Source organism: Nomascus leucogenys, chromosome 15 (genome assembly GCF_006542625.1).
Source record: "Nomascus leucogenys isolate Asia chromosome 15, Asia_NLE_v1, whole genome shotgun sequence".
Lineage (NCBI taxonomy): Eukaryota > Metazoa > Chordata > Mammalia > Primates > Hylobatidae > Nomascus > Nomascus leucogenys.
The window spans coordinates 85,963,089-86,035,177 of record NC_044395.1 but is presented as its reverse complement, the minus strand read 5'-3'; the positions used below and the strand labels follow the sequence as shown (position 1 = coordinate 86,035,177).

Genomic DNA, 72,089 nt, shown 5'->3' with positions numbered 1-72,089 from the left:
TGTATTTGGACTCTCCTCTGCTTTAGTATGTTATAGTACACTGTGAGTTTCTGAGAGTTATAGTAGTATTTTCAAAGCATTTCCCCGGTGATTTTTTCATTCGGTAGCACCGGTTAGGACTAGTATACAATATTTCAATTTAAAAAATTCTGCTGTAGGATATCTTTATAGCTATCTACCTATCATCTATCCACTTTGAATAACTGTCTCTGTATGTTAAAAATATTTATTCTTCAACCCACCTAAATCTTCTTTTGAATGGGGCAGAAATGGTAGCTCTAAATTACTTTCCCCACCTTTTCCAGCTACACTAGAACACTTATTACATTTTTTCCTTTTTAGAGTTTTTAATTTTTTACCAATTTTCTGTTAATTTTCCATGTAAATTTGGGTATTTCAAGAATCTGTATCCTAATACATACATCTATACTTCTTTTAGTATCATCAACAAATTGTTTTGCCACTTCTCTATTCTTTAATTAAAAATTATATTGAGGCTAGTATATTTTTTAAAATTTTGTTTTAGTTTGTTTTCATTTTTCAGCTTTTTAATCTATTTTTCAATTTGATTTTGTTTTGTTATTCAATTAATAAAAATTTGTGCTGCCTTATGTTGATTAAGAAAGCTGAAGAAATTAACAAACATCAATATTTAACCATCTCTTCCAGGAACATGATTTGCTTTTTCTTTCCTTTAAGTCTGTTAAAATACTTACTTTTTAAATATTGCTGATGAACTATATATACTATTTGATAATATTTAAGATTTCTGCATCAGTACACGCAGATAAGATCATTCTATAATTTTTTACAAAGTTATCCTTATTAGAGTTTTAGATTTGGGGACAGTCTTACTCATGCGAGTTTTAAAAATATCTGTAAAAAGTAAATCATTTATGTGTAACTCAATAGTGTTGACACTTAGATGCATATAAATAGAAAGAATAAAGTAATTTGGGGATAAGACTGTGTTTAATGACAATGATTTATGGTTACATATTTATAAACATACTTTCTAATAAATGTTTTTGAAATAAATTTCAGATGATTTTTAAGACATAAAAATATTTTTAAAGTAATTTCCTTCTATTTTGAGTATTGAATCAAACATAAGTCAAACATAATATTCCTACTGACTATTGAGATTGAACATAATCTTACTCTATTTTTAAGTGACTTTTAATTGTTCTAAAAGCATTGATCATAAATTATTACGTTTCCTTCCAAAACTGAATGGTTTTGTGATATTAGGTGTTTAAAATAATGAAAAGCTTAATGGCATAAATGTAATGAGGTCATCTAGCTTCCGTAAGTAAACTCACTTTGTGATCTAAGGCAAATTTCTTCATCTTTCTGGGCCTCTGCTTCCTTGCGTATAAAATTAATGTGTGCAATCTCAGCACCAACCAAAACTGGCCACACTTTATTGGTAAAAGAATGTCAAGTTATCTTCTCTTGTAGGTATAACAGAGCCAAAATTGCAAGTCTTGTGGCCTGGGCATGTACAATAGAAGAAGCTTTGACATCTAACGACATCCAGAAACAAGGTAACCTCCCCAAGAAACTCACCTCAACACACTTTACCATAAATGATCAAATTTGAAGCCTTCCAATCACATCCACCCAAGCCAACATTTCTAAATACTTTCCCTTGCCCTCTGACCCCTTAAAACTTGTGCTAGACCCAAAATCAGGGAGACAGATTTGAGCCATATCTCCTGTCTCCCTGCTGGCCAGTCTCACAATGAAACCTTTCTCTTCTAGTGCCACAGTATTGTCTTCTATGTGCACTGTTCAGCAATCTCATTTGCTCAGCAACTGGCATCTATAACTGACATTAGTTTAGTACATATGCAGCATTAATTTCGGGATCTACTTTTCAGTTTATTTGGTTTTGCTGAGATTGAGCCTTCCCCCAATCTGCTTGATGTTGAAGTTGATCTAGAACTGGTCAATAAGAATTATATCTCTATAGTTATATTATTATTCCGTAGTGATTGTGAAACCAGGATGATCTAAATTAATTGATTCTAGAAATTTGGCTAGAATTGTTGAGGAAGAAGTACTCACTTTTACCTTGCTTATAAAGGTAGTGAGAAGTAAGAGGTAGTAGACATCTTTGTCACAACTCTAGATAAGTGCACTTGAGAAAGAAGTTGATAGAGAAAAAAATGTAAAGAAGCATAAGTACAAACTTGAAAATAAAAATTTCATGACATCCTTGCTACTTTGAATTCAACTGAGCTTGAAGTTGGTTCTCCCCCTGGCAATTTATATTATAAATTTATATTATGTATGTCAATATCCTTGCCCCTTTTTTGTATGAACTAATTTGTGATATATAACACAATGTTACAACATAAAATATAATCTTGAATTAAATAAACTTTATAAATTAGTATTCTAATGTTTCTAAATGCTAAAGTCATTTATGGAAACAAACAAAAAACAATGTTCAAAACTCGTTTGAAGAAAGACACTATTCCCCTATAAAATTTACTACTTTTACAGCTAGCATTTTTTTGAATAAGTTTTGAATGTTTACTTAACATATTGACCAAAATGACCTTATAGGTACACTTAAAACCTTGATTCATAAAGTCAAGATAAATATTACATAACACAAGATACTTTTTAAAATACTTATAAATTAGACATGGTGCCCTGTGCCTGCAATCCTAGTGACTCAGGAGGCTGAGGAAGGAAGATTGCTTGTGCCCAGGAGATGGAAGCTGCAGTGAATTATGATTCTGCCATCACACTCCAGCCTGGGTGATAGAATGAGACCCTGAGATCCCATCTGTCTGTTTTTTGCATGACTGACAGAGTTTTGACTGTTGAATGATGATGAGTACACAAATAACATGTAACAAGTTCTTGAATTCTATCATCTAATAATTTTGATTAAGAGAAATTAAAAGCAGCCCAATCATATTAGTATTCATTGTTCTAGCCATTAGTAGGAATGGACAACTTTAAGGCTGGCTGCTGCTTCACACAGGTTACAAAAACCTATTTACTAGTTTTACATAGATAAAGTTCTTGACCTTCAAGAAAGCATTAGAGAGAAAAAAAAACTTTCTTTCTTCAAAGAATTCCTTTTATTAAATCTAAGAAAGAGAAAGTCAACATCATTATGTATGTTGCTTGAGCCAAAAGGCACAGGAAAACAGACAACATATACCCATTAAATTTCTAAGAAACAAGAGCTAAAAAGACTAAATCTTGCTGGGAGCAGTTGCTCACACCTGTAATCTCAGCACTTTGAGAGGCTGAGATGGGTGGATCACTTGAGGTCAAGATTTCAAAACCAGCCTGGCCAACATGGTGAAACCCTCTCTCTACTAAAAATACAAAAAAAAAAAAAAAATTAGCTGGACATTGTGGTGTGTGCCTGTAATCCCAGCTACTCAGGAGGCTGAGGCAGGAGAATTGCTTGAACCCATGAGGTGGGGGTTACAGTGAGCTGAGATTGCGTCACTGCACTCCAGCCTGGGCAACAGAGCAAGGCTCAAAAAAAAAAAAAAAGGATTAAATCTCTAAATAAGTTCTAAGTCTGTACAGAGGCTAGATTCGATACACTTCGAAGATTGATGGGACCTACTATAAAATACAGAAATAATTTAATGCCTTTTCATAAGACTAAAACTCAAGCTGAGCTGAAGCATCATATTCCATGAGGACATCTAAAATGACAATCTATGGAAGAGATGCATCTTTCTTTCTTCTCTTATCCATTCATGGAGTAGATTTCATGGATTTTTGGCTAGATGTCTCAAAGGCCAACAAGTGACCCAAGACTTCATCCCTGTTCTGCCTGAAGTAGTTCTGGAAGATGATCATCTTCTCCTAGGTCTCCTCCACTTCAGTGCTGCAACTGCCCTATGATCCCAGTGCATGGGTTTCTTGGCCTTGAACTCTTTCTCCCTCTGCAGGAGGTACTGTTCAATTTCAGCCTTAGCTTCTTTGGCCTGGGTCAGCCTCTGTTTATTTGGCTTGTGGGCCTCCATCACCTCTGCCTGCAACAGCTACTGGATCACCTGCAACTGACTTGCCTTGGCAGCTGCCTGAGATACCATCTCTTAAAAATAATAAAATAATAATAATGAAAAAAGTTTGTAAATGACCTTCTTATTGGCTTAGTCCAATTCTCTGGTTTATTTTACCTGGATTATTATAATAGCCTTCTAACTGTTCTCTCCATTTTTACATGTTTCTTATTAGTCTTTTCTCAATATATCCATTGAAGTTACTGCTTTAGAATACAACTCACATCACTCTTGGTTCAGAACATTTCAACAGCGTGTTCAAAGGGAATTTAAAAAGCTCTAATGGCCTGAATGGCCCTCCATGGTATCATCTCCAAGATCTCACTGACATCAAATGTTATCACTCTCCCTCCACAAACCATACCATAGGGCACTCCTTGCTTTTTCTCAAATACATTAAACATATTCCTCTCCCAAGTGTCTACATTATTCCTCCTACAAATACATCTGTGGCTTCTTTCAAATTTCTATTCCCTTTCCTTGCTCAATTTTTCTGTTTCACTTAGCTCCAATCAATTACTTACTTATTTTTCTCTTTTACCTTCTGCTCCAACCTGTCAGAAATTCAGCTTCTTGTGCCCATGAGATATAGTCGGGAGCGGCAATGGGCGCCTTGCTGGATTAGAAGAACAGGAGCTGTGAGCAAACTGCACTAATAGCGTCTTGTAAATTTCCAGGATAGTAGACAGCCTGGAAAAAAAGCAACAAAACAAAACAAACAAAACCCCACATACTACAGAGATTAGGAAAAGCAGAGGGAAGTGACCTGATAGGGGGTTTTGATTGTTACAGATTAATTATGTGAGCAAAATTTAAAATGTGGAACAACTTTATATTTTAAACTTTGTCCAGTGTGTAAGGGCAAAGGAGACTAAAACCATTGATTTAGGTAAAATTAAACACAAAACCAAAGAATAAAATCGGTTCTGATTTTATTTGTCCTCTGGCAGCAACATCTAACTCCTTGCTTTACAGTGGGTGCCATAGGAGTTATAGGAGCCTAGCACAGGAGCAGGATGGAGGGGAGTTACTTAAGGAAGGTATTAAAGGAATCACTACATGAATGGAAGGTTGATGTCACATACATTGCATCCCAACATAAAAACACTACAAATCATGGAGATGTCTATCTGCAAACATCAAGAAGATGCCCCAGAACTTTGCGAGGGCCTTATAGACAGTATTACTATTCTACAGTTTATGGTTTGGAAAAATTATTCAGTTTTGTCTTCCCTGATACTTTCTCACCTTCTGCAAACATATAGTTATTAAAAAACAGTCTTATTGCTATCATTTATTTTTCCTAAGGGATTAAATGGACCAAGTGAATTAGAACAGGCCATTCTGAGTTGTTGAAATGTGAGATTATTTCATTTTCTTTCTGACATTGTAGATCCCTTACCTCTGTATGAACTGACCTGTGACCCTCAATGAAAAAGACATCACTCAAAATAGGCACAGAGTAATTCTAAGTGTAATGTAGTTATAAAAAATATCTTCAAAAACATGTTAAGTTAAAAAAAATAGATTTGTTTGGACTCTTGATATAGTAGATTTACTTTCTTTTGTGTTTGTTTTATTCAATTACATTCTGTTAATTTAAGGCCATGACTCATATGACAAATCTGTAAACTTTGCCATAGTCTGAATGTGTGTGCTATCCACAATTTAAATGTTAAAATTGTAGTCCCCAAGATGATGATATTAGGAAAGGGGGCCTTTGGGAGATGATTAGGTCATGAGGGCAGACCTCTGGTAATGGGATTAGTGTCCTTATAAATGAAGCTCAAGAGAGACCCATCTCTCCTTCTTCCATATGAAGACAAAGTCAAGAAGGTGCTGTCAACTAACCAGGAAGTTGACTCTCACCAGACAGAGAATCTGCCAACAACTTGATCTTGGACTTCCTAGCCTCTAGACTGCCAGAGATAAATTTCTGTTGTTTATAAGCCACCCACTTTATGGTATTTTGTTATAGTAGTCCAAACATACTAAAACACTTGTTAAAGAGGAAAATATTTTGAGGAAAATCTCAAATAAACATATTTTCAAAGAAAATGTAATATAAGCAACTTCAGCAAAGTCTCAGGATACAATATCAATATGCAAAAATCACAGGCATTCCTATACACCAATAACAGACAAACAGGAAGCCTAATCATGAGTGAACTCCCATTCACAATGGCTACAAAGAGAATAAAATACCCAGGGATACAACTTACAAGGGATGTGAAGGACCTCCTTAAGGAGAACTACAAACCACTACTAAAGGAAATAAGAGAGGACATAAATAAATAAATGGAAAAACATTTCATGCTCATGAATAGGAAGAATCAATATTGTGAAAATGGCCATACTGCCCAAAGTAATTTGTAGATTCAATGCTCTCCCCATCAAGCTACCATTGACTTTCTTCAAAAATTAGAAAAAACAACTTTAAATTTCATATGGAACCAAAAAGGAGCATGCATAGCAAACACAATCCTAAGGAAAAAGAACAAAGCTGGAGGCATCATGCTACCTGACTTTAATACTACAAGGCTACAGTAACCAAAAGATCACGGTACTGGTACCAAAACAGATATATAGACTAAAGGAACAGAACAGAGGCCTCAGAAATAACACCACACATCTACAACCATCTGATTTTTGACAAACCTGACAAAAACAAGCAATGGGAAAGGATTCCCTATTTAATAAATGGTGTTGGGAAAATTGGCTAGCCATATGCAGAAAACTGAAACTGGACCCCTTACATACACCTTACAAAAAATCCACTCATGATGGATTAAAGACTTAAATGTTAGACCAAAAACCCTAGAAGAAAACCTAGGCAATACCATTCTGTCAATAGGTATGGGCAAATACCTCATGACTAAAACACCAAAAGCAATGGCAACAAAAGCCAAAATTGACAGATGGAATCTAATTAAACTAAAGAGCTTCAGCACCACCACCACCACAACAACAACAACAACAAACTATCATCAGAGTGAACAGAATTGGAGAAAAATTGTGCAATCTATTCACCTGACAAAGAGCCAATATCCAGAATCTACAAAGAACTTAAACAAATTTACAAGAAAAAACAACCCCATCAAAATGTGGGCAAAGGATATGAACAGACACTTCTCAAAAGAAGACATTTATGCAGGCAACAAACATATGAAAAAATGCTCATCATCACTGGTCATTAGAGAAACACAAATCAAAACCACAATGAGATACCATCTCATGCCAGTTAGAATGGCGATCATTAAACATTCAGGAAACAACAGATGCTGGAGAGGATGTGGAGAAATAGGAATGCTTTTACACTGTTGGTGGGAGTATAAATTAGTTCAATCATTGTGGAAGACAGCATGGCGATTTATCAAGGATCTAGGTCCTGAAATACCTTTTGATCCAGCAATTCCATTACTGGGTATATGGGCAAAGGATTATAAATCATTCTACCATAAAGACACATGCACACGTATGTTTATTGCAGCACTATTAACAATAGCAAAGACTTGGAACCAACCCAAATGCCCATCCATGATAGACTCGATAAAGAAAATGTGGCACATGTACACCATGGAATACTATGTAGCCATAAAAAAGGATGAGTTCATGTCCTTTGCAGGGACATGGCCGAAGCTGGAAACCATCATTCTCAGCAAACTAACACAAAAACAGAAAACCAAACACCACATGTTCTCACTCATAAGTGGGAGTTGAACAATGAGAACACATGGACACAGGGAGGGGAACATCACACACTGGGGCCTGTTGAGGGGTGGGAGTTAGGGGAGGTGTATCATTAGGAGAAATACCTAATGTAGATGATGGGTTGATGGGCACAGCAAACCACCATGGCACATCTGTACCTATGTAACAAACCTGCACGTTCTGCACAAGTACCCCAGAACTTAAAGTATAATTAAAAAAAAAGAAAATATAAAATACCATACTTGCCTTCAGAGAAGAATTTACAGTGTAATTAAATGAGCCAATATCAAGGTGTTTTTCATAACTTAAAACATTATTTTTATATACCCTGCACTTAAAATACTTGGCAGGAATCTAACAAATGAAATGTAAAACTTTCCTATATTTATTTTACATACTATCAATATAGCTTACTACTATTTTGCTTCCTATACTCATACACTTAAGAAGGAAGTACTATCTCAAAGCAGAAGAAAAATAAAGGCTCTTCAAATATGAAACAAAATAAAATGTTGTATAAAAGGAATATGTAAATATGATATAAATTAATTCACCATTACGCTTTCCAAAATACTTTATAGTAATGCATTTAGGTTCACATTAAATGTATAGTATTTCCTAATTTTGATTAATCTTAACTAGTATTTATAATACTCTAACTATTCATAAAGTCTGTTTAATGGTTGTATAATGGACTTGTATTATAGTAGAATGTTTTATTAACACATGTCAAATTTTTGGTTAGATGCTTACAAAATTGCTCAATCTGAGGACCATGGCTCAGAGTAGTAAGTTTTAATCCATGATCCTAGAGAGGAATATGAAACAAAGCAAAACAAAAATTCTCATTATAGTTCAAGTTGAGAAGAGGAGTAGGCTTTAATTATTCCTCTACTATACTATTTTTTTAGGCTTTTGGTAGGAACATATATTTTTATATAATAATCAATGTTCTTTTGAATGTAAAATACTACAAAATCCCCCCCAGAATTAACATAGATTTATATTTATTCTTAATGGTAATCCCACAATTTCAAAATTGCATACAAATATTTTATGCATTACTTTAATACAGTGTAAATGTGGTTAATATTTAGAAATCATGATTATGTATTAATGAGAGAAGAAAATATCTTCCTTATATTAAATGAATTTATTATTTGCTTATGCTAAAAATTTCCATATATAGTTTTACCAGAGTAATAAAAGCAGTTTTCCACAAAAAAAAAAAAAAAAAAAAAAAAAAACTCTGAGTGTAGGAAAACAATCTGCTCTGAGACACCTATGAAAATACAGACTCAGGTAGCATAGAGGCATATGAAGAGATTTTTTTTTCTCACATAAGAGTAGATCAAAAGTAAGATATATGGTATTAACAAGTAAATAAATTACAAATAAGCTTATGGTAGGGTAATCTAACATAGACTGATGGAACTAGACAAGGCCTCCGGGATAAATGATGCCTGAATAACAACTTAGGAAATGGGTATCAGTATCCCATGGAAGAAAATTTCATTGAACACAGGCACATGGGAATATGGAGAATCCTGTAAAACACATATTCAGCTAGAACACAGGCTTTCCTTTATTATTTTCCAGCACAGTACCTGGCATAAGTCAACTCTCAATGAATTGAAGTCTACTAAAATTTGGTGACCAGACTTTTGCCCTGTATCCATAAACCTGCCTCCGCTTTTTAACCTGCATTCACACACTAGTTACATAATTTGCTCAGTAGAGTGCCTCATACTGTGTGAAAGTATGAAACATTGAAATGAATAAAGAAGAAGAGAAAAAGGTAAAAGGCATGAGAAAGGTATACAGAAATAAAAGTAGAAAGAAAAAAATACATATAAATAGAAATGTATATATATTTTTCTCATACATATATGGCAAGACATATTCCTCGAAATTTATTCATACAGGAAAATTTATTCAATGTTTATTGTTCCCTGTCCTAACAGACATTGATCCACCTCCTTAAACTAAGTTGATTTAAAGGCATAAGGGGAATAAGTGGTTATTAGGATTGTTTTATCATCTGCTCTTATTATCAAAATGTTCTGACAACCTTTTCCATTGGTAGGAAATATATGCCCTGAAGGCCCTGAGAGTGATTCTTCTTAGTTAATGAACAACCTATTCATAATTGAAGCACAAAATGAAACGTTTTGCTTATATGTAACCCAAACACCACTTGTTCAAATCCGTATCTATATTTTTCCCAAGCTCATAATAACAGAACACAATTTCTTAGCAAGGATTCATAAATACTAGATATAATTGGAAAAGATCATAGCATAACTATGAATTGTATGTTTAAATAAGTCTTCTTTGTTGCTGAAATGACATTTCCTTATTTCCCCACCACATCACCACACAAACTGAGTTGGACTCTACTTTCCATACACAAAGTTCACTCAAATTTATTATATTTCCTGGAGGACACATTATTTGGGGCATGTTGAATCATTACCTACAAAATGAAGATGATCTGTATCACTTTTCACACTTTGCCAGTAATAAGAAATGCAATACTCATTGTGTCTGTTTGAGTTTTGGAGACAATGATTCACATAAGAGCATGGTACTCCAATTAATTAACTTAATCATTTTAAGATTGTGAGAGAGATCTGAAAGAAATAAAAAAAAAAGATTCTTCTACAGGATTTTTAATTAAAGCCTTTCTATATTTAACAACAACTATTCTCTGGGTGAATGGAACATTGTCAAGAAAGACTACCTAAATTATCTTCCCAGTTTAAGCCCTCATTCAAAGGAGGTCTATTTTTTCAGTATCTAGTCCATGTTTGGTATCTCATTTAGCCCATGCCCCTAATCCCTCTTTATAAGTAATAAAACAACAGAAAATTCTGTATACTCCTAGTTCCTTTATTTCCCATAACTAGCTTTACATCTTGAAAATCTGTTTATGTAATTGAATCTCTTTTAAATGAATAGAAATAAAGAGAATAAATGAAATCTGTAATACTGTAGTCTGGTGATTTATATTCAGTTTCTGTTTAAGAGTCAATAATTGACCTCAAGAAAGACAAAAGGAGAAAATTATCACTTTTGGTAACTAACCTTTTATTAATTCATTTTATCATTATTTAGCACCTACCACGTGTTTAAGGCACTGAAAAAAGTTTATCATTATATTCTGCATGTCTTTGAAGCAAAAAGAATAGCTAATCTATGTCAGGTTTCTTTATGACTATTCATTATACACCAAAACATATATTTTTATTATGATGTTGATTGATTTTAAATTATTTTATTCAGTGAAGACTGCATTTTTTTTTTTTTTTTTTTTTTTTTTTTTTTTTGACACAGAGTCTCGCTCTGTCGCCCAGGCTGGAGTGCCGTGGCGCAATCTCGGCTCACTGCAAGCTCCGCCTCCCGGGTTCACGCCATTCTCCTGCCTCAGCCTCTCCGAGTAGCTGGGACTACAGGCGCCTGCCACCACGCCCGGCTAATTTTTTGTATTTTTAGTAGAGACGGGGTTTCACCGTGGTCTCGATCTCCTGACCTCGTGATCCGCCCGCCTCGGCCTCCCAAAGTGCTGGGATTACAAGCGTGAGCCACCGCACCCGGCCGCATTTTTTAAAATTGTTTTCTGCCACTTCCAGAACTCAACATTAAAGTCCTTTAACTTGGATTTTCTTCTGTTGATCCCCAATTTTAAGATTACAGATTTTCATGGCTATTTTCATGTTATTTGTTTAGACATTTCAATTAAATTCTGTATAATAGTATCTGCTGTAATTAAAAATAGAATTGAATCAAACATTAATATGGAGGACAGATGGATATTGACAGTTCAAAGATTAAGAATGTTGATTGGTAGAGGTTGGTGTTGGTATTTCATGGATTAATAATTAATTTTGATATTTTGTCTCTCTGTACTAAAAAAATGCCACCTCGCCTCAAAGAAAGCAAGCTCTCAGGATCACTGAGACTATATTTGACCAAATACTCATCTGTTACATCTTAGTACATGTGGGTATCTAGGAGGTCAGGGACAAACGTCTGTTTCAGACAAATTTAACACGTATATGTCATGATTGATACACAGGCTGCATGAGTCTCTGGGTTACAAAATGGCAATTTTTAAAGGAAAAAAAATCAATATTATTTACAGTGAATAAAATGGCTATGGATTAAACTGATTCACTAAAATTCATTCTTAATTAAGCTTTGACTTACACAACAATGGTCAAAATCAAGGCAACCTGTACACTTTTTTTTTATTATTATACTTTAAGTTCTAGGGTACATGTGCACATGTGCAAGTCTGTTACATATGTATCCATGTGCCATGTTGGTGTGCTGCACCCATTAACTTGTCATTTACATTAGGTATATCTCCTAATGCTTTCCCTCCCTCCTCCCCCCAACCCCATGACAGGCCCTGGTGTGTGAAGTTCCCCTTCCTATGTCCAAGTGCTCTCATTGTTCAATTCCCACCTATGAGTCAGAACATGTGGTGTTTGGTTTTTTGTTTTTGCAATAGTTTGCTGAGAATGATGGTTTCCAGCTTCATCCATGTCCCTACAAAGGACATGAACTCATCCTTTTTTATGGCTGCACAGTATTCCATGGTGTATATGTGCCACATTTTCTTAATCTAGTATATCATTGATGGACACTTGGGTTGGTTTCAAGTCTTTGCTATTGTGAATAGCGCCGCAGTAAACATATGTGTGCATGTGCCTTTATAGCAGCATGATTTATAATCCTTTGGGTATATACCAAGTAATGGGATGGCTGGGTCAAATGGTATTTCCGGTTCTAGATCCTTGAGGAATCACCACACTGTCTTCCACAATGGTTGAACTACTTTACAGTCCCACCAACAGTGTAAAAGTGTTCCTATTTCTCCATATCCTCTCCAGCACCTGTTGTTTCCTGACTTTTTAATGATGGCCATTCTAACTGGTGTGAGATGGTATCTTATTGTGGTTTTGATTTTGCATTTCTCTGATGGCCAGTGATGATGAGCATTTTTTCATGTCTCTTTTGGCTGCATAAATGTCTTCTTTTGAGTAGTGTCTGTTCATATACTTCACCAAATTTTTGATGGGGTTGTTTTTTTCTTGTAAGTTTGTTTGAGTTCTTTGTAGATTCTGGATATTAGCCCTTTGTCAGATGAGTAGATTGCAAAATTTTTCTCCCATTTTATAGTTTGCCTATTCACTCTGATGGTAGTTTCTTTTGCTGTGCAGAAGCTCTTTAGTTTAATTAGATCTCATTTGTCAATTTTGGCTTTTGTTGCCATTGCTTTTGGTGTTTTAGACATGAAGTCCTTGCCCATGCCTATGTCCTGAATGGTATTGCCTAGGTTTTCTTCTAGGGTTTTTATGGTTTTAGGTCTAACATTTAAGTCTTTAATGTTCAATGGTCAAAATCAAGGCAACCTGTACACTTTTTTAAAAAATGAAATATAATCTAGTGGTTAAAAGCTTGGATCCTTGGGTCAAACTGTGTTTGAATATTAACTGCATTGATTCATATTAGCATTTAGATATTAGAATAATCCCTGCCTAATGGCCAAGTGCCTGAGCCTCTTTGTGACACAGTTTCAGCATCAGAAAATGTGATATTAGAAACTATATCATAGTTGATGTGAGGATTAAGTAATTTGCTATGTGGAAACCATTTAGAACAATACCTCGCACGTACTAAGTGCCACTTGAGGGTTTGTTCTATAAACTGTTTTTGTCTGAATCTGAATCTACACTTTACTAATTTAGAAGAATAATCACAGAATTCAAAAGGACTGAGCGAGACAGGCATGTAGGTCGTTTGCATTTATATGAGGCTCAGTAGGAAAGCCTCCCTAAGGTGACAAAGGAGTCATGGCTTGAATAAACTGTGGAAATAAGTTATGTAATTCTCTGGAGGAGAAGCATTACAGGCAGGAAGATCTGCAAGTGTAAAAGCACCAGACAAAGCTCCTTGATCTTACAGGAAAAGCTTCTCATTCTCACCACTGAGTATGATATAAGCTATGAACTTTTCATATATGACTTTTATTATGTTGAGATAATTTCCTTCTATCATGAATTTGTGTTTTTTATCATGAAAAGCTGTTAAATTGTGTTAAATGCATTTTCTCTATGTGATCTTTATTCTTTATCCTGTTAATGTTGTGTACTATTGATTGTTGAGCAAACACATTTCTAAGCGTATTATGAATATTAACGAATTCAAACCTTCAATAACACCATGCAGTAAGTAATATCACTACCCCTTCTATACAAATGAAGGAAGTGAAGCAAAAGGACATGCCATATTTTATATCTGATAAGAAGTTAATATGCAAAATATACAAAAAATTCCTATAGGTTAGTAGTAAATTAAATACATAAATAAATAAACAAAGGGTAAAGGACTTGGATAGATGTTTCCCCCCAAAAGACATAAAAATAACCCACAGGTATTAAAAAAAGTCCAACTGTCATGAATCATTATGGAAATGTAAGTCAAAAAACGAAATATTGCCTCACACCTGTTAGAATGACGATTCTCTAAAAAGCCCAGAAAATAACAACTGCTGATAGGGATGTGAGCCATTGTAACCCTTGTGCAGTGTTGGTAGGAATGCAAAATAATGCAGCTGTTAGGAAAAACAGTATTGAGGTTTTCTAGAACTACTGTATGATCCATCTACCTCACTTCTGGGTATTTATCCAAAGGATTGAAATCAGAATCTCAACAAAATATCTGCAGCCTCATGTTCATTGCAGCATTGTGCAGGATAGTCAAGATATGGAAACAACTTAAATGTCCATCGATGGATAAATGAATGAAGAAAATGTGGTAGATATATACAATGGAATATTATTAGGCTCCACCAAAAAAGAAAATTCTGCCACTTATGAAAGCATAGCTGAAACTTGAGGAAATTATGTTAAGTGAAATAAGCCAGTTTCAAAAACACTTCATGATTTCCCTTACATGAATAACTTAAGTAGTCAACAAAGTAGAATGGTGATTATAAGATGAGGGGAAGGGGAAATGAGGAGCTGCTGGTTCAATGATTACTGAGTATCAATCGTGCAAGAAGAAAAAGTTGTAGGTCTCTAGGACTTATCTGTCTTGTATAACTGAAACTTTGTACCCTTTGAGGTATAGTTAACAATATTGTATTGTATACTTAAAAATTTGCTAAGATGGGAGACCTTATGTTAACCATTCTTATCAGTAATAATTAATAATAATAAAAAGGACAGGTGGAAACTTTTACAAATGATGGAGAGCTTTATGGCATAGATTGTAGTCATGGTTTCACAGGTGTATACTTATCTCCAAACTCATCAAGTTGTATACATGAAAAATGTACAGCTTTAAAAAATTGGATATTGACAAATTATGACTGTGTGTATTTATGGGGCACAAAGTGATACTATATGTACATACTGTGGAATTATTGAATTAAGCTAATTAATATATCCATTACTTCAAACACTTATTATTGATTCTTTCTGTTTAAATGAAATATTGACTTTTTTTATATCAATCATGCTTTAGTAAATTACGTAAAACAAAAAATTCTAAAGATGTGTCAAACAACACTGTGACTATAGTTAACGATACTGTACTATACACTTAAACATTTGTTAAAAGGGTACATATCATGTTATGTGTTTTCTACCACACTAAAAAAAAAAAAAAAAAAAAAAATGTGTGGTTCAGAGTGAAACTGTCTTAGGAGCAATTGTGGTAGCGTATTTTTAAAGCGTGTACTCAGCCACTGTGGCTGAAGGGCAATGAGAGCAGTAAATGAGGGGAGATAAGGCCAGAAAAAGATCCAGAAGCAAGATCCTGCAGGGTTTTATGTCAGCCTTGGGGAGGAGTTTGAATTTTAAGTGTTGGGGAGCCAATTAAATTGTAATAACAATGAGTTACATTATCTGATTTTTCATTTTATTTTCTTTAGTTCTCCATCCCTTTGTAAATATTTAAGTTAGTTTCAACTCCAAGTTGCCAATTTATTTGGCTTCTCAGAAAGCAGCCTCTAACGGTAAAATGAGAATCGCTTGTGCAGTCTAGCTTTTTCTTAAAGAATAGAAAACAGAATTTCTCCTCTGATTTTTACCTAGTTGTACTTAATCTTTCTTGTAGACACAGAAGGGCCTGAAGCAACTCCTATGTTATATTCAAGAAATCATCCAAATTTGGATCCTTTAATGATCTAAGGAACAGCTGTCTCATTGCAAATGGTCTCTGTGTCATCTCTTTTACAATTGATATTGGCCCATTACTTCACAATTTACACTGAATTAGATGGAGATAAACTTTAAGATCCACAAAATTACCTCCTCCTGTCAGGAAAATTATCTGTAACTTAAAAATAGGCAAAGAGATTATTGGGTGTTTTTTGTTGTCATTTTTCCAATGTAATTCCAGGCTTGCAATTTTGATATAATTTATATTGATTGGGCTATTTTAAAATTCTGTAAAAACAAATATAAACTTGCTAATTTTTGTCAAGTAGAGATGCAAATAATTCCTTTCTGGTACAACAGATAACATTCAAATTATGGTTTTGGGCTCTGCTGGACAAAAACTACATTTGTACATAAGCTAACATCCTAAACCATTTCTTGGTTACATTTTCTATATATAAAAGGGAAAAAATGCAAGATAGGGGACAGGACTGTCTTTCAGCTCCAAGTTGGAGGGATAGAGCAGGGCATGGAGACCGACATCATGAACTTTATCTCCAAAAACTACCACAGGAACATATCAGGAAAGCCGAGAGAATCCAAAGACCCTTCGAAGGTGGTGTCCACTGCAGGCACCCTGGGACAGCCAAGGAACTGAGAGTCAGCTGCTTTCTCTGCTAGGAAGCTTGTAGCCTGGGGCAAGTTCTCAGCCCTGTTCACTGGCTGCCTGGCAATAAACTTGGTGCTGTTGAAGGGGCACAATGAGAGTGAGATCTGCGTTTTGGGCTGCATGCTGCACAGTACCTGGGTGAGGCCTGTGGCTGCCAGCTTTCCCCTAGATCCTTGGTAACCTGTGTGACACAGCAGAGACAGCCAGAATTCCCTGGGTAAATAATTCCATTGGCCTGAGAACCACACCCCCAACCCCAAGAGCAGCTTCAGCAAGTCTTGCCCAGTGGGAGTCTGAGCTCAGACACACCTAACTACCCCCACCAGATGGTCCTTCTCTACCTGCCCTGGTAGCTGAAGACAAAGGACATAATCTCTTGGGAGCTCTATGGCCATGCCACTGCCTGGAAAACCTGAATACTTATCCAAAGGTAACCCCTAGGGCAAACTTGTATCCTCCCTATACAATCACAGCTGATGCACTCTTGAAAGCACCACCTCCTGGTTCCAGGTCAACCAACACAAAACCAGCACACTTAAAAAAATGCAACCAAGGACCCTCAGAGAGTCCACTTCACTCACCTGCTTCCTCCACAAGAGTAGGTTCCAGTGTCCACAGCTGAGAGATCTGAAGACGGATCACATCACAGTACTCTTTAAAGACACTCCCCAGTAAAAGCCAAGAGCCCGGTAGCTACACTGGTTGGCTAGATCCTGTAAAGAGATAATAATCACTGCAGTTCAGCTCTCAGGAATTCCCATCCCTAGGGGAAATGGGAGAGTACCACATCACAGGAGCACCCTCATGGGACAAAAGAATCTGAACAGCAGCACTTGAGTCCCAGACCCTCCCCCTGACATAGTCTACTCAAATTAGAAGGAACCTGGAAAACAGTTCTGGTAATATGACAAAACAAGGTTCTTTAATACCCTCAAAATATCACACTAGCTCACCAGCAATGGATCCAAACCAAGACAAAATCTCTGAATTGCCAGAAAAAGAATTCAGAGGGTAGATTATAAAACCACTCAAGGAGGCAACAGAGAAATGTGAAGTCCAACTTAAAGAAATAAATTAAAAATATACAAGATATAAAAGGAAAAATCTCCAGTGAAATAGATAGCATAAATAAAAAACAATCACAACTTTTGGAAATGAAGGACACACTTAGAGAAATGCAAAATGCACAGGAAAGTCTCAGAAATAAAATCTAATAAGTAGAAGAACAACTTCAGAGCTTGAAAACAAGACTTTCTAATTAACCCAATGATATGGTTTGTCAGTGTCCCCACCTAAGTCTTCATCTTGAATTGTAACTCCCACAATTCCCAGTGTCATGGGAGGAACCTGGTGGAAGGTGATTGAATTATGTGGGCAGGTCTTTCCTGCACTGTTCTTGTGTTAGTCTATGAGTCTCATGAGATCTGATGATTTTAAAAAGGAAAGGTTCCCTGCACAAGCTCTCTTCTCTTGTCTGCCACCATGTGAGACATGCCTTCCATCTTCCACTATGATTGTAAGGTCTCCCCAGCCACTTGAAACCGTGAGTCCAATAAATCCCTTTCTTGTGTAAATTGCCCAGTTTGGGGAATGTCTTTATCAGTAGCATGAAAATGGACTAATACAGTACCAGTAGAGTGTGGCACTGCTGAAAAGATACCCCAAAATGTGGAAGTGACTTTGGAACTGCGTAACAAGCAGAGGTTGGAACAGTTAGGAGGACTCAGAAGAAGATGACAGGAAAATGTAGAAAAGTTTAGAAGTTCCTAGAGACTTGTTGAATGGCTTTGACCAAAATGCTGATAATGATATGAACAATAAAATCCAGTCTAAGTTGGTCTCAGATGGAGATGAGGAACTTGTTGGGAACTAGTGCAAAGGTAACACTTTTTTTTTTTTTTTTTTTTTTTTTTGAGACGGAGTCTCGCTCTGTCGCCCAGGCTGGAGTGCAGTGGCTCAATCTCGGCTTACTGCAAGCTCCGCCTCCCGGGTTCACGCCATTCTCCTGCCTCAGCCTCTCCAAGTAGCTGGGACTACAGGTGCCCGCCACCACGCCCGGCTAATTTTTTGTATTTTTAGTAGAGACGGGGTTTCACCGTGGTCTCAATCTCCTGACCTCGTGATCCGCCCGCCTCGGCCTCCCAAAGTGCTGGGATTACAAGCGTGAGCCACCGCGCCCGGCAAAGGTAACTCTTTTTATGTTTTAGCAAAGAGACTGGTGGCATTTTGCCATGGTCCTAGAGATTTGTGAAACTTTGAACTTGAGAGAGATGATTTAGGGTACCTGGCAGAAGAAATTTCTAAGCAGCAATGCATTCTAGAGGTGATTTGGGTGCTGTTAAAAGCATTCAGTTTTAAAAGAGAAACAGAGCATACAAGTTTGGAAAATCTGCAGCCTGACAATGCAATAGGAAAGAAAAATCCCACTTTCTGAGTAGAAATTCAAGCCAGCTACCGAAATTTGCATAAGTAATGAGGAGTCAAAAGTTAATTACAAAGACAATGAAGAAAATGTCTTCAGGGCATGCCAGAGGCCTTTGCAGCAGCCACTCCCATCACAGACCTGGAGGTTTAGGGGGAAAAAAATGGTTTTGTGGCCTGGGCCCAGGATCCCTCTGCTGTGTAGAGTGTAGAGACTTTGTTCCCTGCATCCCAGCTGCTCTAGCCGTGACTAAAAGGGGCCAATGTACAGCTGGGGCTGTTTCTTCAGAGGGTGGAAGCACCACGTTTTGGCAGCTTTCACATGGTGTTGAGCTTGCAGGTGCACAGAAGTGAAAAATTGAGGTTTGGAAACCTCTGCCTAGATTTCAGAGAATGTATGGAAACACCTGGACGCTCAGGAAGAAGTTTGCTGCAGGGGTGGGGCCCTCATGGACAACCTCTGCTAGGGCAGTGTGGAAGAGAAATGTAAGGTTGGAGCCCCTACAAAGAGCCCCTACTGGGGCACTGCCTAGTGGAGGTGTAAGAAGACAGCCACCATCCTCCAGATCCCAGAATGATAGATCTATTGACGGCTTACACTATGCACCTGGAAAAGCCACAGAAACTCAATACCAGCCCATGAAAGCAGCCAGGAGGAGGGCTACGCCCTTTTACAGGGCCAGAACTGCCTAAGACCATGGGAACCTACCTCATGTATCAGCATGACCTGGGTGTGGGATATGGAGTCAAATGAGATCATTTTGGAACTTTAATATTTGACTGCCCTGTTGGTTTTTGAATTTGCATGGGGACTGTAGCCCCTTTGTTTTGGCCAATTTCTCCCATTTGGAATGGTTGTATTTACCCAATGCGTGTACCACCACTGTATCTAGGAAGTAACTAACTTGCTTTTGATTTTACAGGCTCATAGGTGGCAGGGACTTGCCTTGTCTCAGATGAGACGTTGGACTCTAGACTTTGAGTTAATGCTGAAATGAGTTAAGACTTGGGGGACTGTTGGGAAGGCATGATTGGCTTTGAAATGAGAGGGTATGAGATTTGGAAGGGCCCAGGGGTGGAATGATATGATTTGGCTGTGTCCCCACCCAAATCTCATCTTGAGTTGTAACTCCCACGATTCTCATGTGTTGTGGGAGTAACCCAGTGGTAGGTGATTGAATTATTGGGGTAGATTTTGTGGCACTGTTCTTGTCATAGTGAATGAGTCTCATGAGATCTCATGGTTTTAGAAAGGGGAGTTTCCCTGCACAAACTCTCTTCTCTTGTCTGTCACCATGTGAGACATACCTTTCATCTACCATGATTGTGAGGCCTCCCCAGCTACATAGAACTGTGAGTGAGTGCAATACACCTCTTTAAAAAAAAAAAAAAAAAAGCCCGGCATCAGGTATGTCTTTATCAGCAGTGTGAAAATGAACTAATACACCCAATCTGACAAAGGCAGAAAAAAAAAGAAGAAAAATAAACAAAGCCTCCAAGAAGTTTGGGATTATGTTAAATGACCAAACCTATGAATAACTGGGTTTTCAAGGCAGAAGAGAAATCTAAAAGTTTAGAAAACATATTTGAGGGAATAATTGATGAAAACTTCCTCAGCCTTGCTAGAGATCTAGACATTGAAATATCAGAAGTTGTAAGAACACCTGGGAAATTGATCACAAAAGGTTGTCAGGTTATCGAAAGTCAAGACAAAGGAAATAATCTTAAAAGCTGTAGGGCCAAAGCATCAGCTAACCTATAAAGGAAAAACTATCAGATTAATAGCAGATTTCTCAATGGAAATGCTACAGGCTTGAAGGGTTTAGGGTCCTGTCTTTAGCCTCCTAAGACAAACAATTATCAGCCCAAAATTTTGTATTCACTCAAACTAAGGTTCATAATTGAAGGAAAGATATGGCCTTTTTAGGCAAGCAAGTGCTGAGAAAATTAACCACTACCAAGCCAGCCCTATAAAAATTGCTGAAAGGAGCTCTAAATCTTAAAAAAAATCCTCAAAACACCCCAAAATAGAATCTCCTTAAAGTATAAATCTCATTGGTCCTATAAAACTATAACACAATGAAAAAAATAAAAGTGTATTCAGGCAACAAATACCACGATGAATAGACTAGTACTCACATCTAAATACTAACATTGGAGATAAATGGCCTAAACGCTCCACTTAAAAGATGCAGGATGGCGCAGTGTATAAGAAGTCAGTAACCAAGTATCTGGTGTCTTCAAGAGACTCACCTGACACATAAGGACTCACATAAACTTAAGGTAAAGATGTGGAAAAAATATTCCATGCAATGGATGCCAAAAGTGAGCAGCAGTATCTATTCTATATAAGCTGAAACAAACTTTAAATCAACAGCAGTTAAAAAATACAAAGAGGGACATTTTATAATGATAAAAGGACCAGTCCAGCAGGAAAATATCACAGTCCTCAATATATATGCACCTAACAGTGGAGTTTTCAGATTTATAAAGCAATTACTACTAGACCTAAGAAATGAGATAGACAGCAACAAAATAATAGTGGGGGACTTCAATACTCCACTGACAGTGGTAGACAGGTCATCAAAACAGAAAGTCAATAAAGAAACAATGGACTTAAACTATACCTTGGAACAAATGGATGTAACAGATATTTACAGAACATTCTACCCAACAATTGTAGAACATACATTCTATCCATCAGCACATGAAACTTTCTCCAAGATAGACCATATGATACGCCATAAACCAAGTCTCAACAAATTTAAGAAAATCCAAATTTTATCAAGTGTCTTCTCCTAGTAGAGTAGAATAAAATTGGAAATCAACTCTAAAAGGAACCCTCAAAACCATGCAAATACATGGAAATTAAATAGCCTGTTCCTGAATGATCCTTGGGTCAACAATGAAAGCAAGATGGAAGTGAAAAATTCTTTTAAGTGAATGATAATAATGACAAAACCAGCGAAATAAGAACAAACCAAACCCAAAACAGCAGAAGTAAAAAAAAGTAATCGAGATTAGAGCAGAAATAAATTAAATTGAAATAAATAAATACAAAAGATAAAGAGGTGTTCTTCGAAAATATAAATATAATTAATAGAATATCAGTGAGATTAACCAAGAAAAGAAGAGAGTAGATCCAAATAAGCTCAGTTAGAAACAAAATGAGAGATATTACTACTGATACCACAGAAATACAGGAGATCATTCAAGGCTACCATGAACACCTTTATATGTGCACAAACTAGAAAACCTAGAGGAGAGGCATAAATTCCTGAAAACATACAACCCTCCTAGATTAAACCAGGAAGAACTAGAAACTCTGAACAGACCAATAACAAGCAGCAAGATAGAAATGGTAATTAAAATGTTAAGAAAAATAAAAGTCCAGTGTCAGATGGATTCACAGTTGAATTCTATCAGACATTCAAAGAAGAATTGATAGCAATCTTATTGACACTATTCCACAAGAGAGGAAGAAGAAATCCTCCCCATATCATTCTATGAAGCCAGTATCAGCCTAATACCCAAACTAGGAAAGGCCATAACAACAACAACAAAAATATGACAGACCAATATCCCTGACGAACATAGATGCAAACATTCTCAACAAAATATGAGGTAACAGAATCCAACAGCATATCAAAAAGATAATCTGCAATTATTAAGTGGGTTTCATAACAGGGATGTAGGGATGATTTAACATTCACAAGTCAGTAAATGGGATACACCATATAAATAGAATTTTTAAAAAATTCACATGATCATCTCAATAGACACGGAAAAAGCATTTGACAAAATCCAGCATGTCTTTATGATTAAAACGCTCAGCCAAATTGGCATACAAACAACATACCTTAATGTAATAAAGCTGTCTATGATAAACCCACAGCCAACATTATACTAAGTGGGGAAAATTTGAAAGCAGTTCCCCTGATGAATGGAACAAGACAAGGATGCACACTTTCACCACTTCTGTGCAATCAGTACTGGAAGTCCTAGCCAGAGCAATCAGACAAGACAAATAAATACAGGGCTTCCAAATTGGTAAAGAGGAAGTCAAACTGTTGCTGTTTCCTTATGACATAATTGTATATGTAGAAAACCCTAAAGACTCATCCAAAAGGACCCTAGAACTTAGGAGGATGAAAGGTAAATAAATACAGCAAAGTTTAAGGATATAAAAATTAATGTACACCATTATACCAACAGAAACCAAGCTGAGGATCAAATCAAGAACACAACACCTTTTATAATAACTGCAAACCAAATACTTAGGAATATACTTAACCAAGGAGATGAAAGACCACAACAAAGGAAACTATAAAACACTGCTGAAAGAAACCATAGACAACACAAACAAATGAAAACATTGATGAGTAGAATCAATATTGTGAAAATGACCATACTGCCAAAAGCAGTCTACAAATTCCATGCAATGCCCATCAAAATACCACCATCATTCTTCAGAGAACTAGAAGAAACAATCCCAAAATGCATATGGAACCAAAAATAACATGCATATCCAATGCAAGACTAAGAAAAAAGAAAATTTGGAGGCATCACATTACCCGACTTCAAACTATATTACAATATCATAGTCAGCATGGTACTGGTATAAAAATAGGCATATACATCAATGGAACAGAATAGAGAACCTAGAAATAAAGCCAAATACAGTCAACTGATCTTCATCAAAGCAAACAAAAACAAAGAGTAGGGAAAGGATACCCTATTCAACAATTGGTGCTGGGATAATTGGAAAGCTACATTTAGAAGAATGAAACTGGATACTCGTCTGTCATCTTACGCAAAAAATCAACTCAGGATGAATCAAAGACTTAAATCTAAGATCTGAAACCATAAAAATTCTAGAAGATAACATTGTGAAAACCCTTTTAGACGTTGGCTTAGGCAAAGACTTCATGAGCAAGTACCCAAAAGCAAATGCAACAAAAAGAGGTAAATAGATGTGACTGAATTAAACTAAAAAGCTTCTGCACAACAAAAGAAACAATAAGAATTTATAACCCCCAGAGTGGGAGAAATTCTGCACAATCTATACATCTGACCAAGGACTAACATCTACCATCTACAAGCAACTCAAACTAATCAGCAAGAAAAAAACAAACAATCCCTTTAAAAAGTGGGCTAAGGACATGAATAGACAATTCTCAAAAGAGGGTACACAAATGGCCAACAAACGTATGAAAAAGTACTCAAAATTACTAATTATCAGGGAAATGCAAGTCAAAACCAAAATGTGATACCATCTCACTCCTGCAAGAATGGCCATTAAAAAAAATCCCAAAATAGTAGATGTTGGAGTGGATGTGATGAAAATGGAACAGTTTTATACTGTTTGTGAGAAGATAAACTAGTACGACCACTATGGAAAACAGTATGGAGATTCTTTAAAGAACTAAAAGTAGATCTGCCATTTGATCCAGCATCCCCACTCATGGGTATCTACCCAGAGGATAAGAAGTCATTATACAAAAAGTGTACTTGCACATGAATGTTTCTAGCAGCACAATTAGCAATCACAAAAATACGGAACCAGTCCAAATGCCCATCAATGAATGAGTGTATATGAAAACGTGATATACACACACACACACACACACACACACACACCATGGAATACTACTCAGTCATAAAAAAGAATGAAAGAATGGCATTCACAGCAACTTGGATGGAATTGAACACCACTATTCTAAGTGAAGAAATGGAGAATCAAACATTGTGTGTTCTCACTCATAGGAGGGAGCTAAGGTATGAAGACACAAAGGCATAAGAACACTACAATGGACTTTGGGGACTTGGGGAAAGGGTGGGAGGGGGCTGAGGGATGAAAGAAGCCACTGGATAAAGTGTACACTGCTTGGGTGAGGGGTGCACCAAAATCTCGTAAATCACCACTAAAGAATTTATTCATGTAACCAAACACTACCTGTTCCCCAAAATCTATTGAAGTAAAAAATTTTCAAAAATTAAAAATTCTGTATACACTTAGCTTTCCAAGTGCTCTCTGAACTGTTAGTAACATATTACTGTTCATTTTTAAATTGATAACTTGAATAAAATCTTTGATATGTATACATTTGATATTTGGATGGAATTATGATTTTGCCATTTGACGATTAGACTTTAATGGTCTGATATCTCTTTTCTCATGATTAAGGCTCAAGTTTCTTCTTCTTACCACCCCCAAGAGATGTCCCTAGGTGTCTGTAATCATTACAAATACAAGTCAAATTCAAAACGTTTTGTTTTTAAGAGAAAATAAAATCAAAGTTTATTATGATTTACAAGAGCATAGAAAAAAATGAAAACAATAAATTCCAAAAAATGTCTTTGCTACAAAGATCATATCACAGACATTCTGCATGGAGGCTGACTAGATGACTATCAGAATGATTACATTCCAATCATTCTAATAATAATCATCTAATAATTGACCACTACTATTTTCAATATTATCATACATTCAGGTACGAAGAGGATATAAGTTGCCCATATGAAGACTTTGTGATACATTCTGGCATACTGTTTGCTACATAAAAGACAGGGTACAGGAATGAGGAAAAAAGCAAATTTGCTTTAATACTAGCTGAAAAAATAAAAGAAATACTGCCATTACTGGGGAGTGAATAGACCTTCTTTTTAAGAAGCTTGTGATTCCACTGCTTTTTATTTGGAGCAAGACAAATTGGGAATAACAAGGTAGACTTCATATAAAGGAAAAATACCAAAAAAGACTGATTACATAGGCAGTATTTTATATATATAATACATATATTTTTATATATAGTATATGTATTACATATATTATATATATACTATATATATATATGGCTAGTACCTTAAAATTGAGTGTGCAGTGGTTTATTGTGAGTATATAATTAAAAAGCAGCTTCCTAGGATTTAGCTGAAAAACATATTTTGTGGTAAATCTAGTATGTGACACAAGAATCCATATTTGTATTGTGAACCTCTGATTAGTCCGATGTGGATGTCATAGCTAACACCTCTATACTACGGTATCACCTAAATTATTTGTGTGGGTAGCATGAATAATGTAGTAACGTGAAATATATCTAATATGTCTCTATGTCAATATCTATCTATTTATACACCTGTCTATTTACTGACCTAGCTTTATTTCAAATCCTTGCATCATTCTCATTAGGATAATTTATAGTTCTTATGTAGCCAGACTATTTAATTTTGTCCATTTTATTAACATTTCTGTCTGGTGATTTGGAAGGAAAGAATAAATTGTCAACACTCGTGTTCTGAAAATGTTAAATATCTATCTCAAAAACTCACAGCTTGTCTGAACACTCTTTCATGCAACAAAAATTTACTGTCTATTTCGTTAGCATGTAACCTTAAGTTTTTAACTACATCAGTTTGTTATTAAACTACATGTATCTGACATGAAACAAAAAAAAATCTAAAGAAGAGTTGTTGGTGTGGGCACACAACCATACACAAACATCGTTAAATACACTGGAATATGAAACATGTCAAAATAGACCATTAATTACACTAAAAAATTTATTGTCAATTTTAGCCAGAAAATTGGTATTAAAAAGAGCACTGCTCCTAAGTAAAATTATGCAGTGTATTAAACTATGTATTTAAATTAACAAGATGTTAAACTAAATCTAAAACCAAGCTATCAGACACGTCTTTTAATTTTATCCCTTAAGAACTGTGCTTAGAAGTTTACAATGCATTTTTACTTTTGTTATCCCATTTTGTCCTCATAGCAATCCTGTGAGGTAAGGAAGGCAAGTGTCTTTCTCCTTGGTTGATAGGCAAGGCTCATTCATTTCAGGAAGACTGAATACTCTCCTCAGTTCACAAGCATAATTAGCCTGCAAAGGGAAGAGCCAGGGCTTAAACAGAAAACATTTTAAGCCAATTTCAGTGTGATTCTCACTACAGGGCTATGACAAAGAAGGAAGGAGGCCAGTGAAAAAGTGAATTTTTCATTTATTCATTCCATCATTTTTTGTTAAGCCCCTACTTTGTGCCAAATTTTGGATATGCAGTCATGAAAATCAGAGATAAAATTTCTACTTTAAAGGAGATGATATTTTAGATAGCCCCAAGTCAGTATGGAATAATGTCAAGAAGTAATAAATGTTAGGAAAACAAATAAAGAAATGGAGATAAATGACGGAATTGGGGCATCTGAGTGGAGATGATATTTTAGATCAGATAATCAGTATACACTTCTGTGATAAGGTGGTATTTGAGAAAAGCCCAAAAAGAAGTGAGAAATTGGATACTGAAGGCATAGCAACCCCGGAATAGCAGTCTAAAGAGGAATAGAAAGACCCTGAGAGGAGGTATTTGAGAGTGTCAGACATATAGACAAGCTGCTGAGTAAGACTTTGGTCGAGTAGTAGGAGATAAGGCCAAGAAATGCACAAAAGGGGCTGGGTGCCACGGCTCACACCTGTAATCCCAGCACTTTGGGAGGGTGAGGCTGACGGATCACTTGAGGTCAGGAATTCGAGACCAGCCTGGAAAACATGGGGAAACCCATCTCTACTAAAAATACAAAAATTAGCTGGGCATGGTGGTGCGTGCCTGTAATCTTGGCTACTGGGGAGGCAGAGGCAGCAGAATCACTTGAGCCCAGGAGGCAGAAGTTGCAGTAAGCTGAGATCTTGCCACTGCACTCCAGCCTGGGCAACAAAGGGACCATGATGAGAATATTGTATCAATATTTTACCACAAGCAACACCCTTCTGTCAATCAGTGTTTGGGAAACACAGACTTAACATTTTTCTCATTTATAAGTTGAGAAAAATGACACATATTCTTAAAGTTGATACCACAGTAAAATGTGATGACATGTGCAACACAACTCAGGAAGTAAATACAGTTGCTCAACAATGATATTAATAATTTCTCATCTCTTTATAGGTAACACAGTATAATAGAAAGAGGTGTGTTAGGCCATTTCAGGTTAGAAATCCTTTAACATTTGTTGTGTAGATTTGAAAAAGTTGTATCATCTCATTGGAAATATAATTCCTCAACTGCAAAGCAAGCAAAATATTATTCACTTAAAAGTGTGTTTAGAAGGCTTAAACAAACAAAGAAAAAACATGTATTGTTTCCTTATATGAAGAGTTTTGCACATGGTAGGTGCTCAATTAAGTTTAGTTTTTTCCTCTTACCCCTCCCCAGCATCTCTTCTCTTCCAAGAAAATTTCTTTTATAATAGTTAATGTATATAAGAGAAATGGCAACATTTGTTGTATTTTTTACAATCCCTGATGCCAGCATACTGATTGCTATCTTCACGTTATCTTAACATGATCGAAGTATTTGCTATCATTTTTCCTCTGAGCTCATGGTGGTTCATCTCTTTCTCTCTCTCTCTCTCATTTTATATGATTCACAACAAGAAAAAAATGTCTTCACTCAAGTACCTTGCCCTCTTGGATCCTTTAGAAGGTGTATTTTCTTATTTTTTAAAATTCATTTATAACTGTGTTTTAATTTCAAATCATTTTGTTTTTTTAATACAAAAGATGAAGTGGTTTATCAATTTGTTATCACAAAGCCATCTGAATTTGCTTCTATTCTCTGTGTCCACTGCTCTTGTTTTTGTATTTATTGCTTTGTTCTACATTATAAAAGAGACCAGTTTAATTTCTTATGCCACCTCTCAAACACATTTAAATACCTCAAGATAGTTAAGTCAGATGTATAATTAAGCAACCAGTAGTTCTAGCACACGGAAAATATATATAACAAGGAAAAACAAAATGAAATTAAAAAATCCACCCACTCCAATCCCCCCCATCTCATTTAATTAAGAGATGAGAAAGGTTGAAGACCAGAAACAAACATCCTATTTAGAATATTCAAAAGGGAAATAACCATAATCAAGAACCAGCTTGCTTAGAAATATGTTTGCATTTTGAGCAAGTTTTTCTTCAATATTAGCACTTATACCAAATGGAATTTTCACATTAAAATGATTTAATTCAGTGTTACTATTCAGAAAAAGCCAGAAATTGGCAATAAATAGAGAAAAAGATTAAAATTCACACGATGGAATACTACATGCTTACCTAAACAATGACTAAACCCAGTTGTAGAACTATAGCATGAGTGTCATACTCAGAGGCAGTACAACCCATGTGGATTCTGATATAAATTAACTACTAGGCCGGGTGCCTTGGCTCATGCCTGTAATCCTAGCTAGCACTTTGGGAGGCCAAGGTGGGTGGATTGCCTGAGTGCAAGAGTTTGAGACCAGCCTGGGCAACACGGTGAAACCACGTCTCTAGTAAAATACAAAAGAAATTAACTGGTTGTAGTGGCAGGCACCTGTAATCCCAGGTACTCAGGAGGCTGAGGCATGAGAATCACTTGAACCTGGGAGGTGGAGGTTGCAGTGAGCTGAGATCACGGCACTGCATTCAGGTAAACATAGGCAAATTGGATTCCTCTTTGAATAGTAATTCCTCATCTCAAGTGAAAGAATTAACTGTATTACAATCTACAATGCCATCTAACTTGAAAATTGTGTAATTATAGTCAACAAATATTACTGAATATATGTTACAAGCAAATATTTTGGTAGGTGGTAAAATTAATACAATATGGGCATGCTAACTGATGAACTGCTAACAATCTAATGCAAAAAGAGAAGTCTTAAAAAGTAACTAAGTCAATCCTATACATTGGCTCTAGTACTGCTGCTATAAAGGAAATACTCTAGAGACACAAAGAAGGCAGCCATCCCGAGTATGGTGGTGGGGTTTAGGGTGTGAGAATTCACAGAGTTATGGATTAAATATAGCTTTGTACTGTATTTGTACATAGTCGTTTTGGCCATCTTCTGACTATACATTTTAATGTGGTTTATATTTCCCATTTTATTTCCTCAAACTAATAAATTAACCCTAATTCCCAATACAAAAATAAAATTAGAGTAATATTATGACATACTCTAAATTCAGGTATTATATGACAGATACCCAGTGAGAAAACAGCCAATCGATTCAAAGACCTTGGAAGTTATACATTCAGTTTTATAATATCTGGAGGTAAGCCTGGTTATTGAAAAATGCCATTTATAAGAATGCTGTATATGAAGCCAACTTGTTCAGATGGCGCGACGAAGTGTTGCCCAAGTAACAATGGTAGGTGGTCTCTGTCCAGCTCACCAAGGCATGAATAGCCTAGGGTTTTTTTAAATTTATTTTTTAACAAAATATCTGTTAACAGTTAATTCAAGCCTGCAAATATCACACAATAAACATGGAAAATAACAAGCAAGGATTTCACAAATCTCTGCCAAAATTCAGTTCTAAGTTGAAAAGGCTGGCAGACATTTCTCAGCTCTAAGACTTACTACTTTCTACACATTTTTTCCTCCCATTATCCCTAGACAATGCCATTCTGTTGAATAAACTCCCTTTAGTCAAGGACAGGCAAGCAAGTGTAACAACAGAAAACTGAGTAGGGCTCCTTGTGCTAACTGTTCTCCCCCATATAAATCCATCTCAGGTGTGAGTAATTGGTCTGGTGACTCGCTTTCTTCTTTATCCACTGAGAACTCAGGTATGCTTCTCTCACAGGAGAAAGTACTCAGTATAGTCACCCACCCACGAATAGGGTTGTTTTGTTTATTTTTTTCTTGGTCAAGAATATTGTTCTCAAGGCATTGTTGCTTTTCATTTCCTCAGTGCATTACGACAAATTAAATGTTTTTACCTCTATAAGTTGGAAACATTGCAAAACTCATTTAAATAGAGGACTGAATCTTAATCCTTAAATTAAAATAAAATGCATAATTTGTTTAATTGTAGATACGCTATAAAACAATATCAGGCACATTTACAAGCTGGAGGAAATGAGATGGGAAAAGGTATATGTATTTTTTTCTCTCGTTTGACTTCAATGTTGTCATTTAAGCAAAACTGCTGAGAATACCAAGTCATTCTAAAGTAATTTAAACATATTTTGAACTGAAAATTTAATATATCTCTAAGGTCTTGATGAGCCATTTCAAATTTTCTACATCTATTAAAACGAATCAAAGGACCAATGCTAATTCTTATATTCCTTGAAGAGGGTACAGGGAGCATGAGAACCTAGGAAGGTATCTATGAATCAACATGATCCCGGACAGCAACCTGGGGACTGTGTCCTTGGTTCACAAATCTTTGACATTAAAATTTCAGACAATTTTTATGAGAAATATTTAATAACTGTGGTGCATATAATTATTGTTATAATCTTGAAAGACATCAGTGTCAGTTTCTTAAAGTATGAACATAAAACTTTTATAGAAAAATAATCGAAGTTTATTTCTTAAGATGTTTTAGATTCCTGTGTCTTACTCGAGGCCTGCCCACATCCTAAAAGGAATGAATGGAATCTGCATATATGGTTTTACAAAATATGTTGGGGAATTTTAAAGCACCAAAAAGTTTGAGAACCATTCTTTTATATTCTATAGATGGAGATAAATTTAGAATATCTCAAAGCTACTTGTCTAAGATAACACAACTAGGAATCAGCAAAAGCAGGAGTAAAATGTATGTCTTCTTGAGTACCAGGCTAACTGTTCTCCCCCATATAAATCCATCTCAGGTGTGAGTAATTGGTCTGGTGACTCGCTTTCTTCTTTATCCACTGAGAACTCAGGTATGCTTCTCTCACAGGAGAAAGTACTCAGTATAGTCACCCACCCACGAATAGGGTTGTTTTGTTTATTTTTTTCTTGGTCAAGAATATTGTTCTCATATTGAAACTTCGTAAATACATTTATTAATTGACTTGTGTAAATTGAAGGTGATCAGGACAGTTGAACATCTTGAGGAAAACACCCATGATGGTTGTAAGTTGAAATGGGGACCAGATGCGTCCTGTACTTCCACTCAGAATCAAAAGCAACCATTTTTTCACGAAGTGATCCGGTGCGTTTCTAACTGCTGTTCATTGAGTTTCTGATGGTTATAGAATCCTAGAGTTGAAAAGGTTTCTCTAACATTACATTATTGTCACCGTCTTCACCAGCGTTTCAGTGCCTGAAAACATCCCATTCAGTTGCTTTTTATTATTTGGTAATACATCGTCTTATTACAGCCCCTCCAAATACTACCCCCCTCAAAAAATAACAAAATATAAGCAAAAATAGAAAAAAATATTAGCAAAACACCCACTCAAAACAATAATATGAGATCATATTATTAAACACTGATCATAAAAATAACATAGAGACTGGTATATACCAAGTACCTATCATGTGATGGAGACTAGGCATATTGATTTTATTCAATCTATCACTCACCAATATTCTTCTGGAAAATATCTTCTCCCACTGAATTAAAAGACTTAAAAAATTGAACCTTGATTTTTCCAGCAAATAGTATCATTTAAGCCTTCTATTTTTCCTCCCAATCTCGTTTTTCCACTATACTTTGATTCCATTGAGTATTTCTGTAGCTTAACCACTGTGAGTTAGCACTGAGCAAGTGGAAATGCAAGAAAATTTCCATTTATTCACTAACTGTTTCTCTCTGCCTGTAATCTCTGTGGTCTCTGTTACTTTGTCATGAATACAGCTTTGATTTCCTTGCCTTGTAGAAAAATGCAAACCCTGCTTTGTGATTAATGCAGGGAATTAGTAAAGAGGCTCTGGAGACAGACTCCCACGTTCAGGTCCCAGCAGAATTGTTTCTAATACGAGGCTTTAGGCACATTTCTTAATCTCTTTATGTATCTATTTTCTCACAGGACATACTGGGGTTGTTGTGAGGCACAGAAGAGATAGTTTGTGTAAAACAAAATGCTGAATAGAATACCTCAGTATGTGAGGGTTATAGTGTTATTAGTACTGTTATGATTGCAGTTAATATCACACTTGTGACTTTGAGCATACTGCTTAAGGAAACTCTGAACTTGAGTTTCTTTCTATCTTAGAAAAATAAAATGGGATTTCTTTTATGGTTGTCTCATGATGAAAGGAAATTAAATGTGATATCCAGCAATATACCTGGGAAAGAACAGACACTTAAGTGCTGCATTTGCCCATGTTCCAGATGCCTGGTGGTTCCTCTTACCCCATTATGCTTTTTACTCACATAAGAGCAAATCTGAACATGCTGCTCTGTTGTACTCAATACAAAACAAGAAGGCCATCTATGACCCTGCCCAGGAGATACCATCTTCCTCCTGAACTTAATTTTGTTTCTTAAAGCATTAGGTAAGTGATAATTCTCTTGATAAGGTTATATGAGATTTGTATCTCATACCAGCTTTTTTTTTTTCTTTTTCTTTTTTCTTTTTATTTTTTGAGATGGAGTCTTTCTCTGTTGCCCAGGCTGGAGTGCAGTGGCACAATCTCAGCTCAATGAAATCTTCACTTCCCCGGTTCAAGCAATTCTCCTGTGTCAGCCTCCCAAGTAGCTGGAATTACAGGCACCTGCCACCATGCCTGGCTAATTTTTGTGTTTTTAGTAGAGATAGGGTTTTGCCATATTAACCAGGCTGGTCTCGAAATCCTGACCTCAAGGGATCCGCCCGCCTCAACCTCCCAAAGTACTGGGATTACAGGCATGAGCCACTCTGCCCAGCCTCATACACAACCTCAGAATAGAGCATACCTTATATACAGTTACATAACAATTAAAAGACCTAAGATCAGTCCATCTACCCACTATCAAAACCCATATTACAGTCTATCATCTCCACCTATATACCCACGATTTAGGAGGCTTATTAGAACTTTAACTTCATTAAAATGCAAATATATCAGAGTAGGGTAATGCAGAATACTTATTCAATATTATGCTAGAAAAGATGTGTTTAAAATCTCAAACAGTGAATCTGAGATTTTCGTCGATAAACCTTCTGAATCTAAACAACCCAGCATGTGTAATAGTGGGGAGGCATTGGTAAAATGAGGATTTCCGAGAATTACATTTTTTTCACTTAGAATTTCCTGAGACATTGTTGGGGTAATTTTCATTTATAAAACCCTTTCAGGTAGTTCTTATGCTCATTTATATTTAAGAACAATTGATTATGATTTTCTAACCTTACCTGCACATCTGCTCTCTTGGATAACTTTAAAAAAATACTATGCCCTGACTCTAATAACAACGATTCTCATTTAGTTGTTCCTGAATTGTTTCTGGATCAGTATTTTGTAAAAATCCTCCCAGGTGATACCACCTTACAGTCAAACAGAGATAAAGACTGCTGACCCCAGCTTTGCAAGGAGATTCAACATAATCCCTACTGATAGCTTCCTTCTTATTCACAGCTCATTTCATTCAATTTCATTGCTCATTTTGTCCCTTAAGCATATTTGATTTTGTAAGCTCTGAATACTGAACATTTTCTATGTTAGAAGTTATAGATTCTTAGAAGTAGAAACAGAAAAGACAGCAATTTCCTGGGGAATGGTTAGAAAAAGAACCTCCACATGGTGTGTTAGTGAAATGACTCAGAATGGAATTGTGGAACCTGGTGATGGGAAAGGAGACAAGACAGACAGACAGAGAGAGAGAGAGAGAGAGAGAGAGAGAGAGAGACATCTGAAAGAAAAAGAAAGTGAATGAATTGGGGAGAATACTGCAATTTGGAGCAGGATTGCTCTTTAAACCTAAAACAGAAACTTAAAATCCTTTAAGATAGACACAGCAGACAGCAAATCCCTTCTAAGGTGTCACAGTTAGTAGTCTTACAGTCTTACACATTTTTTGGAAGTTTAAGAAAAGTAGGACAAAACACAAACACATCTTCCTTAAATATTACCAGCTACATAATTTGTGGGGCCAAGTGCAAACCTAACATATGAGATTCCCTTGTATAAAGAGCTGAGAAATTGTGCTGTTACAGGTGATACATAGAAAATTTTTCCTTCTCAATTTGGTACGGTGTTTTTTGTTATTGTTTTTCTTATTTTGTTTTGATGCTTTTATATTAAATTGTTAAATGTAGAGACAATTATAGATTCACATGCAGGTAAAAGAAATAATACAGAGATCTCATGTATGCTTTAACCAATATGCCTCAATGGTAACAACTTGGAAAACTATAGCATACTATCACAGCAAGGCTATTAAATTGACACAAAGTATAGAACACCGCCATCATCGTAAGAATTCCTCATCTTGGCCTTTTAGGGCTGTATGCACTTTTTTTTTTTTTTTCCAAACTTACCCTTCCTAGTACATAATGCCTGGCAACTACTAATCGCTACATCATTGCTAAAATCTTATCATTTTATGAAGGTTATATAAGTGGAAACAGATGTAACCTTTTGAGATTGACTTTTTTTTTTTCTGTTTAACATAATTCTCTCAATGTCCATTCAAGTTGTGTATCAGTAGTTCATTCCTACTTAGAGCTGACTGGTATTCCATGGTATGAATGTGCCATGGGTTTGTTTAACCATTTATCCGTTGAAGGACATCTGGGCTATTTCCAGTTTTTGGCAATTATAAATAAAATTGCTGTGACCATTCATGGACAGGATTTTGTACAAGTATACGTTTTTCTTTCTCTGAGATAAATGCTGAAGAGTGTGGCTGATTAGTCATAAGGGAATTGCAGGTATAGGTGTTTAAGAAACTACCAAATACTTTTCCAAAGTGGTTTTCATCTTACACTACCACCAACATTACATGTGTGTTTAAATTTCTTCATATCCTTGCCAGTATTTGGTATCGGCCTTATGTTTCTTTTTTAATTATTATCTTAGCTACTGTGATAAGTATGCAATCATATTTCATTATAGTTTTAATTTGCATTTCATAGATGGCTAAAGGTGTTTAACATCTTTTCATGTGCTTGTTAGCCATCTCTATATTCCTCAAAAGATCTGTTCTTGCCTTTTGCCCATTTTCAAATGGATGGTTTGGATGGTTTGGGTCTTTACAGTTGAGTTTTGAGTGTTCTGTATTTTATATAGCAGTATTCACTCAAATATGTGGCTTGCAAATATTTTCTGTCAGACTTTAGCTTGTCTTCTCATCCACTCTTAATAGGGTTTTTCAGAGAACAGAAGTTTTAAATTTTGATGAAGTTCAATTTATCAATTTTTTGTTTTATGGATTGTGTTTTTGTGTCAAGCATATGAACTCTCCATAATATAGATCTATCTCAAAGATATTGTTGAGATTCTTGTTTTAAATAATTTTTTTATTGAACAGTGGATATTTTGGCTATATGATATGGACTTACAGTTCCATGTAGCTGGGGAGGCCTCACAGTTAGGGTGGAAGGCAAGGAGAAGCAAGTCATGTCTTATATGGATGGCAGCAGGAAAAGAGAGGAGAGGCTGTGCAGGGAAACTTCCCTTTAAAAACTCATCAGATGTCCTGATACTTATATACTATCATAAGAATAGCATGGGAAAGACCTGCCCCCATGATTCAAGTACCTCTTATCAGGTCTCTCCCACAAGAGGTGAAAATTCAAAGTTGCTTCCACATTTTCAGGTATCTTTTCACCAGTGCTCCACTCTACTCGTACCAATTTACTGTATTAGTCCATTTTCATGCTGCTGATAAAGACATATCCAAGATTGGGCAATTTACAAAAGAAAATTGGACTTACAGTTCACTTGGCTGAGGAGGCCTCACAATCACGGAGGAAGGCAAAGAAGAGCAAGTCATGTCTTACATGGATGGAGGTGGGTAAAGAGAGGAGAGCTCTCTTATAAACCCATCAATGGGCTTATAAAGGGGAGTTTTATAATTCCATCAGATCTCGTGAGACTTACTCACTTTCACAAGAATAACACAGGAAAGTTACCCATGATTCAGTTACCTCCCACTGGGTCCCTCCCACAACACATGGGAATTCAAGATGGCATTTGGATAGGGACACAACCAAACAATATCAACTAAGAACCCAAAAACAAATGCAAAACAACAACAACAACAAAAAGATAAATAGATGAGACTTAAACTAAAAAGCTGCACAGCAAAAGAAATAATCATCAGAGTAAACAGATAACCCATATAGTGGGAGACAATTTTCACAATCCATACATCCGACAAAGCACTAATGTCCAGAATCTACAAGGAACTCAAACAAATCAGAAAGAAAAAAAAATTAATCCATCAAAAGTGGGCTAAGAACATGAATACACAGTTCTAAAAAGAATATACAAATGGCCAACAAATATGAAAAAATACTGAATATCACTAATGATCAGGGAAATGCAAATCAAAACCACAATGCGATACCATCTTGCTCTTGCAAGACTGGACATAATCAAATGATCAAAAATAATAATTGTGGATGTGGTGAAAAGGGAACACTTCTACACTGTTGGTAGGGATGTGAACTAGTACAACCACTATGGAAAACAGTGTGGAGGTTACTTAAAGAACTAAAAGTAGATCTACCATTTGATCCCACAATCCCACTACTAGATATTTACCCAGAGAAAAAGAAGTCATTATACAAAAAAGATACTTGTGCATGCATGTTTATAGTAGCATAATTAGCAATTGCAAAAATATGGATCCAGCCCAAGTGCCCATAATCAACAAGCGGGTAAAGAAAGCGTGGTATATGTATACCATGGAATACTACTCAGCCATAAAAAGGAATGAAATAATGGCATTTGCAGCAACCTGGATGGAATTGGAGACTATTATTCTAAGTGAAGTAACTCAGGAATGGAAAACCAAACATCATGTTCTCACTCATATTTGGGAGCTAAGCTATGAGGACACAAGCACAAGATTGATATAATGGATTTTGGGGACTCGGGGAAAGGATGTTGGGGGGTGAGGGACAAAAGACTACACATTGGGTACAGTACACACTGCTTGGGTGATGGGTGCACCAAAATCTCAGAAATCACCGCTAAAGTACCTATTCATGTAACCAGACACCACCTGTTTCCCAAAACACTATTGAAATAAATAATAAAATAAAAACAATAATGTACTCTAAAAAGGAACTAAACTTTTCTACCTCACTTTTTTTCTCTTTTTAGCATTTCCTATCTTTTACAGTGCTCTTGCTTTTCGTCTTTTTTGTATCTTTTCTCTAAATATATACAAAATTAAATTGGAAATTTAAATTTCTTCTGCCTTGCAAGTGAATTTCTTTAATGTTTTGGAACTATAACTTTAGTTTAACAAAAGCACTAATCCAGGGTACTGAGATAGTATTGTTGGAGGATACAAAGATAGATAAGGTTTGTCTTTGTGCTCATTATATACTTTCTAATTATTTAGATAAATCACTACCCTACAATGGAGACTCTGATTGTAAAAACTTTGTAAGCAGTGTTGTATTTAGACTGAAATAATAGGTAACAAATTTATTTGTAATAACAAGAAAAGACACCAACAAAATCAATATCTTTGATATGATTATTTAAGGAGTGGTGGACTTTGGAATTATTATAGAAAACACTGAAGAAGGGCATTTCAGATAAAGGAAACAGCATGAACAGAAACATAAGTCATCCAGGAACAAGTCAGCCAGTTTGATTAGCTTTAGTGTAGGGTAGAATAGTCATGGAATATGATGCTACAAGGGTTAGCAAGGAATTCAAAGATCGAACTTCACAGCATGTAGTTAAGTGGAAAATTCATGAGGAGCCCTTAGATTTTCCAAGATATGGGTATGACTTGATTTGAGCTCTTGTTAACATGATGTGGCAGCAGTGGGTGGGCAGAGCACTAAGTCTTTTTAGGGCAATGAAACTATTCTCTATGATACTATAATGATGGATACATGTTACATCATTAAATATTTGTGAAAACCCATGGAATACATAACACTAAGAATGAACTCTAACATAAACCATAAACTTTGGGTGATGATGTGTTAATATTGATTCATCGATGCCAAAATATGTATTACTACCACAGTGCTAAGGTATGTTGATAGTAGAAGAGGTTGTGAGTGTGTGGGGGCAGAAGATAAATGGAAACTCTGTGTACTTTCTGTTCAGTTTTACTATGAACCCAAAACTGGTCTGAAGACAGAGGCTATTAAACAAACCAATAATAGAACAGATTGGGGTAACAAACGAATGCACTAAATTATCAATGGAAATAAAATCTACAGAAAATAGGTATAATGTTCAAAAAAAGGTTAGAAACTACAAGATTTGGAGAATTGAGTAGAAATAGAGAATGCATGATAAATGAAAAAAATTAGAAAGAGAAGGATGGTGTTAGTTTAGATAAAAAGAGTTTAAAACTTTGGGATGCCTAGATACGGATGTACTACGAATGTGTTATAAAAACCAAAACCTTAGCAAGAGTCAAGAGTAGTCTTTTACTTAAGTAGCTAAAATCTAATGAATGTTCAACACTTTTCCATAGTTTCTCAACTACAGGTGATTCCAGAGAACAAATGCTCTTTCCTGATGCAAGGCTTTCAGAAGCACTGTTCTGCCTACCTTTCTCTTCTCTTTTTACCTAAAACATTTTTATTCATTCTTCAAAGTTAAGCTAAAATTTTACTTCAGAGAATGATTCCCTGGCTACGGCCACTATACATATTTGGTGAGTCTCCAATATTACCCTTTGATTTAACATGGTATTTTCCCTTTGTAACACTGCTCATAATTGAAATGTAAAATTTAAAAAATACTATGCTTTTATTTAGTTCATGAAATCTATGCAGTTTGGGCAGTGTATATCTTACTGACTGCTTTATCATTACTACTTGACACACTGAAATATCCATAGGAAGTAATTGCTATGTTTGTTCCTACAAAAACTTATGTTGGAATTTGATCTCCAGTGTGACAGCATTCAGGAGGTGGAGCCTAATAGAAAGTGTTTTGACCTTTTCCTGTTAGGCAAGAGCTGCGTGAGGCGAGGGTCTCAGATGCCTTTTCTCGTTTTCATCATATAGACAGAACAGTTCTGATGCAAAGGTGGTCAATGTATCTAAAACCCAAATAACCTTCTGTAAGAAATGTGGCAAGTATCAACCTCACAAAGTGACACAGTATAAGAAGGGCAAGGATTCCTTGTATGCCCAGGGAAAGAGGCGCTATGATCAGAAGCAGAGTGGCTATGGTAGGCAGACAAAGCCAATTTTCCAGAAGAAGGCTAAGACCACAAAGAAGACTGTGCTAAGGCTGGAATGTGTTGAGTCTAACTGCAGATCCAAGAGGATGCTGACCATTAAGAGATACAAGCATTTTAAACTGGGAAGAGATAAGAAGAGAAAGGGACAAGTGACCCAGTTCTAAACTTTGGGATGTTTTTCTTTTAATTTTGAAGAGAAAATGTTGAAGCCATAGAAAAATTACCTGTAGGAAAATAAATACGTGGATACCCTTATGCAAAAAAAAGAAAGTGTTTTGATTGTGGGAAAAAAAATATTGATAGATTAATGTTCTTCTATGGAATAAGTTCTTTGTTTCCTGGGAATGGATTAGTTCTCTTCAGAGTGTGTTGTTAAAAAATGTATGGTTTTCTTAGTTCTATCTCTCTTGCTTTCTCTTTCTCCATGTCATCTCTTAGCACAACTCTGCTTCCTTTCTGGTTTCACCATGACTAGAAGCAACGTGAGGCCCCCACCACATGGAATTGCCCAATCTTGGACTTTTCAGCTACCAGAATCATGAGCCAAATAAACCTTGTTTCTTTATAAGTTACACAGTTTCAAGTATTCTCTTATAGCAACATAAAATGAACTGAGACAGTGATGATAAATATTTGTTGAGAAAAGGTTGAAAGAAACCAGGGATTGGAAAAAGAGAAAGTTTTAGAGTCTAGAAATATTTCCTCTTTTTAAAGAATTCATACAATATAAAAAGCCCTGTATGTTCTGAAAGGGGATAGCTTTACATTTTTTAGATAGTGAAACACTAGGTTGAGAACTACTAGGGATAAATGGTTTATGTCTCTTTTGTTTGAAAATGCAGAAAAGTAGAAAAATGACTCATTTTTATGCTGCCAGAGCTTAGTTTACATCTATTGTTCTACTAGTTGTGAGACATCAGGCATATTTCTTAACCTCACAGTGTTGAGCTAAGCAACTTGAGCAAGTTCAGCAGTACATCCCTTTGTGTAAGCACTTAAAGATCAAATTCTAGAAATACCAGGTATTTAGCCTCGCAGGATTCTAGACACCTATATGCTTAATTCCCAATTTTTATCTTTAAATAACATAGGGAGAAAACTTTGTATCATAGATGTATACAGATATAAATAGATAGATGATCATGATAGAGAGATATAGAAGTGTAGATATGTCAACATTTCCTTAAAGACTTTTGTGTATATCATAGATGTGTAAGTGTTTTATATACATATTAGGTTGGTGCAAATGTAATTGCAGTTTTTTGTACTGTTGAATTTTGCTGTTTGATATTGGAATATACTCTTAAATAAATGTGGTTATGTTATACCTTATTTTAATGAGCATTTCTTGCTTTATGATTTTTTGCTAATGACTTATTACTTGCTGTTTATTTTATGTTCATTTTAGACTATGGAAGTGATGTTAGGCAAAAAGCAAATTTGAGCAATTTTCTTATTCAAAAAGCAGCAGAAACAACTTGCAACATCAACAATGCATTTGGCCCAGGAACTTCTAATGAACATACAGTGCACTGTTGGCTCAAGAGGTTTTGCAAAGGAGACAAGAGACTTGAAGATGAAGAGCGTAGTGGCCAGCCATCAGAAGTTGACAACAACCAATTAAGAGCAATCCTCACGGTGAATCCCCTTACAACTACATGAGAATTTGCTGAAGAACTCAACGTTGACCATTCTGTGGTCGTTTGGCATTTGAAGCAAGTTGGAAAAGTGAAAAAGCTCAGTAAGTGGATGCCTCATGAGCTGAGTGAAAAAAAAAATTGTCCTTTTGAAGTGTCATCTCTTATTCTATGCAATAACAACAAAAAATTTCTCGATTGGATTGTGAAGTGCGATGAAAAGATTTTATACAACAACTGGCAACACCCAGCTCAGTGGTTGGATTGAGAAGAAGCTCCAAAACACTTCTCAAAGCCAAACTTGCACCAAAAAAAAGGTCATGCTCACTGTTTGGTGGTCTGCTGCCAGTCTGATCCACTTCGGCTTTTTTGAATCCCAGTGAAACCATTACATCTGAGAAGTATGCTCAGCAAATTGAAGAGATGCACCAAAAACTGAAATGCCTGCAGCCAGCAGAAAGGGCCCGATTCTTTTCCATGACCACGCCTGACTACATGTTACACAACCAATGCTAACACAGGAACAGAAAACCAAACACTGCATGTTCTCACTCATAAGTGGGAGTTGAAAAATGATAACACACGGACACAGGGAGGGGAACAACACACACCCGGGCCTGTTGGGATTGGGAGGCAAGGGGAGGGAGAGCACTAGAACAAATACCTCATGTATGCGGGGCTTAAAACCTAGAGAACAGGTTGATAGGTGCAGCAAACCACCATGGCACATGAATACCTGTGTTAGGAAGCTGCACATTCTGCACATGTATCCCAGAACTTAAAGTAAAATAAAATAAAAATTAAAAAGTTGAAGGAATTGGGCTACGAAGTTTTGCCTCATCAGCCATATTCACCTGACCACTCACCAACCAACTACCACTTCTCCAAGCGTCTCAACAACTTTTTACAGGGAAAATACTTCCACAACCAGCAGGATAATGAAAAATGCTTTCCAAGAGTTTGTCGAATCTGGAAACATGGATTTTTATGCTACAGGAATAAACAAACTAATATCTCATTGGCAAAAATGTGTTGATTGTAATTGTTCCTATTTTGATTAATAAAGATGTGTTTGAATCAGCTATAATGATTTGAAATTTACAGTCTGAAACCACAATTACTTTTGCACCAACCTAAATATATATATATATATGTTACATTGGAAAAATGTTAGGTATGTATGAACATACACATGTATCATGGTAACACTGACAAGAAGAAAAACTATATACCACATCTGCCTTCATATGGAAGACAATCTATGTGGAGTATATTGAACTATTTTGAACTAAAAACAAAGGGCCTCAAGGTTAATGTCACCTAATTGCCCATTCTATCGGCAGATGCAACTGTGGAACCATGTAAATAGTAGTGTCAAACCAAACCAGAAAGATATAGTCTAGATGTATCTATGACTTGGAGTCACATTCCGGCAAATAGGTCAGAACATTAAAAAATCGAGGGGAGAGAGTGGTGAAAACTCTAAAAATAATAGCAAAATACAGTCCAACAGTTTAGAGGAAACATCCTCTGAGCCCCTAGTTCCCTGCTTGTAAAAGAACAATGCTGCCAGGCGCGGTGGCTCAAGCCTGTAATCCCAGCACTTTGGGAGGCCGAGGCGGGCGGATCACGAGGTCAGGAGATCCAGACCATCCTGGCTAACACGGTGAAACCCCGTCTCTACTAAAAATACAAAAAATTAGCCGGGCGTGGTGGCGGGCGCCTGTAGTCCCAGCTATTCAGAGAGGCTGAGGCAGGAGAATGGCGTGAACCCGGGAGGCGGAGCTTGCAGTGAGCCAAGATCGCGCCACTGCACTCCAGCCTGGGGGACAGAGAAAGACTCCGTCTCAAAAAAAAAAAAAAAAAAAAAAAAAAGAACAATGCTATTAGACCAACCTCATGAAGTCATTCTGAAGACTAAATGATATTGTGTGCATCCTGAACCTGGCACATGGAAAGTACTCTGCAGATAGTAACCTGTGAGAGCATATGAAGCACTAAATATATTTAATTTTCACTGTTACATTTTTAACTACCTGTATTTAAGATGCAACTTCTGTGTTCTTTATTGCTTTAATGTTCAATATTGTTTAGTGTACATCTCTTGAACATATTCCTTCTCTCTGACTGTAGTTAACAATATGTTATATCTTTGAAAAATGCTAAGGGACTGAATTTTTATGTGTTGTTACATCAAAAATGATAACTATGTGTGGTAATGTATATGTTAGTTAGCTAGATTTAGTCATTCCATAATATACATATACTTCAAAGTATCATGTTTTTCTTGATAAAAATATATAATTTTGTCAATTAAAAAATAAAAAAGGCTATTGAGTGCTACTTTGACAGACTTTATATTACAACTTGCATTGCATAAAAATGTTAAGGATGTATAAGTTAAAATGGACAGTACCCTAGCTGAACGTAGTTAACAGAGAAAGTAAATTAAAGGCCTATATTCCTAGTTCTAGAATATACCTAAAAATATTTGCATAATGACTGTGGTTGCATATGTCTTCTTCAACTCTGTACCTCTTGGCACACACACACACAGATATATATATATATATACACACACAGTGTCATACACATAAATATATGTGTGTATGTATATCTATATTCTGACTGAATTCATATATATATTCATATATATACTCATATATACTCATATACTATATATATCTGAGTATATATAGATTGAATATATATGAATGTATACTAATTATATAAATTCACATGTATTAATATATAACATATATTAATATATGATTTTTGTATTATGAATCGACAGAATTAAATTTTTCTTCTTAATTGTTTTCGGCTTCCCAAATATGTCACTAAATTTCTAAACAATTTTTATTAATTAATCAATATTTGTCTGTTCTAAGCATTTTACACACATTTACTCATGCAATCTTCATAATGACCATAAAAAAGTCCCACTGTCCTTCTTACTTTACAAATGATAAATCTAAAGCAGAAATTGTATTTGTTTTCTTTTGCATACAGCTAGTAACTGGCAGCACTGAGATTATAATCCAGGTATCATAGCTCAGAGTCTGCTCCTAACCACTAGCCGAGCTACCTGCCAAAAACTGTTTTAGAAATGTAACATATATATCCTGTTGTATTATGTGCAATGTGTTTGTATTGTCACCTGCATTTCATAGATGAGGTGTCAGTTTCAGGTAAGTTCTCCAAAGTCTTACATACCAAGGAGTAAAATAGCAAAAAAACAGTATGCAAATACAGTCTGTCATACTCCAAAATCTACACTCTGATGCATGTTGCTTGGCACCGGGATTGTTTTACTAATGTCAAATTATTTAGTATCATAGCAGAAAAGGCATTTGATGGCAATTTCCAACACAATTATACAGGGCAATAATGTATAAAAGAGAATATATTATAGTGAGGGTAACCTCACTAAGATGGCTTGTAAATGTCATGCAAGCACAGAGGTAACTCATCAGCAGCCAGAAATGAAAAGGCAGTTTTAGTTTCTCTCTGCCTTACATACCATGTTATTTACATAGATCTAATAAGAAACAAACCCTGTCTTTAGGAAGATGACATTTGAGGACTCAAGAAAGTAATGAATTTCAGGTGAGTTTAATTTCATAATGTATGCTGTTCGGAATTTTGTGCTCATAATTTAATTAAGTTCCTTTTAAGTCTATTTTTGAAATGTAATCTTCATAATCTCTTGGTATTATGATTACTTTAAAAATACTCCTTGTTTGAAGCCACATTTCATTACATCTCTTCTCATCTATCCTACCGTTCACTCTCTTGTGGAACAATTGTGCTTTCTCATACTTGTTTTTTTAAGAACTTGAGGACAAAGAAGGTGAACAACTACTTGAAAAAAAGAAAAATGCTATAGGGTGAATTTTAATTGTAGAGTTAGAGTGTTTGTCATGGGTGAGGGTTATCTTGAGATCTTCAATGTTTTTTCTCAACATCTAAAGACTTCCCTCAGTCCATAGGAATGCTTTTTTTTTTTTTTTTTTCACTGAGAAAAATAGTATATCCGTGTGTCTGTGTATTTTTATTTTTTTATTTTTCTAAATTACGGATCCATGGCCAATGTGATGGCTCACACCTGTAATCTCAGAACTTTGGGAGGTCAAGGCTCCCAAATGTGCTCATAATTTAACTTACTAAGCTCCCTTTAAATCTTTTTTAAAAATTTAATCTTTATAATCTCTTGGTATTATGATGACTTTAAAAAATACTCCTTGTTTGAAGATGCATTTCATTTCAAGTCGGATTGCTTGAGCTCAGGAGTTTGACACCAGCCTGGGCAGCATAGTGAAACCCCATCTGTACGAAAGATACAAAAAAATTGCCAGGCATTGTGGAGTGCCCCTGTGGTCCCAGTTGCTTGGAAGGCTGAGGCAGGAGGATCACTTGAGTCCAGGAGGTTGAGCCAAGATAGGGACATTGCACTCTAGACTGGGTGACAGAGTGAGACCCTGTCTCAAAAATAAACTAACATAAAATTATAGACCCAGGGGGTACATGTGCAGGTATTGTACATGAATGTATTGCATAGTGATGAGGTTTGAGTTTCTAGTGTACCCATCATCCAAATATTGAACATTGTGCCCAGTAGGTAATTTTTCAACCCTCACCAACCTCCCAACCTCTCCCATTTTGGAGTCCCTGGTGTCTATTATTCTATCTTTATGTCCATATGTACTCTTTGTTTGGTTCCCATTTATAAGTGAGAACATGTGGTATTTGATTTCCTGTTTCTGAGATATTTCACTTAGGATAATGATCTCCAGCTTCATCCATGTTGCTCAAAAGACATGATTTTATTCTTTTTGAAGATGCATTATATTCCATAGTGTATATATACCACATTTTTTATTCAATCATCAGTTGATATTCACCTAGGTTGATTCCATGATTTTGTTATTGTGAATAGTGTTGCGATAAATGCATTGGTGCAGGTATCATTTTGATACAATGATTTGTTTTTTTTTTCTTTTGGTAGATACCTAATAGTGGAATTGCTGGGTGGAATTATAGTTTTGTTTTTAGTTCTTTGAATAATCTCCAAACTGCTTTTCACTTTGACTGAACTAATTTAGTTTCCCACCAAACATTCCCTTTTCTCTACATTCTCAGCAAGATCTCTTGTTGTTTTATTTTTAAATAATAGCCATTCTTATTACTGTAAGATGGTATTTCATTGCAAACTTTATTTGCATTTCTATAATGGTTAGTGATGTTGAACATTTTTTCATATACTTGTTGGCCATAGATATGTCATTTTCTTTTCACAAATATCTATTAAGATCGTTTGCTCATTTTTAATGGAGTTATTTTTTTTATTATTTTACTGTTGAGTTGTTTGAGTTTCTTGTATTTTCAGGATATTAGTCCCCTGTTGGGTAATTTGAAAATATTTTCTCTCATTCAAGAGGCTGTCACTTCACTGTGTTTACTGTTTCTTTTGCTTTACAGGAGCCCTTTAGTTTAATATGATCTAATTTGTCTATTTTTGCTTTGTTGCCTGTGCTTTTGGGGTCTTAGTAATAAAATATTTTCCTAGACCAATTACTTGAAGAGTTTTCTTTATGTTTTTTTTTCTAATAGTTTTATAGTTTTGGGTCTTATATTTAAGTCTTTAATCCATCTTGAGTTGATTTTTGTATATGAAGAGAAATGGGGCTCCATTTTTGTTCTTCTGGATATGGTTAACCAGTTTTCCTAGCACAATTTATTGAAAAAGGTGTCCTTTCCCCAATGTATATTACCCACAGTTTTGTAGAAGATCAGTTGGCTGTACATATATGGCTTTATTTTGGGGTTCCCTATTCTGTTTCATGTGTCTATGTGTCTATTTTTATATCAAATTACACACTATTTTGATTACTAGAGCTTTGTAATGTATTTTTAAGTCAGATAGTGTAATGCTTTGTTCTTCGTGCTCAGGATTGTTTTGGTTATTCTTTTATTGTTCTACACAAATTTTGGTATTGTTTTTACTGTTTCTATGAAAATTACATTGGTGTTTGATAGGGATTGAATTAAATCTGTAGATTGCTTTCAGTGGTATGGTCATTTTAACAATATTAAATCTTCTGATTGATGAGCCTAGGATGTTTTTCCATTTGTTTGTATGCTCTTCAATTATTTTCATCAATGTTTTTTAGTTTTCCTTGTAGAGATCTTTCACCTCTTTGCTTAAATTTATTCCTAGTATTTTATTCATTTTTTGTGGCCATTTTAAATGGAATTGCCTTCTTGATTTTTTCAGCTCTTTTATTATTTATTTATGGAAATGCTAGCAATTTGTTATGCTGATTTTATAGGCAGCAACTTTCCTGAATTCGATTATGAATTCTAAAAGTTTTGTGGCAGAGTATTTTGGCTTTTCTAAATATAGAATTATGTTATTTGCCAAAAGGGAGAATTTGACTTCCTCTTTTCCAATTTGGATGCCTTTTATTATTTTCTATTGCATAATTGCCCTGTCTAAAACTTCAATGCTATGCTAAATAGGCATGGTGACAGTAGACATTCTTGTCTTGTTTCAGTTATTAGAGGAAAGACTTTTAACTTTTCCCCATTAAGTATGATGTTAGCTGTGGGTTTGTTATATATGGCCTTTTATTTTTTTGAGTTATGTTCCTTTTTCTGCCTAGCTTGCTGAGAGTTTTATCGTAAAGGAATGTTGAATTTTATCAAATGATTTTTATGCATGTATTGAGATAATTACATGTTTTTTGTCCTTCATTCTCTTGACGTAATGTATCATATTTATTGATTTGCATATTTTGAATCATCCTTGCATCCATGGTATAAATCTGACTTGATCATACTATGTGACTTTGTTGACGTGCTGTTGGATTCAGTTTCCTAGTATTTTGTGGAGAATTTTTGCATCTGTGTTCACCAGATAAATTAACAGCTAGAATAACCAAGAAGTGAAGAGGAAAGACCCAAACAAACAAAATCAGAAATGAAAAAGGAGACATTACAACTGATACCACATAAATACAAAAGATAACCAGAGACTATTTTGAACAACTATATGCTAACAAACTGGAACGCCTAGAGCAAATGAAAAAATTCCTGGAAACATACAGTGTACTAATATTTAATCAGGAAAAGATAGAAAATTTGAACAGACCAATAACAAGTAGCAAGATTGAATCAGTAATAAAAAGTCTCCCCCATCAAAAACAAACAAACAAACAAAAACCTAGGACTGGATAAATTTGCTGCCAAATTCTGCAAAGCATATGAAGAAGAACTAATACCAATCTTCCTCAAACTATTTCAAAAAATTAAAAAGGAAAAAATTATCTCTAACTCAATCTTAGAGGCCAGTATTATTTTGATACTGAAACCTACCAGGGATATCATATTAAAAGAAAACTACAGTTCAATATCCCTGATGAACCTAGACCCTATTTGTCAGGCCTCTGAGCCCAAGCTAAGCCATCATATCCCCTGTGACCTGCACATACACATCCAGATGGTACACATCCAGATGGCCAGTTCCTGCCTTAACTGATGACATTCTACCACAAAAGAAATGAAAATGGCCTGTTCCTGCCTTAACTGATGACATTATCTTGTGAAATTCCTTCTCCTGGCTCATCCTGGCTCAAAAGCTCCCCTACTCAGCACCTTGTGACCCCTACTCCTGCCCGCCAGAGAACAACCCCCCTTTGACTATAGTTTACCTACCCAAATCCTACAGAACGGCCCCACCCCTATCTCCCTTCACTGACTCTTTTCAGACTCAGCCCACCTGCACCCAGGTGATTAAAAACTTTATTGCTCACACAAAGCCTGTTTGGTGGTCTCTTCACACAGACGCGCATGAAACTATTACATCTCTTAAGGGAAGAATCTTTTATTTTTTTTCTGCCTCCCCATTTGCCTTCACAACTTCCTGCCAGCATTATTACATTTGCATTTCTCAAATTTATCCCCTCCCTCTTTTTCAGCTAACATGTCACTTGCCAAAATGACACTATTGCTCACTTAGAATATGGCAATAGTCTTCTAATGACTCTCCCTGTCTCCGGCTTTTTGCCCTCCCTTTTAACTACTTGTGGAATCTTTCTAAAATTCGAATCTGGTCAGTGTTTCCCCTTCTCAGACACTTTAATCAATTTGCCAGTGGCTTCATGGTACAGATTACATAACAGGCTGAGAGATAAGCCTAAGAAAGAACAAAATTACCACATTAAATGTCCTTTTAAACATATTACAAAGAAATAAAATGTTATGCTTGGCATTTATATGCTTAATGATTTTATGGGAGAAAAAGAAATGGAAGAATAGTGGATCAATAATTTCTATCTTCAAAGCGAAAATTGCCCTGAGTTTTGATAAAACTAAGTCTTAAGATGATGTGGGCATCTTTCTAACTTATGCCTATATATGTGGCAAGCAAAATTTATTTCAAAATATTTTTATGATTGCTTAGTATTTGCTACTTTGGGGTCACCTTTGGGAGCAGCAAGAAAGCCATTACTACTGATAGGGGTGTTTTAGGAATAACATGTTAAAAGGAAATGGAACCAGAGAGGTCTGTGTGTGTGTGTGTGTGTGTGTGTGTGTGTGTGTGCGTGTGCGCGCATGCGTGTGTTACAAACTTGATGGAGAATCAGTTAATTTTCTCTTCACATTTCTACAAATGCCTTTGAAAAGAATTCAAAGATATATGTCAGGAAATCAAGATCTATAAGTAATGTTATTTGATATTCATCAAGGAAGATGAACTAGTAAAAATTTATTAGGATATTATTTCAGATCATTCTAGGATGCTAACCAATGCAGCAGCATCAAAATATCATAAAGTTAGTTTAGGCTGACATTTTTAACCAATTCCATAATGTACCCTAATGTTTATACACATAAGCTTTAAAAAGCATATACTGACCTACAAATAAAGTATTTTAAGTTTAGAAATGTGCTTTTTTTTTTTTGCCCTTTAAATGCCATGATGCTGACATATAGGTAAGACATCAAAATCTGCCTGAATAAAATTCTTAGATTTATGTAATACCTTGTAAATGTTCTTAATACCTTGTTCATTGTCATCTGCAAAATTACTCTGGTCATCTCAGGTAATTATTTAAATGTATGTACTTAGCAATAGAATGGAGACAATATAGCTAAAGAAATGATAGAATATAGAAAGAATGGAGTGATTAGCTAACAGCAAACAACTGGTCAGAAAGAGATGTATGGAATACTGATAACCATTATCTGGGCTAGTGAAGGGAGATCATCTTATCAAGAAGCAAGAAAATGGTGAGAATAAATAGACCTTTTCTTAGAGTCTGCTTTTGTTCCTAGGTTAAGAATATCCATTGTTCATAATGTTGGCTATAAAATCATATACCTAGGGGCTCTTAAAAAGCTCATTTCCCATAATGAAATCCAGGCCAATTAAATCAGTACCTCTGGAGATGGAACTCTGGCAGGAGAATATTTACAGTTCCATAGTTATTAAAATGCATGGCACAGGTTGAGAACCACTGATCTATGATGTTTCCAGGTGTACTTATTGAGGGTTCTTGGAAAATTTTCTGCAACAGATTTTTGGCAAAGAAAATAAAAATAATAAAAAAAACCCTCTTTACTTTAAACCTGCAGATACCAAGCAGAATGTAATTTGCATTCAGATGTCTTCAAGCTCCTGGGTAGGGCCCGTTGCCAGAAATGACTTCAGCATTTCCAAACAAATATGAAATATTGACAAATAACCCTTGTCCAATTATGGAGGTCCAACAGCCATAGCCTTTAAGTTGTAAAGTTTAATTAAGTCTAAGTCAGTGATTTATATGGAAATAAACAGCCTGGGGTTGAGCTTGGGGGTGGAATTCTGTTTTCTAGTATACGATGCCATTACTTTTGTAAATCTTCATTTCTTTTCTGAATAGCTTTTTATTCGTTCATTTCTGATGTACCTATTGCATTTGATGCTATAATTTCTAAAGTTAAATGTACTCTGAGAATTCTGCTGTGCTTTTAAGAAAACTGCAGTCATACATAACTGATTAGATAGGTTCTCACATAAACAAGAAAATGTGGTAAGAGTTAAATTTGAGAAAACTTTTTTCCTATCAAATAACCTTATTTATATCCTTTTATAATATTACCCAGGTTCACTAATATTAACATAATATTGATTTTGTACATTTATCACTTGCTTTCTTGATGCTGGTCACTTCGTATATTCAATATGGTCATCTTAAGATTGATCATATTCAGACTAATTTTTCAATAAGAACAGATAACTTTGTGGCATTTTAACTTATCCCAGACTCATTCCTTTCTTCCCAACTCAGCAGTAACTGTGAAATTAGCCTACATTCCTGGTACTGGAGGGGAGAGAACAGAGCTCATTCTCAAATAATGATAATTATTTGAATAAATAAATTAAGAAAAAAGACAAATTCCATATGCACATCAATTTCAAATTTCATGTAAATGTTCTGTCCTCAAAGAGGTGGAACACAAATTCCCAAAAAGTACAATATGAAAAGTGGAATAAAAAAGTAACTTTGATGTAAAGAAACCAAATTATCATTACTTCAGCCACAAGATACCAAGATCAATATCCAGTCATAATAGTATGCACATTCAACAAAATACCTAATTCTTTAAAACTGCCAAGGTTATAAAAAATGAGGAAAGTATGTGAAAAATTTGTATCGGAGATATAAGGAGATATGGACTTTGTTTAGTAATAATCTGTCAACATTAGTTAATTAATTATATTAAATGCACCATCCAAATATGTTCATAAAAGGGGAATCTGAGTGTGGACTATACGGGAATTATCTATATTGTCTTTGAAATTTTTCTATGAATGTAAAACTATTTTTTAAAATAAAATGTATTAATATTTTTCTGTGAATGTAAAACGATTTTTAAAAATAAGATGTATTAAAAACAATATTTTTCTGTGACTGTAAATCTATTTTTAAAATAAAATGTATGTATTAAAAATATTTTCTGTGAATGTAAAACTATTTTTAAAATAAAATGTATTAAAATACTATCAAGAAAATAGTTGACGTGTATTTTCTTATTTAAAATTTATTACTTAACTGTTTAAAGATGAACTGAAAACATATTTTTAAATTTATATGGCCTAGATATAATCTTTGTATTTGTAAAGGCTTCTGTGTTGAAAAACCCATAGAACTCTTCATGTAGAATGTAATATACTGCTCTAAATCACAATTTTATTGTTCCTAGCTTATAATTGCCTCTTAGGCCAACCAAAATTTTAGGGAGACTAAAAAGTTGATGCATAATAAATACTATTGCTTTCACCATTGGGCTGATTATCTAGAATTTAGAGTTTAATAAATATATCCCTTTGTTACCCCTTTGTTGCTTCCCCAGTGATTTTTAAAGAGTGCTTTGTCTAAGCTTGCCTTGCCTCTCCCTGGTTCAACAGATTACATACTCTGAAATTGTACTTATTATGTCAAAATGTTGATTCAACCATTCTTAAAGATGGTCAGTAAACTACTTTTACTTTACTCCTACTTGGATATAGCTCATAATGATATTTTAATCAGAATTACTTTTTTTTTTTTTTTTTTTTTTTGAGACAGAGTCTGGCTCTGTCCCCTAGGATGGAGTGCAGTGGCACCATCTCGGCTCACTGCAAGCTCCGCCTCCCGGGTTCACGCCATTCTCCTGCCTCAGCCTCCCGAGTAGCTGAGACTCCAGGCGCCCGCCACCATGCCCTGCTAATTTTTTTGTATTTTTAGTAGAGACAGGGTTTCACTATGTTAGCCAGGATGCTCTGGAACTCCTGACCTCGTGATCCGCCCGCCTCGGCCTCCCAAAATGCTAGGATTACAGGCTTGAGCCACTGCGCCCGGCCTAAATTCTTAATATAACCAGATAAGTAATAAACATTGCCAAAATGCAACATTGATACCAAGTGTTTTAAATGTTTATTTTCTTTAATTTGGTATTGGGCATTACAAGAAGGTGTTAAAATGTCAAGAGTTCCTTCTCTTTTTTTCATACTTTGTTTGGTCATTCATGCATGCATTCATTCACCAAGTAATCTAGTTATAAATCCTGCTACTCATTCACTCATCCATTCATCCTTTAACTTTCCACTCAGTTACTCACGTATCAATCCATTGTTCATGCATCCATCCATTTGCCCGCTCACCCATCTACCAATTGATAATTTGTCCATTCATATATCTATCTTATTATGCTTTCACTCTTAAAATGATCCATCCATTCAGGCAGCCACCTAATTTTATGAAAGATAATTGTTTGCCATCAGGCCAGGCAATAGAAGTAGGAAGGAGAATAATATTGAGCTTATCTAGACAAGAAAGGATTTCCCCTATTTTTTTGCACATTTGATCTCTTTTAGTTAGAATATTGATACATTTTTGCAAGTGCTTTACAAAAAAATCTAACCATTGTTATTTGTCTTTTGCTCACCTAAATTATGACTCCTTAAATAAATGATCTTTAATTTGGCTGCACAGTCCAAATATAAGTATTTGAAAAAAATTAGATATTCAGGCTTCAAACTAAATGTCCCAAATTAGAATATTCAGCTGTTTACATAGATTACCGATGTTTTTAAAATATCTGTATATGGATTTTGATGCAGAGGAAGAACTGAACACAACAAGCTCAGAGCAAGCATATGATATAATTTTCATTCGATATAGTATTTCCTCCAGCACAGTTCAGTAGAGCACTTACATATTTTAAACATTCTTAGTGTAGAATGTAAACCCTATATACTTTCAAGCTAAAGGGAAATTTAATGTCAACACACCCAAAATATGTAGAAGTATATATTTAATAAAAAATTACATTGGCATAGTGAAGAGAACAGCAATGTATTTTGGAACTGATCCGTATTTATTAAAGAAAAATAAATATTAGATTTAAGAATAGAACTTTCAGCCAAGTGCGACGGCTCATGCCTGTAATCCCAGCACTTTGAGAGGCCAAGACAGGTGGATCACTAGAGGTCAGCAGTTCAAGACCAGCCTGGCAAACATGATGAAACCCAGTTTCTACTAAAAATACCAAAAAATTAGTTGGGCATGGTGGCACATGCCTGTAGTCCCAGCTACTCGGAAGGCTGAGGCAAGGAGAATTGCTTGAACCCAGAAGGCGGAAGTTGCAGTTAGCTGAAATCATGCCATTGCACTCCAGCCTGGGTGACTCGAGCGAGACTCTGTCTCAAAACAAATAAAATAAATTAAAGAAAAGAACATTCTTCTCATGATTTCATGGGAAAACTCTCCAATTTTCAAGAGGTGTTTTTGAAGAAACACTTCTGAAGTTATTCTTAATTTCTCACCCAAGATCAGAGGTATACTTATAAGGAGTGGGTGGCTAAGGGTCTAAAATACATTGGTCACTTTTGAATAGATAGCAGGGTTAAGGAATTAAAGAACTGTTTTCTCATGACCTTCTTTTATCCCGACTTTCGGAACTTTCTTCTTTATTTAGGCCACTTTCAGTGCTCTCTCTATTGAACTATTTGTCCATTCTACAAACCCAACCCTTTCTTGATCCCTGTAGCTTTAAGTAAATCTTGAAGCCAGGTTATGTCAGTTCTCCAATTTTGCTTGTTTCATTCAATATGGAGTTGACTTTTTTTTTTTTTTTTTTTTGCTTCTCCATGTAAAGCTCATAATTACTTTGCTGAAAATCATCAAGAACAAAAAAGCTTTCTGAGATTTTGATTGGGATTGCACTGTCTCCATAGGGCAAACTGGGAAGAACTAACATACTGCCAATATTGAGTCTTCCTATTCGTAAACCTAGAACATCTTTCCAGTTACTTAGTTTTTTCTTGAAGTCTTTCATCAGAGTTTTGTAGTTTTATTCACACAGATCTCATAATTTTTTTTTTAGATTTTATCTAAGTATTTTATTTTTTGGTGTTAATGGAAGTAGAAATACATTTTTAATTTCAAATTCTAGTTGTTCACTGCTGGTACACAGAAAAGCAATTGGCTTTTGTATATTGCTCTTCTGTATTGCAATCTTGCTATGATTACTTTTTAGTTCCAAGAGAGATATTTTGAGATGATTTTTTCAGATTTTCTGTATATATTATCATGTTATTTACATACAAATGTAGTTTTATTTGTTCCTTCTTTATGTGCATAACTTTTTTTTTTTTTTTTTTTTTTGAGACGGAGTCTCGCTCTGTCACCCAGGCTGGAGTGCAGTGGCGCAATCTCGGCTCACTGCAAGCTCCGCCTCCCGGGTTCAAGCCATTCTCCTGCCTCAGCCTCCCGAGTACCTGGGACTACAGGCGCCCACCATCACGCCCGGCTAATTTTTTGTATTTTTAGTAGAGACGGGGTTTCACTGTGTTGGCCAGGATGGTCTCGATCTCCTGACCTCGTGATCCGCCCACCTCGGCCTCCCAAAGTGCTGGGATTACAGGCGTGAGCCACCGCGCTCGGCCCATAACTTTTATTTTCCTTTCTCCCTAGTCCCTCTGTTTTTCACACACACACACACACACACACACACACACACACACACACACACACCCTTTATTTCAATAGCTAGGATTTCCAGTATAATGTTGAAACGTAGTGACAGGGAACACTCGGCTTTGTTCCTGATTTAGCAGAAAGCATCTAGTTTCTCATCATTAAGTATGATGTTAGTTGTATGCTTTTTGTAGATTTCACTTTAATCAAATTGAGGTTCTTTACTCCTAGTTTACTGAGAGTTATATGTGTGTGCGTATACATATATTTATTTTATAAATATTATATATATTCATGATATATAGTCATGAATGAACGGATGTTGGACTTTGTCAAATGGTTTTTATGCATCTGTTGATATTATCAAATTCTTTTCTTCTTCACCTCACTGTTCTGTTACTCTAAGAGAACTCTGAATAATACACTTTCTTAGGGGTGCTTTCTCTGACCCTTCTAATTTTGTTACCCTTTTTATACACCTCTGAGCATTATACTAGCTATATGTTTATTCTTGTAATTCTACTTGCAGTACTATTTTATTCATTTGATAAGTTGTGGACTGATACCTGTTTTGAGACATAAACTACTTGAGGGGAATGATATGTATTCATTGTCTGTGAAAGATTTCACAGTATCTGCATCCAGTTGTTTCTCAATTTGCAGTTATTGAATTAATTAATATGCATTTGCTATGTGCTGGAAATCATGCTTGAGTCTAGAGCTTCAGAAGTGATTTAAGAAAACAACTAAAAACTTTTAAAACCATGGAGGAGATATCAAATACATTGTTTGACCATAAGTGCAGAGGTAGAGGTATGCACACATTGCTAGAAATTCATAATCATGTTAATAGGCCTCTGTATGTGCAATCAGTGTGAAATTTTGGAGTACTGGGTCTAATTGTATTTTGAATAGTGTATAAGTGTTGGCCAAGGTTTGAGGTATACCAGGGGAAAACTTGAGAGCATTAGAACTGGGAGTAATGCAAGAGACATAAATATAAACTTTCAATATGATGTATAAAAAGAGAAAGATCTCTTATCCCAAAGTTAGTATTCAGCAAGATTTTCTATATAATATGAGACTTAAATTGAAGTTGTATGAAAGAGTAAGAATTATCTGAGTAAAGAAAATATGGAAAGGCATTTCAGGCAGAAGTGGGTGGGGACAAGAAAACATGAGCAGAAGAACAAAAATAAGAAATATAAAATTATGTAATATTTAGGACTTTCAGTGACAAATATTTATAGCAGGTCAAGATTGATAAAGAAAGAGGCTGTCAGCAGTTCATAGGGAGCTTATATATCATTATTGAGACTAGAATTTATCTAATAGAGACTATTAAATGTACTAAGTATTTTAGAAAGGGGAACATGATAGAAACTCTCCTAGCCACAATTTGGAAAACATCTTGGAGGCACAGAAGAATGGGCAGACAGTTCTCTCAGGCAGCTGCTCTTGCAGAGATCTGGATGATGTCATGACAGTGCAGACTAGAATGGGAGAGGTAAGGATGCAGAAAAGTAGTAGGGAGAAGCAAGTTACTTTGACTTTTCTCTGTAGTTATAAATTAATCACCCAATTATTACAGATACATTTTACCTCATCTTATTTATTGTAGGCTTCTACATCTCAGAATTAGATAAGCAAGATACTGTGCTTTATTCCTTTCAGGTTTTTCAACTAAGAAAATGGTAAGGTTGAGTAGGGGAATACATGAGAATGATGCATTTTGACATCTAACTACGTTGCTAATCTCTCAGTGGCAAGTAGCTATCTTTTAGGAGAAATGTGCCCCTTGCCACTGGCATCTGGTTTACAATTTGCAACACTTAAAGTTTTTTATTTTACATTTATAAAGAGAAGGCACTGTCCCTCTACTTTTTTCTACAAATTCACTTTCACAAAACTGTTTTATAGATGTAACTATGCATCAAGAGTGTATCTATTCTTTTTAATGTTTAATTGAAGTCAATGAAGCCTTAGTAAATAGTGAAGTCTGAAGATTTTATACACTGTTGGATAAGGTCTTAGAGTATCTGCACGTGAATACATATTTTAGCTTTATATTCCCCTATCAGCAACTTACAGGTCAACAAAGTCATCTTTTATTATTTAAGAAATATGAACTCCTCATGCTCTATTATGCTTCTGTGCCTTTGTTTATGCCATTCCCCTTACCTTAAGCATCCTTTGGCAATTCTTGCACTTTGCTAACTCAATGGTCATGACACTTCATCAAAGTCTACATTGTTTTCTTACTTTGAACATAATTTGTCTGTTTGCTTCTCTGATATATAGTGGTGGTATGGGAACAAATTTTAAATGATTATTGAGAGTATTAAATGAGGTCATGTGTGTGTACATTCTTGGCATAGTACCTGTCACATAAAAAATATTCAGCAAATGGGTGGTATTATTATATTTCTACATTCATAGAAATGTTGGAGGTATATTAAATGCAGAGGCTAGATCTTACTTATTTCATTTGCTTGGCAGATAGATGAGGTCCTTCAGATTAGGGAGAATGGCATTTAATAACTGTTTATTGATTGAATATGTCAAAAGATGTCATGGAAAACATTGAATACTGGCTCAGTATCAGGGTCTTACCGTTCTGTAAGTGAAGGAGGCAGATACTAAAATACTGACAATGCAAAGCAGAGTGAGATAACTGAGCTTTAGAGCATTGTGTGTACCCAGAAGTTAGGGATAAATGTATTTGCCCTAATCAAAAATGAAGATCAAATTAATAATGACAGTGAAATAAATAACAATAGCTACAAGATCAAACATTTACAAAGAACATAGTCTGTGCCCGGCATTGAGGTAAACACTTACATTATCACATTCAATCATCACAACAAGATTTATGTCAGTTTTACTGATGAAGTAGTGACCCAGATGCTAAACAAGTGTCCATAAGTCACACAACTAGTGGCAGACCCAAGATTGATATCAAGATCTTTTAAACTGTGGGACCAGAGACATTAATCATCATACTAAAATATAAGAAGAATTGGTGCAAAACTCTAATCAAGAGAGTTCGGTAAGGTCTCCTAAAACAGGGGGCCACAAATAAAGGGTAATACTAAGGGTCTGAATGTGCTATAAGGAAAATTCTGAAAGACTTGTTATTGGGCCAAAAGGCATCTTTCATGGAAAACAGCGCACTGTTTGGTATATACTTTTCTGGGTTATTTGTTTTTTTGAAGTTTGCGATTTTCATTTTCTTTGACTTATTTTACAACTTTGTAGAGATAGAAGTCAATTTGTGGAAAACCAATAATCATGTAAATAATTATTGAGTATAAACATGTAATACACTGTCTGGTTGAAGTTCAATTGACTTCCCTTCTTTACTGTAGAAGAAGCCAATTTTGCATCTATTAAGGATGCCATCTGATATGTGTTGAGGACTGTGTGAAACATAACAGTATGAAAACATAAGCTTATATGGTAGTATTTGCAGTGTGGGTACTTACCCAAAGTTTTCATTAATCCCTATAAGCATCTTGTGTATAAATGTAATGATTAACGTTTTTAGTGCTATATAACCAAGTACTCAATAAATATCAGATGAATGGATTAATCTCTGCTCAAACTCAGAGCTATAGTAGCTGTGTAGCTATAACATTCTAGCAAGCATTCTTATATATTTTCACATTTAAAATTCATAAATCACAACTATTAGTAGAGGCAAGGAAATAATAAACAACCTTCTTATTTATTGAATTTGAAATGGAAATAAAAATGCTAGCAGTAGTTCTGGAATTCCTAACAGGAAAAATAATGCAAATTTAACCATGCCTTAAAGGTGACTCGTTAAGGAGTATGAAGCAGAATGATTTCAGAGCCAATGCCACAGTGACAGGGCAATCATGTATCACTGTGTCAGAGTTGTATGGAGATGTAGCTTTTACCTTGAGATAGAGAAGGGCTATAAGACTTTCTACTCTCAGGAGATTATCTTGTGGGTATGGTTTGTGTCTCTCACATCTAAATATAAGTATATAGATCAAACCTATCTCAGGTGTGCCTGTGAAGCATCATGGAAAAGGGAAAATATATTTTACTTTTCACTCTATGAGTTTAAATCTAATGTAATGAGTTAAATTCTAAAATATAATTCTGTAAAAGATAAACATGAAAAATAGAAGGGATCAATATATGATTCATTGACCACTATGTGCCAGGCTTTGTAGTAATTTATAAACAGTATTTAGACTCTTACAGCATCCCTATACAACAGTTGTTATTTTCATTCGCTGAGATAGGTTCAAAAATAGACAACAAATTCACTCTGTGCCAGTATGTTAAAGGCACCTGGAGATGAGAATGTAATATTGTAGACTCTGTCTCCAGATAACAGTCAAATAAAATATGTTAACAAATTGAATTTAGTTCTTGAGGTCTATATCTATTATTCTTCTTTAATAAGGAGACTCATGTGAACCCTGTATCGAGGAAATTAAATCGTGATAAAAGCCATAATGTCCTTTGTTTCTGAAAACCTAAAATATACCAGAGCCCAAGAACTTTGGATTCTACTGAATATGTTCAAGAAGTTTTTGGCTTTATTATGTTTAATTAAATAAAACAAAGAATCCTGCCTTAGGTGAACTGGGTTGATTGCTTCCTTACAAAAGAAAAAACACAAACCACACGAAAACAAAAGGAGTGACACATACTTGTACATAATCCAGAGATTGAAAAGCAGAAAGATCTGAATTAAGAAGGTGTGACACATTTATTGATTGAAAAAAGGATCATTGTTTTTCTGAACTCTGAAAAAGTGGTCAGAAAATTTATTGAGAAATATGCTACAACATTTCTCTCTGATAAATAGAAAGCAATCCGTTGTTACAAGAGAAAGTAATTTCATATATGTAACTTAAAATATTTTCTTTCATATGTATAGTACAATATTTTGTAAGATGTATTTATAAGCATAATCACATTTGTTTCTATCCAACAATTCTAAAAGAAATATATTCGTCATATCCCCAGTTTACACCCAGGGATATTGATGAGCAGCAAGGCTAAAAGACCTGACTATGCTAAGTTGCCAGATAACTTATGAGGCTAAGAAATAACCAAGACTTTGACCACGTATATATTCCACCACACAAATTATGTTTCCTAAGCAAGAAGCAATGTCCAAATCTTCAGTAGAAAATGTTGGTTAGATATAATTAAAAATACCTATAGTTTAATCAGAAAACATCCTAAATGGCATTGTCATGTAGTGTTAGAATTTTCTCTGTATGGTTCAGCGTGCAATGCAGTCCGAGACCCAGAGAATGGGTGATTATTAATCTACACACCACTGTTAAGAATAGTTGGTGATTCTTATTAGTGGTGTGTAGAAATACTGATTGTTATCAAGAGGCACTAATTGCATAAAAGGGTTTCGGTGATTTATAGAAAAAGAGTAAATAGTTTCCACACATCATATAACATAAACCAAGACAACCTAAAAATATGAGCAGCCTCAGAGCTTTTTCATACCTGTAAGTCTGGAGGTGGGATGGCTATACTTGAAGGAATATGCTAGCTGAGGTTTTGAAAGGAGAGTTTGCAAAATCAGTGAGAAAATGAAAAAAAAAAAGATGCACTGGTGGTCACAGTTTCAGGTTGGTTTGAGTTTTCAGTTACTGCCTATGTCGGTTTTATTTTTTAGTTTCTGAATTCAGGGAATTGGCATAATCTCCACACCCTTCAATAAGAGACAAGAGAATGTTAGGAATGAAGCCTGCAATGACAGTCCATTAACAACAATTTGAGGAAAATAATCTTTAGTGTTCTAATTGGGGATCAACAAGTAACAGCAGAAACAATAGCCAACAGCACAGACATAACAATTGGTTCAGCTCACACAATTCTGACCAAGTTATTAATGATGAGAAGACTTTCTACTTGATGGGTGCCAAAACGATTGCACCAGATTAGCTGCAGACAAGAACAGAGCTTTCAATGAAAATTTCAAACAAGTGGAATCATGATCCTGAAGCATTTCTTCAATGAATCATAACAGAGGATCAAATATCAGGACAGTACAGTCCTGAAGACAAAGCACAAGCAAAGCGAGAACCACCAAGAGCTGGGAGTGCATCGGTCCGGGAACAAGTGACCTGGCCAAGAGCGAAGGTCATGGAAACAGTTTTTTGGGATGCTTAAGGCATTTTGCCTGTTGACTTCCTGGAAAGTCGAAGAATGGTAATATCTGCTTATTATGAGAGTGTTTTGAGAAAGTGAGCCAAATCTTTAGCAGGAAAACACCCAGGAAAACCACACAAGAGAGTCCTTCATTACCACAGCAAAGCTCTTGCTCATACTCTCATCAGATAAGGGCAATTTTGAGAGAGTTTCAACAGGAAATCATTAGGCATTCAACTTACAGTCCGAATTTGGCTTTTTCTGACTTATTTTTGCTCTCCATTTTTAAGGGAAGCCAATTGTCTTCAGTTAATAATGTATAAAAGACTGCATTAAAATGACTAAATTCTCAGTAACCTCAGTTCTTTAGGGGTGGAATAAATGGCTGATATCATTTTACTTACAATAGTGTCTTGAAGTTGATAGAGCTTAAGTTGAGAAATAAAGTTCACAGTTTCAAAAGGAAGGTATACCATAACCACTTAGGTTTCAAGGTTTGGGGACATAAAGGGGGTCCCTGCTCTCGGGAAATAGAGTTGTGTGGACTCTTGGCAACTAACTGTTCACACTGGACTTGGGGTCTGTGAAGACTGGGGGACCCTCCTGTAGCAATGACTCCTGGTGTCCATGATGGTAATGAAGATTGCTAAGGGTATCCATCTCACCTTTTGCCCATAAGAAGAGTACTCTCTGGTGATGATCTGATCCCAGTGAGAGAGACAATGTGGCAGAGGCAGGATGCCTCACTCCCCTCTTTATTGACTATCTTGAGCTTCTGTGCTCCACAAACATTTCACTCTTCCCTTGGCATTCCCACTACAGTTCCTCAGATATTCCAGCCAAAATATAGTTGTTTAATCATTGTTTTGGCACCTCTTGGGGTGGAGACAAAAGCCAGGCAGTTTAGTTGTTTATCTTGCTGATGTCACTCCATGGATCACTTTTAAATGAAGAATGTATCTCTTACTTCTATTCTCAAAAAGACATTATGGAGTATGTGGTTTATAGTTCCGACATGTCAAAGAAAAAAAAAAAACAAGAACAAAATAAAAAATCCAGAAAACAGGATATATATAAAGACACATATACATACATATACACTTTTCTATATAGTCACACAAATACATAAATTCAAAACTATGAAGTTACAAAGTATAACATGTACAATGGAGCTGAAGTTTATGAGCTGTGGAAAAATAATAAAGGGCACACAGTTTAGACTGAATGAGTCAAAACTTTTCTAGGGAGGCACTCAGTGATGATCTTGAAATGTGAATTTTCTATTTTGAGAAACTTCCTAAGTATAAATACATGTGCTCTGGGTGTGTGAAATCAAGAGTTTTCCATTATTCATTTTTCTTCAGATAGTTTACACAAGGTGAAAAATAATAAAAGTATTTAACTTACTTCTAGGAAAAAATACATTCGAAAAACTCTACTTTTAATTTTTTATCAGGTCCAAAATAAATTTATTTCACATTTGGTCATATTTGACAGTAGTGATCTGCGTTTTTCGCCTCTGGTCCTTGCTTACATTATGCATAATACTTGTCTTTTACAAGGTTTCATGGAAGTACTTTGGGCAGTCCTCTCAAAAGCATGTTGAGAAGGAACCTCATTCTCTTTATGAGGTTGAGATATTGTCTGAAATTATCTTCAGAGAAAGAAAAGTAATATTTTGGATGCATGTGTTCAGTACTCTGTCCAGATTTCAGACTTATCATCCAAAGACAATGGTCTTTTACATCTTGCCAGATTCCTTGAAAAAAATTGGGAGAACCTATCCGGCCTGATCTTTTCTTTAGATTGTGGGATCTTATGAGTAGTACACTGAGCATTTTAGACATGTTTCATTATTTGGCATTTCCTCACCCCAGTTGAAAGCTTAATCCAGGTCTGATATTTATTTCCCTTTTTAGTACCAGCAACACTATTCTATTTGTTTTTGATGCTCAAGGAAAACTTGTTAATTAAGATGGTTCTAATGCTATAGAAAGAGCTGGAAATTTAATGTCTCCGAGGAATGTTATTGTGTTGTATGACCTCCCTAGGCAAAGTTGAACATCTTACATCCATATTTTGAAAACACTTAAAGCATCTATTAGCTGCTTCTGGATTTCGCTCCTGGAGAACATTAAGAAGAAAACCTTGTCTGTAAATACTATGCAATAATCTTAACTGTATTTATTTCTCTAATGTCTTGGCACCCTGAACATGGAAGTGGGTTTACAACACACTGCACTGTGCTCCCCCAGTGAAGCATGAGTTTGAACCAAACAGAATAGTGGTGATGATTCATATTTTGGTTCTTCTCACTAGGGTAAGATCTCCTTTAGCTTTAGAATCATGTTTCCTTCATACACCTGCACTTAGGAAATATTCTCAGTGAATAGCACAAATACAGTGTTCAATAAATGTTGAATGAGTGAATTAAATACACTGAAAGAGATTGTGGCCTCAGTTAAAGTCATTATATCTAAAACACATGATTGAATTCCAAATGTCCACACTACTTGGTTGTCAGAATAAAAAATAATAAATTATCTGCTGATTCCAGACACATTCAATAGATGGGCATTTAAAAGGAAGCACTGGAGTGTTTACTCTATGAACACAGTTTTTGGGTTGTAGAATTATTAACCAAAGATGTGCATGTTTCTGTTTTCCTAAGTAGAATAATGAAACATATTAAATAAATATATGCAATTTTAATGGCTCAGAACTCAACTACAAATGCTAATTAATATGCTAGAATAGAGATTAGCAGGACATATTTGTAACATGCCAAATGGTAAATAATTTAATTTTTTAGGACCACATGGTCTCTATCACAATTACTTAACTCTGATGCCATAGCACAAAAGCCAAAAGGGTGAAAAGCAACGACAGGGTGAAAAATAGGCATAGCAGTGTTTCAATAAAACTTTATTTACAAAAATAGATGCCAGACCAGATTTGCTCCATAGATTCTCATCTCTGGCTCCATAATATAATAATGCTATCATTGTGTATTACTGAGATTTGAAGTAACTCTTGCACTGCCTCTAAATGTCCAATGCCTGGCTTTCAGTATCTGTGGTCCTAAATTTTCTGTTTACAGTCTTGTTTTTATTTTTGTGCTTAGAGCTTTCTAGTATTACAAATATATCCATATATTTCTACAAATATATTTATTTCTATGCACAATTTTATGTGAATATTATTAAATACTTATTACAGTAATAATCACAGGTACAAAAAATATATTTTAGATTTAAAATTTCAGGCTATATGATTATCAAGAAAAGAGCTTACTCCTTTACGCTAGAGCAAAAGGGGTTCCCAGTGCCTCAATAAGTTTAATTTAGGGAAAAGTAGCCCCTATCATACTCAATAACTGCTCCTTTCCACTCAAAATCTAGTTTAGCTATCACAGTGTCCTCACACATAAATCAGAATCACATGACAAGATGGTTAATCTATTTGCCAATAGACAATCATCAAGCAATGGATAAATTAAAAAATGGTGATCTCATATGGTCATCGAAGTCAAATTGATGGGAGCATATGATGAATATCATTTATAAAATCACATCAACAATTCTCAATTTAATTATTTACATGATTTTCAACTAAAATAATGCTGGTAAATGTCAGTTTGATCAAACATTTAAAACTAGTTTGTGGATCTCTGTATATTTTTACATATCTACATTTCGTATTCATTAAGTACAAGTACTTAATTTTTAAGTTCATTAAAATGAGGGCTATCTACTTTGATGCATACTTTTATATCATAGCTATATTCTAACATGATTTTAAACCTTCCCTTTTTCTAGCATATTTTTGGGTTTATATTGACATAAAGGCATTTAATTCTTAAAATTTCTAGTGAGAATCTTTGGTTTCATACATGTTATAGATTTGGAGAGATCCCTGCATATTAGGTACTGCATTCACTTTCATTTGAATATACTATATTGGCTTAAATAGCAAAAGAACAAAAAAAAAGGTATTTGTCTCAGCTAACACAATGATGAATTTACTGATATTCCTTTCTGTCCATTTTCTCAGATTCCAATATGATTAGGCAGCATAATTCACAGGGTTTCAGGTTAAATGTTTACAATGCATTTGGATGACAAATCTGGATGGGTATAGGGAAGACTGTCAGGCCTGAACATGGAAACGCATATGGCTCATTGAAATGGGCAGTGATGTTGATGCATGTCCACAGTCCACTCCAGCAGCCAGTAGTTCTAGGCAACTGTGTATGGTCATACATTTCCATTAAGCCAAATGTTATTCCTGGAACTTCAAAATTAGAGCACTTCACTCTCTGGAAAGACATCCAAAAATGTATCTGATTAAAAACAGCTGCAGCTGCACCCATTGAGCCGGAAAGCTGAACTGGACTCAGGGCAGCCTCTTGTCACAACTCCTGCTGTGGTTATTCATGAGTTAGAAACACGGTCATTTTGGAGACATAGGTAGCAGAGGTGAGTGAAGAAGGGTGCTGACTTTGAAATTTTTCACTGTTGTAACATTTTCTCTCATGATTAGTTCAACACTTACTTTTTTAATTTAGAAAAAGTGTATAGTTCAATAGTGCATAGGTTTCGAGAATTTAGTTTTTACAGGTTTCTGCAATTTGTACTATTCCTTTTTTTTTTTTTTTTTATTATACTTTAGGGTTTTAGGTACATGTGCACAATGTGCAGGTTTGTTACATATGTATCCATGTGCCATGTTGATTTCCTGCACCCATTAACTCGTCATTTAGCATTAGGTGTATCTCCTAATGCTGTCCCTCCCCCTCCCCCACCCATAACAGTCCCGGAGTGTGATGTTCCCTTCCTGTGTCCATGAGTTCTCATTGTTCAATTCCCATCTATGAGAGAGAACATGCGGTGTTTGGTTTTTTGTCCTTGCGATAGTTTACCGAGAATGATGTTTTCCAGTTTCATCCATGTCCTACAAGGACACGAACTCATCATTTTTTATGGCTGCATAGTATTCCATGGTGTATATGTGCCACATTTTCTTAATCCAGTCTATCGTTGTTGGACATTTGGGTTGGTTCCAACTCTTTGCTATTGTGAATAGTGCCACAATAAACATACGTGTGCATGTGTCTTTATAGCAGCATGATTTATAGTCCTTTGGGTATATACCCAGTAATGGGATGGCTGGGTCAAATGGTATTTCTAGTTCGAGATCCCTGAGGAATCACCACACTGACTTCCACAATGGTTGAACTAGTTTACAGTCCCACCAACAGTGTAAAAGTGTTCCTATTTCTCCATATCCTCTCCAGCACCTGTTGTTTCCTGATTTTTTAATGATGGCCATTCTAACTGGTGTGAGATGGTATCTCACTGTGGTTTTGATTTGCATTTCTCTGATGGCCAGTGATGATGAGCATTTCTTCATGTGTTTTCTGGCTGCATAAATGTCTTCTTTTGAGAAGTGTCTGATCATGTCCTCTGCCCACTTTTTGATGGGGTTGTTTGTTTTTTTCTTGTAAATTTGTTTGAGTTCATTATAGATTCTGGATATTAGCCCTTTGTCAGATGAGTAGGTTGCAAAAATTTTCTCCCATTTTGTAGGTTGCCTGTTCATTCTGATGATAGTTTCTTTTGCTGTGCAGAAGCTCTTTAGTTTAATGAGATCCCATTTGTCGATTTTGGCTTTTGTTGCCATTGCTTTTGGTGTTTTAGACATGAAGTCCTTGCCCACGCCTATGTCCTGAATGGTATTGCCTAGGTTTTCTTGTAGGATTTTAATGGTTTTAGGTCTAACATATAAGTCTTTAATCCATCTTGAATTAATTTTTGTATAAGGCGTAAGGAAGGGATCCAGTTGCAGCTTTCTACATATGGCTAGCCAGTTTTCCCAGCACCATTTATTAAATAGGGAATCCTTTCCCCATTTCTTGTTTTTGTCAGGTTTGTCAAAGATCAGATAGTTGTAGCTATGCGGCATCATTTCTGAGGGCTCTGTTCTGTTCCATTGATCTATGTCTCTGTTGTGGTACCAGTACCATGCTGTTTTGGTTACTGTAGCCTTGTAGTATAGTTTAAAGTCAGGTAGCGTGATGCCTCCAGCTTTGTTCTTTTGGCTTAGGATTGACTTGGCGATGCGGGCTCTTTTTTGGTTCCATATGAACTTTAAAGTAGTTTTTTCCAATTCTGTGAAGAAAGTCATTGGTAGCTTGATGGGGATGGCATTGAATCTATAAATTACCTTGGGCAGTATGGCCATTTTCACGATATTGATTCTTCCAACCCATGAGCATGGAATGTTCTTCCATTTGTTTGTATCCTCTTTTATTTCATTGAGCAGTGGTTTGTAGTTCTCCTTGAAGAGGTCCTTCACATCCCTTGTAAGTTGGATTCCTAGGTATTTTATTCTCTTTGAAGCAATTGTGAATGGGAGTTCACTCATGATTTGGCTCTCTGTTTGTCTGTTATTGGTGTACAAGAATGCTTGTGATTTTTGTACATTAATTTTGTATCCTGAGACTTCGCTGAAGTTGCTAATCAGCTTAAGGAGATTTTGGGCTGAGACAATGGGGTTTTCTAGATATGCAATCATGTCATCTGCAAACAGGGACAATTTGACTTCCTCTTTTCCTAATTGAATACCTTTTATTTCCTTCTCCTGCCTGATTGCTCTGGCCAGAACTTCCAGCACTATGTTGAACAGGAGCGGTGAGAGAGGGCATCCCTGTCTTGTGCCAGTTTTCAGAGGGAATGCTTCCAGTTTTTGCCCATTCAGTATGATATTGGCTGTGGGTTTGTCGTAGATAGCTCTTATTATTTTGAGATACGTCCCATCAATACCTAATTTATTGAGAGTTTTTAGCATGAAGGGTTGTTGAATTTTGTCAAAGGCCTTTTCTGCATCTATTGAGAGGAGTGCACCTCTAGTAAACTCCAACAGACCTGCAGCTGAGGGTCCTGTCTGGTAGAAGGAAAACTAACAAACAGAAAGGACATCCACACCAAAAACCCATCTGTACATCACCATCATCAAAGACAAAAAGTAGATAAAACCACAAAGATGGGGAAAAAACAGACCAAAAAAACTGGAAACTCTAAAAAACAGAGCACCTCTCCTCCTCCAAAGGAACGCAGTTCCTCACCAGCAACGGAACAAAGCTGGATGGAGGATGACTTTGATGAGTTGAGAGAAGAAGGCTTCAGACGATCAAACTACTCTGAGCTACGAGAGGAAATTCAAAACAACAGCAAAGAAGTCAAAAACTTTGAAAAAAAATTAGAAGAATGGATAACTAGAATAACCAATGGAGAGAAGGGCTTCAAGGAGCCGATGGAGCTGAAAGCCAAGTTTCGAGAACTACGCGAAGATTGCAGAAGCCTCAGTAGCAGATGCGATCAACTGGAAGAAAGGGTATCGCTGATGGAAGATGAAATGAATGAAATGAAGAGAGAAGGGAAGTTTAGAGAAAAAAGGACAAAAAGAAATGAACAAAGCCTCCAAGAAATTTGGGACTATGTGAAAAGACCAAACCTACGTCTGATTGGTGTACCTGAAAATGATGGGGAGAATGGAACCAAGTTGGAAAACACTCTGCAAGATATTATCCAGGAGAACTTCCCCAATCTAGCAAGGCAGGCCAGCATTCAGATTCAGGAAATACAGAGAACGCCACAAAGATACTCCTCGAGAAGGGCAACTCCAAGACACATTATTGTCAGATTCACCAAAGTTGAAATGAAAGAAAAAATGTTAAGGGCAGCCAGAGAGAAAGGTCGGGTTACCCACAAAGGGAAGCCCATCAGACTAACAGCTGATCTCTCAGCAGAAACTCTACAAGCCAGAAGAGAGTGGGGGCCGATATTCAACATTCTTAAAGAAAAGAATTTTCAACCCAGAATCTCCTATCCCGCCAAACTAAGCTTCATAAGTGAAGGAGAAATAAAACACTTTACAGACAAGCAAACGCTGAGTGATTTTGTCACCACCAGGCCTGCCCTAAAAGAGCTCCTGAAGGAAGCACTAAACATGGAAAGGAACAACCGGTACCAGCCACTGCAAAAACATGCCAAATTGTAAAGACCATCGAGACTAGGAAGAAACTATAGCAACTAACGAGCAAAATAACCAACTAACATCATAATGACAGGATCAGATTCACACATAACAATATTAATGTTAAATGTAAATGGGCTAAATGCTCCAATCAAAAGACACAGACTGGCAAACTGGATAAGGAGTCAGGACCCATCAGTGTGCTGTATTCAGGAAACCCATCTCACGTGCAGAGACACACATAGACTCAAAATAAAGGGATGGAGGAAGATCTATCAAGCAACTGGAAAACAAAAAAAGGCAGGGGTTGCAATCCTAGTCTCTGATAAAATAGACTTTAAACCAACAAAGATCAAAAGAGACAAAGAAGGCCATTACATAATGGTAAAGGGATCAATTCATCAAGAAGAGCTAACTATCCTAAATATATATGCACCCAACACAGGAGCACCCAGATTCATAAAGCAAGTCCTGAGTGACCTACTAAGGGACTTAAACTCCCACACAATAATAATGGGAGATTTTAACACCCCACTGTCAGCATTAGACAGATCAACGAGACAGAAAGTTAACAAGGATATCCAGGAATTGAACTCAGCTCTACATAAAGTGGACCTAATAGACATCTACAGAACTCTCCACCCCAAGTCAACAGAATATACATTTTTTTCAGCACCACACCACACCTACTCCAAAATTGACCACATAGTTGGAAGTAAAGCTCTCCTCAGCCAATGTAAAAGAACAGAAATTATAACAAACTGTCTCTCAGACCACAGTGCAATCAAACTAGAACTCAGGATTAAGAAACTCACTCAAAACCGCTCTACTACATGGAAACTGAACAACCTGCTCCTGAATGACTATTGGGTACATAATGAAATGAAGGCAGAAATAAAGATGTTCTTTGAAACCAACGAGAACAAAGACAACATACCAGAATCTCTGGGACACATTCAAAGCAGTGTGTAGAGGGAAATTTATAGCACTAAATGCCCACAAGAGAAAGCAGGAAAGATCCAAAATTGACACCCTAACATCACAATTAAAAGAACTAGAAAAGCAAGAGCAAACACATTCAAAAGCTAGCAGAAGGCTAGAAATAACTAAAATCAGAGCAGAACTGAAGGAAATAGAGACACAAAAAACCCTTCAAAAAATTAATGAATCCAGGAGCTGGTTTTTTGAAAAGATCAACAAAATTGATGGACCGCTAGCAAGACTAATAAAGAAGAAAAGAGAGAAGAATCAAATAGATGCAATAAAAAACGAAAAAGGGGGTATCACCACCGATCCCACAGAAATACAATCTACCATCAGAGAATACTACAAACACCTCTATGCAAATAAACTAGAAAATCTAGAAGAAATGGATAAATTCCTCGACAAATACACCCTCCCAAGACTAAACCAGGAAGAAGTTGAATCTCTGAATAGACCAATAACAGGTTCTGAAATTGTGGCAATAATCAATAGCTTACCAACCAAAAAGAGTCCAGGACCTGATGGATTCACAGCTGAATTCTACCAGAGGTACAAGGAGGAACTGGTACCATTCCTTCTGAAACTATTCCAATTGATAGAAAAAGAGGGAATCCTCCCCTAACACATTTTATGAAGCCAGCATCGTCCTGATACCAAAACCTG

The 72,089-nt window shown here is 35.7% G+C and overlaps 1 protein-coding gene and 1 long non-coding RNA gene across 2 annotated transcripts; both read left to right on the top strand.

Annotated features, from left to right (window-relative positions):
- The first annotated feature begins 38,569 nt into the window (after positions 1-38,569).
- Positions 38,570-40,266, top strand: LOC100584755 (60S ribosomal protein L36a-like). The gene is made up of 2 exons (XM_030828717.1): positions 38,570-38,676; positions 39,924-40,266. The coding sequence occupies exons 1-2, from the start codon at positions 38,570-38,572 to the stop codon at positions 40,264-40,266; spliced, it is 450 nt and encodes a 149-aa protein (XP_030684577.1).
- Positions 40,267-46,779: 6,513 nt separating this feature from the next.
- On the top strand, positions 46,780-67,688 carry LOC115838574. Its single transcript, XR_004033587.1, has 3 exons — positions 46,780-46,843; positions 49,560-49,562; positions 67,654-67,688. It is a non-coding gene; the product is annotated as an uncharacterized LOC115838574 (long non-coding RNA).
- The last annotated feature ends 4,401 nt before the right edge of the window (positions 67,689-72,089 follow it).

Coding starts and splice junctions, on each gene's coding strand:
- LOC100584755 (XM_030828717.1), top strand. CDS start 38,570: ATGGAATATGATGCTACAAGGGTTAGCAAGGAATTCAAAGATCGAACT. Junction 38,677..39,923: donor TTAGATTTTCCAAGATATGG/GTATGACTTGAT, acceptor TTCATCATATAG/ACAGAACAGTTCTGATGCAA.